General features: G+C 36.5%; 1 protein-coding gene and 1 long non-coding RNA gene across 4 annotated transcripts; both read left to right on the forward strand.

Moving 5' to 3' along the window:
• Window positions 1-29261: 29261 nt before the first annotated feature.
• Window positions 29262-36400, forward strand: LOC104120454 (uncharacterized). Of its 3 annotated transcripts, none has more exons than XR_011409572.1 (2): window positions 29262-33333; window positions 36095-36400. It is a non-coding gene; the product is annotated as an uncharacterized lncRNA (long non-coding RNA). The 3 variants fall into 3 exon arrangements; XR_011409573.1 differs by lacking the exon at window positions 36095-36400 and adding an exon at window positions 35568-36074; XR_011409571.1 differs by lacking the exon at window positions 36095-36400 and adding an exon at window positions 33777-35386.
• A 3239-nt stretch (window positions 36401-39639) lies between these two features.
• On the forward strand, window positions 39640-40994 carry LOC104120453 (uncharacterized). Its single transcript, XM_009632209.4, has one exon. The coding sequence runs from the start codon at window positions 40018-40020 to the stop codon at window positions 40273-40275; it is 258 nt and encodes an 85-aa protein (XP_009630504.1). The 5' UTR covers window positions 39640-40017; the 3' UTR covers window positions 40276-40994.
• The last annotated feature ends 19954 nt before the right edge of the window (window positions 40995-60948 follow it).

A 60948-nucleotide genomic window follows, 5' to 3' on the forward strand; every position in this document is an offset into this window, starting at 1 on the left:
TTTGTATAGCTCATCACTACCTTCTCAGTTCCTTATTTATTTCCGTTACTTGCTGAGTTAGTTGTACTCATACTACACCCTGCACTTCATGTGCAAATCCAGGTGTGTTTGATCATGCAGGTCGTTGAGTTCATACGCGATCGAGTACCAGAGACTATGAGGTAGCTGCCGGCGTACGTAGACCTTGCCTCTCCTTCTATGTTTTTTTTTCTTTCAATCTGTATTGATACTTAGACACTATTTGTATTAGACTGGATATCGAGATGCTCATGACTCAGTGGCACCCCGATATCGGGCTATTTTTTCCGCAGTCAAAAATATAAAGTGGCAAAGTTACGAATGAAATGCTGACACGTGGCATTTCAACTCTAAAATTTATAAAAATGGATTTTTTGCCACAAAAAAAGAAAGAAAGAGAAAACACAACCAACTCAACCAACTACTGATTCCCTCGTCTCCGGCCAACCCAACCAACTCATACCATCATCTCCGGCCGCTCCACCTCTCCCTCAACGCTTGTTGGGACCAAACACACTCACGCAAGTATACGTGGTCGTCAAGTAATAGAGTAGTGAATAGAGTATCATTCCCACGAGGACTTATGATTAACTTTTGACTAATTCAAACTCAAATAGCTTATCAATTCAATCGGTTCCTTATAAAATAGATAATTGTCTAATTTACTACCTAAAGACTATCAAGTAATGAAATACCAGAAATCAACACAACACTTAAATAGTTTTAAATAACAATCAATGGGAGATTATATTCCAGGGTCACGAGTTATTTAACAATCATGTTGCATTCTTAGCTTAAAATAACTAATTGATTTATCTGGATTGTTGGTTCACAGGGTTGATATTACTCATAAGAGTCTGTCGAGTCCTTACTAGCCTATTCAAGCTAACTTAATACCTATATGTCTATGGAATTAAACTTAACAAGAACGCATGTACAATTCCTGTATTACAACCAAGCAAGGCAATTAGGTATATGTCTATCCCAATTGCGAATCCTTTTCCCTATGCCCGGGTTTAAGAACTTGCTCTATTTAATTCTATATGCAATCTAGAGTTCCCACTTTCGAGTTCAACTCTAGATTCGTAGATAGTATTTCACTGTTAGCTACTTAGCAAAATAATTGAAAACAGAATTAAATAAACAACCCAATATGATAAAATCAACTTCGTCAATTTACACTTCAAACATCAACATTCATGTATACCCATGATCCTAGAACAATAGGGTTCTTAGCCACTCATATTCAGGCAATCATCAAAAATTCACAAGAGTGCATAAGAATCAATAAAAGAAAGAGAGAATAGGAACTCAAGACGAATTTTGTGGTTTTACAACTTTGTTGTGCCTTTTTACTCTTCTCCAATATGTTAGATAGCCTAAAAGAGGCGTTTTTAGCTTATATATTGCGTACAAAAGCCGTGGGCCAAAGCTCTCCTATTCCTAGTCCAAATCGGCTTCAGGGATTGATGCTAAGGTGGATGCGACGCATCCACCTCGTCCTCCATTTCAGTTTTGCCTGTGATGGTGGATGCGACGCATCCACCTTGTCCTCTATTTCTCAGTTTTGCATGCGAGGGTGGATGCGACGCATCCACTCCTAGTTCCTCCATCTCAGCTTTGCCCAGGTGCGGATGCTATGGCGGATGCTATGGGCTGACTTCACTGCAAAGGATGCGCGAAATCTGATCTTTTTCTAGATTGGATGCGACGCATCCAATCTCTCTTCCTCTACCTAGAGCACCTTTTCTTCATATTTTTGCACTCCAAACACCCTAATTCACCACACACAACTCAATTAGTCATAAAACCAATAATTAGACCATATTGGGCATTTTTAAAGATCAAATAACATCAAGAAGCGGTTAAAACATGGGTAGTCGCATCCAATCTAGAACTCTTGCTAAATAGAACTCTTGCTAAATAACTTCACTGCCAATGACCATAATTGGCAAGGAGATGGGGATGCAAGAAGAGCAATTAAACAGAAGTCAGCCGGGTTGATTGAGCTTGATGACTTCTCAGCCATGAGAGCAGATATTGCAAAGCTGGCAAATCAGATGAACCGAATGACAACACAACAAATGCAACATGTACAACGGATGTCTATTTGTTGCGAAATATATGTGGTGACAGTCATATGAGTGACATGTGCCCCACGAATCCTGAATCTATATACCATGTGGGGCAACAAAACAGAGGCCCTATGAATCAACATGCACAATATGGGAACACTTACAATCCAAATTGGAGGAATCATCCTAACTTCTCGTGGGGCGGAAATCAACAGAATCAAAATCAGTATAAGCCTCAAGGAAATTTTAATCAGCCTCAGAAGCCACCCCAACAAATAGAAGAGAGTACGAATGACTTGCTGAAAAAGTTGTTGCTAGACAATCAACAGCTCAGGACCGATTTTAGAAATCTTGAGAGGCAAATGGGGCAGTTAACAGCAAATCAAAATACTAGACCTACAGGTTCTCTTCCCAGTGATACAGAGAAGAACCCTCAAGTTAATGCAGTTACACTTAGAAATGGGAGGGAACTAGAGGAAGTGCCAAAGAAGAGAAAGGAAAAACCTATACCTGAGGGGGAGCTGACACCTAAGGCAATACACGAGTCAAAGGAAAATGATACAAGTTCAGAGCGAATGGAGGCTACAAGGCCACCACCACCTTTCCCCCAGAGATTGCAGAAAAAGAATGATGATCGCATTTTCAACAAATTTCTCTCTATGTTAAGTCAAGTACAATTAAATATTCCATTAGTGGATGTACTTCGTGAAATTCCAAAGTATGCTAAGTACATAAAAGATATAGTAGCTCACAAGAGGAAATTGACTGAGTTCGAGACGGTTGCACTTACTGAGGAGTGCACATCAAGGGTCCAAAACAAGCTTCCCCAAAAGCTTAAGGATCCTGGCAGCTTCACCATTCCAGTGCGAATCGGTAATATTGATGTGGGTCGTGCTCTTTGTGATTTGGGTGCAAGCATAAATCTGATGCCTTTGTCCTTGTTTAAGAAATTGGGTCTGGGAGCTCCGAGACCAACCACTGTGATGTTGCAATTAGCTGATAGGTCCATAGCCTACCCCGAAGGAGTGATTGAAGATGTGCTGTTGCAAATTGGGAAATTTATCTTCCCAGCTGACTTCATTATTCTAGATTTCGAGGCTGATGAACAAGTTCCAATCATATTGGGACGACCTCTCTTGGCTACTAGTGAGGCAATAATTAAAGTGAGAGAAGGGAAAATGATTATGAGGGTGGACAACGAGGAAGCAGTCTTCAATGTCTACAAAGTAATCCAACTTCCCCGCCACTATGAGGAGCTCTCTATGATATCTGTTGTGGAGGTGGATGCGCAACGTCTCGACACGAGTGTATATCTAGAGGACTCTCTAGAAAAAGCAATCATGTTGTTTGATAGCTTGATGATTGATGATGAGGTTAAAAAAATGATGCATATCCTAGATGCATCATGTGCTTACATGCAAGGAATGCACCCGTTTGAGCCCCTGAATAGGCTAAGTGGCCCCAATCCAAAGCTGTCAATTGAAGAAGCTCCAAAATTGGAGCTTAAACCCCTACCCCCTCACCTTCAATATGCTTATTTGGGTAGTTCTGACACTTTACCTGTTATTGTTTCTTCTCACTTGTCTAAATTGCAAGAAGAAAAGCTATTAAGGGTGCTACGTGAGCACAAGCAAGCAATTGGGTGGACAATGTCTGACATTAAAGGCATTAGTCCAGCTTTCTGTATGCACAAAATCCTCATGGAGGACGGACACAAACCAAGTGTAGAGCATCAACGCCGACTAAATCCAATCATGAAAGAAGTGGTAAGAAAAGAAGTGATTAAGTGGCTTGATGCAGGTATTGTATTTCCAATCTCTGATAGTAAATGGGTAAGCCCCGTTCAATGTGTGCCAAAGAAAGGGGGATGACTGTAGTAGTTAATGAAAATAATGACTTAATTCCTACAAGAACTGTCACTGGATGGAGAATTTGCATAGATTATAGAAAATTGAACAATGCCACCCGGAAAGACCACTTTCCCCTTCCCTTTATTGACCAAATGCTTGATAGGTTAGCTGGCCAGGAATACTACTGTTTCCTGGACGGTTATTCGGGGTATAATCAGATTGCTATAGCCCCAGAGGACCAAGAGAAAACTACATTTACATGTCCTTATGGCACATATGCGTTCAAGAGAATGCCCTTCGGTCTTTGTAATGCACCTGCGACTTTTCAAAGGTGTATGATGGCTATTTTTACTGACATAGTTGAAAGATTTGTAGAAGTATTCATGGACGATTTTTCTGTGTTTGGATGTTCTTTTGATAATTGTTTGATGAACCTTGATAAAGTGCTTGCTTGGTGTAAAGAGACGAACTTGGTGCTAAACTGGGAAAAGTGTCATTTCATGGTACGTGAAGGTATAGCTTTGGGGCACAAGGTGTCAAAAGATGGTCTACAGGTGGATAAAGCAAAGGTGGAGACGATTGAGAAATTACCCACACCGACATCCGTCAAAGGCATTCGCAGTTTCTTGGGTCATGCAGGTTTTTATCGTCGTTTCATTAAAGATTTTTCGAAAATTTCTTCTCCTTTGTGCAGGCTTCTAGAGAAAGATGTCACTTTCAAGTTTGATAATGCATGTCTGAAAGCATTTGAGGAGCTAAAGGGATGATTGGTGACTGCACCAATTATCATTGGCCCTGATTGGGCACAACCATTTGAGTTGATGTGCGATGCAAGTGACATAGCAATCGGAGCGGTTTTGGGGCAAAGGAGGGATAAAATTTTTCACTCCATTTATTATGCGAGCAAAACTATGAATCCAGCTCAGATGAATTATACAGTTACTGAAAAGGAGTTGCTTGCAGTGGTGTAGGTGTTTGACAAGTTCAGATCCTATCTAGTGGGAACCAAAGTCATCGTCTACACAGATCATTCAGCTATCAAATACTTGTTTGAAAAGAAAGATGCCAAGCCGAGGCTAATTCGTTGGGTCCTCCTCTTGCAAGAATTTGACTTAGAGATCCGAGATCGTAAAGGGACAGAAAATCAAATGGCTGATCATTTGTCCAAATTAGAAAGTCGGAACCATGTAGCCGAAGGAGGGTCAATCAAAGAAACATTTCCTGATGAGCAATTATTAGCAGTCACCTCTGGTGAAGCCCCATGGTATGCAGATTATGTGAATTTTATTGCAAGTGGGGTGTCGCCACTAGAATTGACACCTGACAATAGAAGAAGATTCTTACATGATGTAAGGCTCTACATGTGGGATGAGCCATTCTTATATAAGCAATGCGCAGATCAGTTGGTGAGAAGGTGTGTTCCTGAGGAAGAGATGAATGCTATACTGCATGACTGCCATGCTTCGCCATATGGAGGTCATCACGGCGGGGATAGAACCGCCCAAAAAGTGCTACAATCAGGTTTCTATTGGCCAAAATTGTTTAAGGATGCACATGCCTTTGTTAAAAATTGTGATAGATGCCAAAGAACCGGAACTATCACGAGGAAGCACGAGATGCCCTTGCAAAATATTCTGGCAGTAGAGCTTTTTGATGTTTGGAGGATTGATTTCATGGGACCATTACCATGTTCTAATAGGCACAGGTACATCTTGGTGGCAGTCGACTATGTTTCTAAGTGGGTGGAGGCCATTGCTCTTCCTACTAATGACGCAAAGGTAATGGTAAGCTTTGTAAAGAAGCACATCTTCACATGTTTTGGGACTCCAAGAGTGTTGATAAGCGACGGGGGAACTCACTTTTGTAACAAATTGCTGAATAATATTCTTGCAAAATATGGAGTTAAGCACAAGGTTTCCACTGCCTATCATCCCCAAACGAGTGGTCAAGTAGAAGTTTCCAACAGAGAAGTAAAGTAGATTTTGGAAAAAACGGTAAGTAGGAATAGAAAGGACTAGGCCGGGAAGCTGGATAACGCATTATGGGCGTATCGCACTGCATACAAGACCCCCATAGGTACTTCTCCGTATAGGTTGGTTTATGGGAAGGCATGCCATTTGCCCATCGAGCTTGAACACAAAGCATATTGGGCGATTAAAAAGCTAAATATGGAGATGGACTTGGCCGGTGAGAAGAGATTGCTACAACTCAACGAGCTTGATGAGTTTCAATTGCATGCGTATGAAAATGCCAAATTGTATAAAGAAAAGACCAAAAGGTGGCATGATAAGCACATCCAACATCGTGAGTTTGAGCCAGGTTAAGAAGTTCTCTTGTTTAATTCAAGGCTCATCGTGGTTAGTGTGAAACCTCATGGTGTGGTAGAATTGCGTGATACGGGTTCCAATGCGACATTCTTGGTAAATGGACAAAGAGTAAAACACTATTGGGGTAGTGACATTGCACGTCACAAGACCTCGATGGATTTAGTAGAGGCATGAAGAACGTGTTGCGTCGTGCCGCGACGTTTAAATCAGGCGCTTTTTGGGAGGCCACCCAAGTTAGTTAGTTCATTATTTTGTAGGAATTAGATCTTGTATGTATATAAAAAAAAAAAACTTGGTCTAGATATGGAAAGCAGAGGGGATGCATCGCATCCCCCTCAGCATGAAAACATTGATGGACTAATTGCTCAAGGCAGTGAAGTCTGTCTATCGCGTCCGTATCGCATCCAACCAATTTTTGGGGAAAGCAGAGGGGATGCGTCGCGTCCAAGCTCGCACGCACAGGTAAGTGCTATATTTGAACACATCTTAGGCCAAAAACAAAATTCAAACATAAGAGCAAACACGACACCCTAACATAAAAAGCCCGTCTTCCTCGTTCTTTCTTTAATCCCAATTGCGACGCATCCAAACGCGACAGGTACGCATCATCTTCTTCGTTCTTTCTTTTTCTTCTCTCCTAATTCTCCTCTCTTCCCTCTCTCAATGGTAGCAACAAGTTAAGTTTTGCCAATTTCAAATATCACACATGTGATTAAGAGAGGAACTGAAAAAGCCTGAGGTTTAGGGCTATCGTTCTTGTTAGTTGTAATGGTTGCGAGATGATAAACTATAATTCCCTTCATCTCGTTAATTTTGGGAGGGTAGTCGCATTACCCAACTGATAGAATGAACTAGGCACAACTGTTGCATATCACATGTTCGACGAATTGACCGTGAGGTAAATTTAAGCGCCGGTGAAGTCTGAGTAACCGAGCAACATTGGTATATGCTTGTGTATAAGTGTGAGGTTGTTTGTGTTGATTGTGTACAGCAATGTTTTGAGCCTATGATATATTGTCTAAATGAATTGAACATCCGGCACATGCTAGACATCTTGAATTATAAAGTGTTACTCGATTTACATTGTGTGAGCGCTATGCGTAATGATATGTCGTGAGAATAAGTGTGGGGTCGAGTGAGGTGCTATGTGCAATTGAACATGGTTAGTGAGCGTCGCTCGGATAAACCTCATATTGGGCATAATGATATCTATATAGCCATGAGCTATAGTTTCATGAAGTATTGAATGGCATGACTCTGCAAATAATTGGAAGTGCAAGCTGTTGCAACTGTTTTAGAGCTGAACTTCACTGTTTTATACGCTAATTGTTGATTTCTTTGCATTGCAGGTAATTAGGTTCGTAAAATGGTAGCAACGAGTAAACCATTCAAGCAACAAGACAAAGATAATAACAAGTAACCACCCAAAAAGCCTGCCGGAAAGGCAGCAGGTGCCCCAAATCCACAGAAAAAAAAAAGGAAGCGGATGGAGAAGGAAAAGGAACTGCAGCCTAGGCAGTTAAGTGATGATTCAGAGCAAGAAGAAGAGGAACCATTAGTCAGGAGGACAGTGAAAAAGGGTATTACAAAAACATCATTAAATCCACCAAGCAAAGGGATAGAGATAAGAGAGCCTGTGACATACCAGAGAAAAGCCTCCAAAAAGAGTGATCCGACTGATAAGGGAAAGGAGAAGATTACTGCAGAATCTGAGTCCGAATCCGATTCGGATAATGACCTTCTACATGTCGACATGAGTGATGAAGATGAGGGTGAACCCATAGACCGAGTTGCTTGGGAGAAGAACTTTGTTAATGAGAAGGCATTCCGAGCCTATAATAAGATACTGGGTTCAAAGAAGTACATTCCAGAAAAGCCGATCAACATTAGAACACTTAAGAAAAAGTACCCAAAGTTTCTAAAATCAATTCGCGAGGTGCAACAATGGGGACCCATCTTGAAGGGTCACGGCAAAGCCAACCTCACTATTGTTAGAGAGCTTTACGCCAATTGGCGTCACGCCAGGGGCAACATTGTGAGAGTACGAGGGGTAGATATTAATGTGTCAGCTGAAGCTCTGAATAATTACTTAGGGGTGCCACACACACTAACAGATGGGTTTGACTCCATATGCAAAACACCAGATTATGCACACATTAAGTCTGTCCTATGCCCCACCAGGAAGGATGCAGATTGGAAGCATGGGAGTATGGAGTACCATTCTATAGCCAAGGAATTCATGAGTGCGTTAGCACGTGTGGCTCTAAATTTCATATGCAACCGCCTGATGCCATGCCAACACAAAACTGATGTCCCTCGTCACCGCGCACTAGTATTGTATGCTTTATTGGAGGGGATACCGCTCAACTTAGGAGCCATCATGCATGATCAAATGCAGCGCACCAGGATGAATTACAAGTGGAGGTTGTTCTTTGCAAATACCCTATCGGCTTTCTTGACAGAGATGGGAGTACTATGGGACAAGGAGAATGACGACATTGAGGCTAAAGCTCCAGGACCATACGATGTCACTCATGTTCTAGAGCCGAACAAGGGAAGGTCTTCTAAGCTCACCATTCAACAGTTATTTGAGCAGATGCAAGCAGATATACAAGAGAACAGGGCTGAGTTGATAGCGACTCGTGTCAAGTTGAGTGCCACCAGGGATGAGTTGAGTCAGACTCGTGCAGATCTAAGCCGAGTCCAGACTGAGCAGGCCAGGATGATGAGGGAGATATCATTACTCCTCAGAGCTCTGGTTCAACATGCAGATATAGACATCTCACAGCTGATTGCATCGTCCACTGCCGGACCATCCACTCATGTTCCTCGTATAGTCCCTGAGGCTCCACACACCAGGCCTACTGAGGTCGCTGGACCACCTGCTACAGTATCAGCTCCAGTTGGTGATGATAGGATAATGACAGCTCTCCCTATGCGTGAGGATGATGTTGTACGGCCGGAGGGGGTCCTAATGAATGCCATGGATGCAGATGCTCTTCCACAGACTGTGGATGAGCCTTCTACCTTGACTTGAGGGAGTTTCTTCTCACCCTACTTTACCTTATTTGTGTGCATTGGGGACAACGCACAGTTCTAAGTGTGGGGTGGGGGTTATTCATATTTTTTGTATGGATGAATGTACTAAACTATTACAATTTGACTGTTGGGGGCTGTAACATTCACTGGATTAATGGCATGTAATAGCAGTAAATTCATCTATATGGAGTAACTCTCAGTTGATTTTTGAAAGTATTAAGTTGATTTAAAAAAAAAAATTTAGAGTAGTAGCCGTAATTATATATATATATATATATATATATATATATATATATAAAATTTCTTTTAGAATAGATTAGAGTTAGAAAATAAATGGAGGATGAAATATGAGATTCATAGGGGCTCTTGACTTGTTTGATAGTAGCATATTCAGGCTTTGGCATGTGTAGTGCCTTTCCTATGTTTTGAAATTGATCATGAAGCCTTCATATATTGGACAGCATGTTTGTGACACCTATGGCTCATTTACATGACTTATGTTCACTTTGCGCTTAATGCTCAATATCTCGTGGCTCCGTGAATACTTGCATTGTTTGAGAGTCGGAATGTGACCGTCCTTAGCAAGTCATGTGCCATGTGTGGTGAGGTTTTTGTGTAGTCCATGTATTGTACTTGTGTCTAGAACTTGCTCGGTATGTGAGTTGAAGCGAAATTTGAGGTGATGCTCGGTTTGAAAAATGATTTTAGGTTTTCTTTGATCTTTTTGAGCTTATTGCTTATCACAAATAAAATTTATCCCTAGTTAACTATTTTGATCCTAATGACTTTTATTTGGTACCCACATTACAAGCCTATACACTTTTTATTCTTAATTGACATTGTTTTTATCCTTTTACCTCTTAAAGCACTTTAATTGTTAGATGAGCGCTAAAAGAAGTAAAAAAAGGGACTAAGTTGGGGTGACTTTTGAGTGAAACCAATGAAAGGAAGAAAGATGCACTTGTTTTGTAAAATATTACACCCCTAGCGGAAATTGAAAAAGAAAAAAAAAAGAAGAGAAAAATCTGGAAAAAAAAAAGAAAGAAAGAAAAATATAGATGAATAAATTGTTGTCTTGTTCTTGCTAGTGGGTATGAATTAAAGTAGTGCTTAAAGAAAGAGGAAATATTGTTGGGGGTGATATTATTTGTGAAATTGAAGTGGTGTTGAAGAATTTGCGCTTAAAGTAATTTTGGGATGTATTAAAGTGCTTAGGAGGGTGAGTCACTATTCCTTAAATATATCCCACCTGTCCCTTAGCCCACAGTACAACCATGAAAAAGTCCTAATTGATTTTAGATCGAGTGAGCTTACATTAGTAGAGATTTACATTAAGGGCAAGCCTATGGTACCAATTTCATGCATGTGACTTCTTTGTGAGAGTGAGCGATTTTCTTTGATATATGTGAGTCATTAAAATATATTTGATCAAGAGATTCGAATGTGTAGATTGAACTCGCTCTCTTGTTCTTGTTGTGAGGGCACATGGTTTCACGAGGGATAGGTAACGTTATTAGATTTTTCTATGATGTTGGGTGTTTAAGCCATGAGTGCATAGTGACTTGAGTCGGTTTTTGAGGTTAGGGTTATTGTGAGCATGTTGTCTTTGTTCGAATATGTTTAAAGAAGGGCATAAGTAAAGGGAAGTGTATGTGATGCATAGTCTATATCCTAATTGTTGCAAATAACCATGGTCATAGGTGCAGTGTACTTTGAATGATAAGAGATTAATTTTGTTTCGTCTACTATAGGATGGTTTGTTCGAGGACGAACAAAGGTTTAAGTGTGAGGTAGTGATGTTTGGCATATTTCGATATGTTATTTGATCTTTAAAAATGCCCAACATGGTCTAATTATTGGTTTTATGACTAATTGAGTTGTGTGTAGTGAATTAGGGTATTTGGAGTGCAAAAATATGAAGAAAAGGTGCTCTAGGTAGAGGAAGAGAGATTGGATGCGTCGCATCCAATCTAGAAAAAGATCAGATTTTGCGCACCCTTAGCAGTGAAGTCAGCCCATAGCATCCGCACCTGGGCAAAGCTGAGATGGAGGAACTAGGGGTGGATGCGTCACATCCACCCTCGCATGCAAAACTGAAAAATAGAGGACAAGGTGGATGCGTCGCATCCACCCTCGCAGGCAAAATTGAAATGGAGGACGAGGTGGATGCGTCGCATCCACCTTAGCATCAATCCCTGAAGCCGATTTGGACTAGGAATAGGAGAGCTTTGGCCCACGACTTTTGTACGCAATATATAAGCTAAAAACGCCTCCTTTAGGTTATCTAACATATTGGAGAAGAGGAAAAAGGCACAACAAAGTTCTAAAACCACAGAATTCGTCTTGAGTTCCTATTCTCTCTTTCTTTTATTGATTCTTATGCACTCTTGTAAATTTTTGATGATTGCCTGAATATGAGTGGCTAAGAACCCTATTGTTCTAGGGTCATGGGTATACATGAATGATGGTCTAATGCCTTTAATGTCAGACATTGTCCACCCAATTGCTCGCTTGTGCTCACGTAGCACCCTTAATAGCTTTTCTTCCTGCAATTTAGACAAGTGAGAAGAAACAATAACAGGTAAAGTGTCACAACTACCCAAATAGGCATATTGAAGGTGAGGGGGTAGGGGTTTAAGCTCCAATTTTGGAGCTTCTTCAATTGACGGCTTTGGAGGGGGGCCACTTGGCCTATTCAGGGGCTCAAACGGGTGCATTCCTTGCATGTAAGCATATGATGCATCTAGGATATGCATCATTTTTTTAACCTCATCATCAATCATCAAGCTATCAAACAACATGATTGCTTTTTCTAGAGAGTCCTCTAGATATACACTCGTGTCGAGACGTTGCGCATCCACCTCCACAACAGATATCATAGAGAGCTCCTCATAGTGGCGGGGAAGTTGGATTGCTTTGTAGACATTGAAGACTGATTCCTCGTTGTCCACCCTCATAATCATTTTCCCTTCTCTCACTTTAATTATTGCATCACCAGTAGCCAAGAGAGGTCGTCCCAATATGATTGGAACTTGTTCATCAGCCTCGAAATCTAGAATAATGAAGTCAGCTGGGAAGATAAATTTCCCAATTTACAGCAGCACATCTTCAATCACTCCTTCGGGGTAGGCTATGGACCTATCAGCTAATTGCAACATCACAGTGGTTGGTCTCGGAGCTCCCAGACCCAATTTCTTAAACAAGGACAAAGGCATCAGATTTATGCTTGCACCCAAATCACAAAGAGCACGACCCACATCAATATTACCGATTCGCACTGGAATGGTGAAGCTGCCAGGATCCTTAAGCTTTTGGGGAAGCTTGTTTTGGACCCTTGATGTGCACTCCTCAGTAAGTGCAACCGTCTCGAACTCAGTCAATTTCCTCTTGTGATCTACTATATCTTTTATGTACTTAGCATACTTTGGAATTTCACGAAGTACATCCACTAATGGAATATTTAATTGAACCTGACTCAACATAGAGAGAAATTTGTTGAACATGCGATCATCATTCTTTTTCTGCAATCTCTAGGGGAAAGGTGGTGGTGGCCTTGTAGCCTCCATTCGCTCTGAACTTGCATCATTTTCCTTTGACTCGTGTATTGCCTTAGGTGTCAGCTCCCCCTCAGGTATAGGTTTTTCCTTTCTCTTCTTTGGCACTTCCTCTAGTTCCCTTCCGTTTCTAAGTGTAACTGCATTAACTTGAGGGTTTTTCTCTGTATCACTGGGAAGAGAACCTGTAGGTCTAGTATTTTGATTTGCTGCTAACTGCCCCATTTGCCTCTCAAGATTTCTGAAATCGGTCCTGAGCTATTGATTGTCTAGCAACAACTTTTTCAGCAAGTCATTCGTACTCTCTTCTATTTGTTGGGGTGGCTTCTAAGGCTGATTAAAATTTCCTTGAGGCCTATATTGATTCTGATTCTGTTGATTTCTGCCCCACGAGATGTTAGGATGATTCCTCCAATTTGGATTGTAAGTGTTCCCATATTGTGCATGTTGATTCATAGGGCCTCTATTTTGTTGCCCCACATAGTATATAGATTCAGGATTCGTGGGGCACATGTCACTCATATGACTGTCACCACATATTTCGCAACAAATAGACATCTGTTGTACATGTTGCATTTGTTGTGTTGTCATTCGGTTCATCTGATTTGCCAGCTTTGCAATATCTGCTCTCATGGCTGAGAAGTCATCAAGCTCAATCAACCCGGCTGACTTCTGTTTAATTGCTCTTCTTGCATCCCCATCTCCTTGCCAATTATGGTCATTGGCAGTGAAGTTATTTAGTAAGAGTTGTATTTCACTATACGGCCTCGCCATGCAACTACCCCCACAAGCTGAGTCAAGATTCATCTTTGATGCTTCATCTAACCCATCAACAAAAGTGTGACCCAATACCTCATAAGTCTGACAATGATGCGGGCAGTCTCTGAGTAGCTTCTTGTATCTTTCCCAAGCTTGACGAAGTGTCTCGCCATCCCGTTGTTGGAACCCAAGAATTTGGCTTTTCAGCGATTTTGTCTTCTTAGTAGGGAAAAACTTAATTAGAAATTTCCTTGCTAAATCATCCCAAGTGTGGATTGAGTTTGCGGGCTCCTTTTGCAACCATTCCTTAGCTTCCCCCAACAGTGAAAAGGGAAATAGTGTCAGCCTGACATAGTCCTTGGAAACGTTCGGATAATTGTAAGTGTCCGTAATTTCCAAGAAGTTCTGAATGTGCCTCTACGGGTCCTCATAAGATAGACCCACATATTGTCCTGTGGACTGAATCAGCTGTACCATGTACTGTTTGAGTTCAAAATGCCCAGTGATATTAGGCTTCACAATAGCCTGAGTCATATTCGCATGATTGGGCCTTGCGGCTTCAATCACCGGACGCTCTTCATTACCTGCCATCTCTATTGGCTGTGGTTGAACTACGATGTCCAACTCTTTTTCTATTCTCGTTCTAGCTTCGACTTCTTTTCTCACTCTATGAAGTGTTCGTTCAATTTCTGGATCAAAAGGAAGTAGGTTGTTTGCACTGCTACTCCTCCGCATTCAAGAGAAGAGCCTGTGAATACAAATAAGGCAAACTGAAAACTAAAACTTGAACAAATAAGTAATAACAGCTTAACTCAGTCAAGTAGCTAAATTTTAGGTCCCCGGCAACGACGCCAAAAACTTGTTGGGACCAAACACACTCACGCAAGTATACGTGGTCGTCAAGTAATAGAGTAGTGAATAGAGTATCGTTTCCACGAGGACTTATGATTAACTTTTGACTAATTCAAACTCAAATAGCTTATCAATTCAATTGATTCCTTATAAAATAGATAATTGTCTAATTTACTACCTAAAGACTATCAAGTAATGGAATACCAGAAATCAACACAACACTTAAATAGTTTTAAATAACAATCAATGGGAGATTATATTCTAGGGTCACGGGTTATTTAACAATCATGTTGCATTCTTAGCTTAAAATAACTAATTGATTTATCTGGATTGTTGGTTCACAGGGTTGATATTACTCATAAGAGTCTGTCGAGCCCTTACTAGCCTATTCAAGCTAACTTAATACCTATATGTCTATGGAATTAAACTTAACAAGAACGCATGTACAATTCCTGTATTGCAACCAAGCAAGGCAATTAGGTATATGTCTATCCCAATTGCGAATCCTTTCCCCTATGCCCGGGTTTAAGAACTTGCTCTATTTAATTCTATATGCAATCTAGAGTTTCCACTTTCGAGTTCAACTCTAGATTCGTAGATAGTATTTCACTATTAGCTACTCAGCAAAATAATTGAAAACAGAATTAAATAAATAACCCAATATGATAAAATCAACTTCGTCAATTTACACTTCAAACATCAACATTCATGTATACCCATGACCCTAGAACAATAGGGTTCTTAGCCACTCATATTCAGGAAATCATCAAAAATTCACAAGAGTACATAAGAATCAATAAAAGAAAGAGAGAATAGGAACTCAAGACGAATTCTGTGGTTTTAGAACTTTGTTGTGCCTTTTTCCTCTTCTCCAATATGTTAGATAACCTAAAGGAGGCGTTTTTAGCTTATATATTGCGTACAAAAGTCGTGGGCCAAAGCTCTCATATTCCTAGTCCAAATCGGCTTCAGGGATTGATGCTAAGGTGGATGCGATGCATCCACCTCGTCCTCCATTTCAGTTTTGCCTGCGAGGGTGGATGCGACGCATCCACCTTGTCCTCTATTTCTCAGTTTTGCATACGAGGGTGGATGCGACGCATCCACCCCTAGTTCCTCCATCTCAGCTTTGCCCAGGTACGGATGCTATGGCGGATGCTATGGGCTGACTTCACTGCAAAGGATGCGCGAAATCTGATCTTTTTCTAGATTGGATGTGACGCATCCAATCTCTCTTCCTCTACCTAGAGCACCTTTTCTTCATATTTTTGCACTCCAAACACCCTAATTCACCACACACAACTCAATTAGTCATAAAACCAATAATTAGACCATGTTGGACATTTTTAAAGATCAAATAACATCAAGAAGCGGTTAAAACATGGGTAAAGTAACATCAACATATATCGAAATATGACAAACATCAACGCTTCTGGACCTGGGTATGGATTCTCAAGAAGTAACATGTATCCAACTGCTAAAACAATGTCATTGCAGAGCTTTGCAATTCTTCTACAAAAGAAATGATTTGTCGATTAATTATTTCTCCCACTCAAAAATCAATCACCATGAAACTGTAAATAACAGGCAGCTTACGAATTAATATATGCCATTTTGAGATTTCAAAGTAAGGTCCTACAGAAATTATTGTAATGTTGTCAGTTACATTATCAATGGTAGCAGCCATAGATTTTTCGATGTGAACAAGATACTGAGACAGGATCGGGAAATTGGGTTAAATTTGTATGAATCTGTTCTTATAAGAATCTGCTAGATTTTGTATGAATTAGTTGGATTTTATTTAAGAGGGAATGTGAGATTTCAGAAAGGAAAGATGCCAGTGGAGCTTATTTTCCATAGATATGAGAGGTAAGAGATGGTGAAAAGATGTAGGGAAGAAGAAAGAACCTTGTCAGCCTAATGTAAAGGCTAATGTTATTTCACGCTCTCAAATGCGGTAGGAAACACGCGTTATGCCATGTCATTCATGGGTGTTCAATAGATCCAGTTTTAACTTTCTTTAGGTGCCTAACAGGAACAACTGCGAGTTAAAGTGCCAAAACAAAAAATCGTGACAACTTTAAGGAGCCACTTATGTATTTGGCCAATAAAAAATATATAACTACAACATAATACAACTTAAATATAATTTACATACAACTATAATACATCTTTATTACAATTTCGTAAGTATATTATACGTCATGTCTTCTTCTTCTTCTTCTTCTTCTTCTTCTTCTTCTTCTTCTTCTTCTTTCAATCTGAAATTCGGCCAAAATCAAGTCTAATCTTCACCAAATACCTTCAAAATTGAGATGTAACACTACTAGAAATTCGGCCAAAACCGACCGTGACCAACCGATCAACTTCGGTCGGTCAAAATTCCGACCGAAAAACCAACCGAAGTCGGTCGATTTTTTAAAATATTTTATTTTTTAATTTTGTTTTTACGAAACCGACTGACTTCGGTCGGTTTTTTTTTTTTAGCCCAAAAATATGAAAAACTATTTTAGCATTCCGCAAAATTTATTTTTTAAGAAACCGACCGAAATCGGTCAATTTTTCTTATAAAATAAATTAAAATTAATATTCAAAAAACCGACCGAAATCGGTCGGTTATTTCTGTAAGACATTTTAAAAAATGACCGATTTCAGTCGGTAATTTTATATTCTTAATAAAATCAACCAAAATCGGTCGGTTATTTTCGCACGAAAATACAATTAAAGAGTACAAATAAATTAAAAGAAAGCCATAAATCAAAATGTAACAATAGTCTAGTGGTAGAGTTATATCATGTGATAGTACAGACCCTGGTTCGAGTCCCAAAGAGTGCATTTTTTAATTGCATAATTAAAAATACTGACCGAATTCGGTCAAAAAAATACCGACCTTCGGCAGATTTTTCTTTTAGGATCGTTTGTGAAAATTAATTTACCAACCGAAATCGGTCGAAAATTGTGACCGACTTCGGTCGCTGTTTTTTACCGACCAACTAAATTACTAAAGTCAGAGTTGGCCTACGCGAACGCGAGAGGACAGTCGCGTTCGCGAAGAAGTAAATCTGGGCAGACAGTATTAATTTCAAAAACGAAGGTTTGAACCCATTTTTCATATTTTGAGCTAGAGAATACAGAATTGGGCGATTCTTGAAGGAATTTTTGTGGAGTTGATTGTGGTAAGTGATTCCTACTTGATTTTGGTTAAATCCCATGATTTCATCTTTAATTTTGTCATCTACTTTGTGATTTGGGGTGAGAAATTGGGAAAAAAGAGGAAGAACTCTTGAGTTAGAATTTTGAGGTTATGGATGAGATTTTGTTATCAGAATTGAGTAATTTTGGTATGGTTAGGCTCGTGAGTAACGGGATTTCGGGTTTTGTGACTTTTATCGGATTTCGAGGCGTGGGCCGGGGCCCGGTTCAGCCGATTTTGGCTTTTTGGCTTATAATTTTGTATTTTTCTTGTGGAATTAATTTTTTTAGCTTATATTAATTAAATCGTACTGCTTGTGTCTAGATTCGGGGCATTTGGAGATTGATTCGAGGGGCAAAGGCATTGAAAAATAAGATTTTGCGCGATTTGAGGTAAGTAACAGTTTTAAATCTGGTCCTAAAGGTATGAAACCTCAAATTTTGGTATGATGTGACTATTTTGAAGGTGACGCATATGTTAAGTGATGGACGTGTGGGTGTGCACCATGGGGGATTGTGACTTGGTCCGTCCCGCGAGACTGTAAAGTCGAATAGCCTATGGTTAATTACATGTTATCTCTGTGTTATAGAAATTTGACTGCAATCATATTAGAAATCATACTTAGGCTATATGATAGTATGGTTGGGACTCGTAGAGGTCGCATACCTATGAATTATTTGCTAATTATTATCTTGTACTCAGTCATAGTTTTACTTGTACATCATATCTCAGTCTCTTCTTGATTCCTGTTGATACACTATGTTATTTTGTTTGGGCTGATCTTTATGATTTCTGAGGGCCATGAGACCAGAGAGGTACATGACTGAGTGAGGCCGAGGGCCTAGTTGTGAGGTATATATATCGTAGCACGTGAGTTGTCCGTGCGAATCATGATATTTATACTTAGCACGTGAGTTATCCGTGCGGATTCTAATATGATATTGTAGCACGTGAGTTATCCGTGCGGTTCTTGATATGATACGATAGCACGTGAGTTGTCCATGCAGCACGTGAGTTGTCCGTGTAACACGTGAGTTGTACGTATGGATTATAGCGCTTGGGCTGTAGGAGCCCCTCCGGAGTCTGCACACCCTCAGTGAGCGTATGTACCTATTGAGTGTGACTACTTAGGGCTGAGAGCCGAGTGATTGAGCTGTTGTGACGAGTTGAGTGTTTGTTGCCCTAAGAGGCTGTACTTATTTTTCATTTGTTGATACACTTAGTTGCTATCTGTCATTGTTGTGGAATTTCTGAAAGATTCTATATCCGGATTACCTGCACTATAACTTTATAAACTGATTTGACTTGAACTGTCGGATTTGAAAGCATGTCTATTCTTTGCTGGAATTACTGAAAATTAAAGGTATTTGTATAGCTCATCACTACCTTCTCAGTTCCTTATTTATTTCCGTTAATTGCTGAGTTAGTTGTACTCATACTACACCCTACACTTCATGTGCAAATCCAGGTGTGTTTGATCACTTAGGTCGTTGAGTTCGTGCGCGATCGAGTACCAGAGACTATGAGGTAGCTGCCGGCGTCCGCAGATCTTGCCTCTCCTTCTATGTTTTTTTTTCTTTCAATCTGTATTGATACTTAGAAACTGTTTGTATTAGACTGGATATCGAGATGCTCATGACTCAGTGGCACCCCAATATCGGGCTATTTTTTTCGCAGTCAAAAATATAAAGTGGCAAAGTTACGAATGAAATGCTGACACGTGGCATTTCAATTCCAAAAGTTATAAAAATGGAATTTTAGCCACAAAAAAAAAGAAAGAGAAAATCTATCTTAACACCTCCCCATATCCGCCCCAACCTACTGATTCCCTCGTCTCCGGCCAACCCAACCAACTCATACCATCGTCTCCGGCCGCTCTACCTCTCCCTCAACGCTTCTGGCCCTGGGTATAGATTCTCAAGAAGTAACATGTATCCAACTGCTAATTGCAGAGCTTTGCAATTCTTCTACAAAAGAAATGATTTGTCGATTAATTATTTCTCCCACTCAAAAATCAATCACCATGAAACTGTAAATAACAGGCAGCTTACGTATTAATATATGCCATTTTGAGATTTCAAAGTAAGGTCCTACAGAAATTATTGTAATGTTGTCAGTTACATTATCAATGGTAGCAGCCATAGATTTTTCGACGTGAACAAGATACTGAGACAGGATCGAGAAATTGGGTTAAATTTGTATGAATCTGTTTTTATAAGAATCTGCTAGATTTTGTATGAATTAGTTGGATTTTATTTAAGAGGGAATGTGAGATTTTAGAAAGGAAAGATGCCAGTGGAGCTTATTTTCCATAGATATGAGAGGTAAGAGACGGTGAAAAGATGTAGGGAAGAAGAAAGAGCCTTGTCAGCCTAATGTAAAGGCTAGTGTTATTTCACGCTCTCAAATGCGGTAGGAAACACGCGTTGTGCCATGTCATTCATGGGTGTTCAATAGATCCAGTTTTAACTTATTTTAGGTGCTTAACAGGAACAACTGTGAGTTAAAGTGCCAAAATAAAAAAATTGTGACAACTTTAAGGGGCCACTTATGTATTTGGCCAATAAACAAATATATAACTACAATATAATATAACTTAAATACAATTTAGATACAACTTTATTATAATTTCGTAAGTATATAATACGTCATGTCGTCTTCTTCTTCTTCTTCTTCTTCTTCTTCTTCTTCTTCTTCTTTCAATCTAAAATTCGGCCAAAATTAATTCTAATCTTTCACCAAACACCCTCAAAATTGAGATGTAACACTACTAAAAATTCAGCCAAAATCGACCACGACTAACCGATCGACTTCGGTCGGTCAAAAATCTGACCAAAAAACCAACCGAAGTCTGTCGATTTTTTAAAATATTTTATTTTTTAATTTTTTTTTTTACGAAACCGACCAACTTCGATCAAATTTTTTTTTGATGCAAAAATACGGAAAACTATTTTAGCATCCCGCAAAATTTATTTTTTAAGAAACCGACCCAAATCGGTCGGTTTTTCATATAAAATAAATTAATATTAATATTCAAAAAACCGACCGAAATCGGTCGGTTATTTCAGTAAGTCATTTTAAAAAATCGACCGACTTCGGTCGGTAATTTTATATTTTTAATAAAATCGACCAAAATTGGTCGGTTATTTTCGTGCAAAAATGCAATTAAAGAGTACAAATAAATTAAAAGAAAGTCATAAACCAAAATATAACAATAGTCTAGTGGTAGAGTAGTATCTTTCGATAGTACAGACCCTGGTCCGAGTCCCAAATAGTGTATTTTTTAATTGCATAATTAAAAATACCGACCGAATTCGGTCGGAAAAATACCGACCGTCAGCAGATTTTTCTTTCAGGATCGTTTGTGAAAATTAATTTACCGACAGAAATCGATCAAAAATTGTGACCGACTTCGGTCGCTGTTTTTTTACCGACCAACTAAATTACTAAAGTCGGTCGGAAATCGGTCGTTTTTTCCAGTTTTTCGATCGATTTCGGTCGGTATTTCTGGACGGTTTTAGGCAATTTTGTAGTAGTGTAAACTCCAAAGAATATTCTCAATTGTTACAACAATACCCAATCGAAACAAATAATAGTTTTGGAAAGCTCAAATTCGAATTCAAAGCTTCGAAACTTATTAGAGAGGGTAATAAAGTTTCATATGTAGTATAAGAAGGTAAAAATCCCTTATTACTTTTAGTCTGCGCCAGAAACTATTTACATCTGGTAGCGAAAAAATATATAAAAAGTGTAGAATTTTTATATATAACATACATAATGTATATATATATATATACAAAAAATATATAAATTTTATATATTTTTTGGGCTATTATTTTATAGCGGTTATGCAATGTCATTTTTTCACCCCAAAAATTAGCTTAAGAGGTGAGGATTGCCCAAAATTATATAAAAAGATCAAGGACCTCAAATTCCATCGATGTGGGACGAGTCAACATTATCTGAAGGAAAAAAATAGAACATGTCACGCGAAGATTGTTAGAATGTCAAAATGTTCCCCGTACTAACTTCATTTTGAAGCGTGTCATCACCAATTGAAAGTCCGAACACTGGAGGCATCTTCTGACCTATTTCTCTAAAAAAAAATAAAAGCAGGCAATTCAGGGAAACAAATTTGGTTAAAGAATGAAATAGTTGCTTCCATATTGGAACAACTTCTTATTGTTTTAAATCAGGATGAAAGATGAGAAATTCTAGAGCAGCTTATATTATATCCCGTGGGTTTGAAGAAGATACTAAACTTTAAATATTTCTTAAACTTCGACTATGATTTTAATAGCCATCCTGCAAGCGGCTATTTGTATATTGCACGATCGTCATTGATAAAGATAGTTAACAAAAATTCAGTTCAATTAACAAGAATCTAGACTTCGACAAAATAAATACAAAAGTACTTAAGTGCGGAATTTTAATCTTTGATAATCTTCATTGATAAATGGTGTGCTTGGTATGATATTTTCTAGAAAACTAAGTACTTCTTCCCTCCTAATTTATGTGGCGGAATTCGAATTTCGAGAATCAAATGAGTTTTTCTTTCAACGTGATCTTTTCATATGTCTTTTAAATTTTGAATTATTAATTTTTATGATTTATAATGCTTTTTATATAATTTTTAAACATATAAATTTTATCTTAAAAAAGCTTAAAGATTTTGTCTGAATTCAACCAGGGGCGGCCCAAGGGTCAAGCCACTAAAGCAAAGGTTTTAGGCCCCCTAATTTTTCTTTTGTTTTTCTACTCGTATTTGTATTGAGAACCCGACTAATCTAGATTTGTACCACGTAAGACATAGTAAAAGAGAGAACACATTTTAACAGAAATTTTTTTAACCAAAGGACTCGAACCCAATATATTTAATTAAGGTAAGTTGGATCAAATACATCTCACAACAATCTTTAAAGGCAGAGTCTAAATATATTGGGTATGTTAAAATAAAAAATAAAATATTTTATAAAAATTCAAGATAACTTTTAATTTAGTAGTGATGTAACCGTTTGAGCAAAAAATGCAGAAACAGAATCACTCCCCCTAAACCCTTGTCGCGACTATAAAATTTTTTATTATTTAAATTTTACGAGTGATATCATTAGTGAGGTATCTATATGAATTTGGTTCTATTATCTAAGATCAACAATATCTTAGGAGAGACTAAATTATTTATAAAAGAAACTATTAACAACTGATGTTAGGCCAAAATTTTATACTTTTAGCACATTACTCGCCCTATATTTTATTGATTTAAGTAAGTTATTGTGCGACAATTGCGCTAAATTATGTTGTTCTATATGTAGGAATATCGGAATGAATCATCGATGTTATGATAATTTTTTTTTCCTTCTGAAAGGCCCCAAATTAAAATTTGACTTTAGGCCACCAATCTTCTTGGGCCGCCCCTGAATTCAACATCAAAATTTAAAAGTTTAACTCTTGAGATCCGAGTTCTTCTACATAAATTGGGACATAGAATGATTTTCTTGCTTATTTTTTTTATGTTTGATTAGTAAACAGAAAACATTATCCTAAAAATATTTATATATATAATCTAGCAAATACTATGTGGGACGGGATAGGTCGGGATATCAGGGATAAGTCGAGGGGCTAGGGGTGGAAGGGTGAATTGGAGGTGGGGTGTGAGTGAGAGTGGGAGAGTTGAAAGAGAGTTTCACAAATTATTTTTCTTACTCCTCATAGGGAAGTCATTTTTCTTAAAATGAATTCTTAAGGAAAATATTTTTCCTACTCTTGTTTAGGAAGTCATTTTCCTGAACATGAATTATAAGCTCCCATTTGGACATAGATTTTGGCTTTATTTTTTTAAAAAAAAAATATTGAAAACATTGTTCGTTTATGAAATATGATCATGTTTTGAAGAAAAAAATTTCAAAAAATTTGAAGTTCCTAAAAACTGATTTAGGGCAACTTTTGGATGAAATTTTTCTTCCACTCATAAAACTTCAACTTTTCTTCAAATAAAATGTGCGAGCACCTAATTTTTTACTATATTTGATTTTTCCATCACTTTTTAGTATGTAAATACTTGCTAAGTTTAATCTTAATATTTTAGCCTTTATTTTAATTTTTATTAGGTTTAATTGATAAAATTGAAACCACAAAAATATTTTATATTTTAGAGTAGTAGTTTTTAATTTTGCAAAAGAAAGAAAATTTTAAAATAAATATGTATATTCTTATACTAGAAGTAGTTAGTTAATATTTTATCTTACTATTTCAATTTAGTAGGAATAATAATCTTTTTCACTTAACTAAAAAAAAAAAGAGGGAAGATTCCATATGGTTTCCATTTCACAAATTTTGCCCTTAGGGCATCTCCAACCTTTATCCCCATTTTGATCCCCAAAATGGGAAAAAACTATTCCCCCATTCCCCCCCCCCCCAAAAAAAAATATTCTTTTTTATATTCTTCTCTTTCTTCTATATTATATTATTATCTTTCATTTCAATTTTTATTTTTTAAATTCCATTGAACAAATTTCATCTTTTATTTTCATTAATTTGTAATTTCCATTAAAACAATTCCATAAAATTTTAAATAATATAATTTGTAAGCAATTATTATAGATTAATTAATAATTCAAATAAAAGTGAAATCATTGTGATATAATTTGAGATGATTATATATTTTTTGTACAATTATAACTTATAATAAAATTAACTTACAATTTTACATAAAAATAATAAATGCACAAAAATTAATTTATCAAAATTATACGCCAAAGTTAAGATATAAAATTAATATTATAAAAATATTACATAAACATAATTAAGTATATATAAAAAGATGTAACGATCCGACTTGTCGTTTTAAGAATTTATTCCTCGTTCAGTGACTTAAGGTCTCGAGCAGTTTCGCAATATGTATTATGACCCGCGGGTGTGGTCGAGTTTGATTTTCAGAAGATTCGGAATTTAATTAAAGGAACAACTCTTATTTAGAAGCTTAAATGGAAAGAGTTGACCGGAGAGTTGACTTTTGAGCAAACGACCTTTGGAATTGAATTTTGATGATGTCAACAGTTTCGTATGATGATTTCGGACTTAGGCGTATGTTCGGATTCGGATTTGAAAGTCCGTAGGACAATTCGACGTATTTTGGCGAAAGTTAGAAAATAGAAGATTTTGGAAAGTCCGACCGAAGGGTGAAATTTTGATAACGAGGTCGGATTTCGATTCCGAAAATGAGGATAGCTCCACGTCATCAATTATGACTTGAGTGCAAAATTTGAAGTCAATCCGGATTGATTTGATATGTTTCGGCGCAAAATATAGAAGTTGGAGGATTTGAAAACTTATAATTCGATTTGATGCGCGATTCGTAATTTTGACATTGTTTAATATGGTTTGAAGCCTCGGCTAAGTTCGTATTGTACTTTGGACATGTTGTTATAATTGGTTGAGGTCCCGGGGGCCTCGGGTGAATTTCGGAAGGGTAATGGAGCAATTCGAACTTGGAAGAAGCTGCTGCAAAATGGCAAAGCTGTTGGATTCGCACCTGCGGAATTTTGGGCGCAGGTGCGACCACGCAGCGGCGAGGGAGCCATCGCAGAAGCGAAGATGGAAGGGCATGGCAGTGGTCGCAGGTGCAAAGAAAATCCCGCACCTGCGGAACCGCAGAAGCGGGACCTATTTGCGCAGATGCGCATGTTGCATCGCACCTGCGAATGCGCAGGAGCGGAAAGGATTCCGCAGGTGCGATGTGTTTGTTGGCAGTGGACGTCGCAAAAGCGACATCGCAGGTGCGATAAAATGGTCCGCAAGTGCGCAAACTGGGCAGAATGTTAAGGACCAAAAAATGGTCATTTCGCCATTTTGTTTTGGGATTTTTGGAGCTCGGATTTGGGCGATTCTGGAGGGATTTTTCACAAGCTTGGTTGGGATAAGTATTCTATATCCTAAAGTGATTATATTTCATGAATCTGCGATTATATGTATCGTTTAATTTGGATTTAAATGGAAGAAATTAAGATTTTTACAAAATCTTCCAAAAACGGAAATCTAAGATTTGGAGGTCGAGTTATTATTGGAATTCGATAAAATTGGTATGGTTGAACTCATATCGGAATGGATATTTGGATTTCGTGAATATTATGTCGAGTTCCGAGAAGCGAGTCCCGTATTGACTTTGTTGACTTTTTGGAATAAAGTTTTAAGTTAACGTATTGTTATTTGGAATTGTTTCCAATGAATTTTAACGAAATTATACAATTATTTTGGATAGATTTGAGCTGTCCGGAAGTCAACTCAAGCAAGAAGGCGATTTTGGAAATATTGGCATAACTTCAAAAAGGTAAGTATCTTGCCTAACCTTGAGTGGGGAAAATTACCCCTTAGGCATTGAATCTTATGTGTAAATTATGTAATTGAAAGCCATGCACGCGAGGTGATGAGTACGTACTTGGTTTATATGTGCAAATTGCAATGATTACAATTCTTAGGTGCCCTTATGTATTAAGTCGAAAATTATTGGCACCTATTAAATCCTCTATTTGTCATGCCTAGAACCTTGTTTGTTGAAATTATTTTTATATGATGATTTGGTGTGATTGCCACCTTGAATTTATGTAAAATATATTTTGTTAAGATTTTGTGCACATTATGGTCGAGCCATGGGCTCCTTATTGTGAAAAAATGATGTATTATTGATTTCTGTGGCAAGTTGAAATATTTTAGAACTTGATGAGCCATTTGTGATATGTGAGCACTTGATGTATAGTTGTTGAAATCATATTTACTTTGGGACTACGGAACGATATTTCGGGAGTTTTTCCTGCCCTGCATATTTACTTTGGGACTATGGAACGGTATTCCAGGAGATCCCCCTGCCCTGCATATTTACTTTGGGACTACGAAACGGCATATTTACTTTGGGACTACGGAACGGTATTCTGGGAGATCCTCCTGCCCTGCATATTTACTTTGGGACTACGAAACGGTATTCTGGGAGATCCTCTTGCCCTACATATTTACTTTGGGACTACGGAACGGTATTTCGGAAGATCCTCTATGTCTTGCATATTTACTTCTGGGACTACGAGGCGATACTTCGGGAGTGTTCTTTTGTTGATATTTTTTTATGGATGCACTTGCCTTTGATTATTTTATTTTTCCGTGATATGTAAATTTTTATGTTCTTCCGTGATGTATTATTTGATTTTATTATTTATTTTGTATTCCTTGATGTATCGTGTTGGTTTTGGCTCTTTGTACAAGAATCTACAGATTTGTGTTTATGATTTTTACTGATTTTAGAGAATTGAGTTGTTTCGAATAAAATAAATTGCTATTATATTTTTAATTTAATAAATTTTGCATCCAAATTAGTAATCATCAGATGCTTCATTTTAATTGAAATGTCATTTTCTCTACCCAAATAATTTCTAAAATAAATTCATCCCTTTGTTGATTTCTTACTTGATTTAAAGATTTTAACCTTATTTTAGTGAAAATAAATTGATCATGCGGATCTTATATACATTGATATTTTGACACGTGAGTTTTCCGTGTGATGGTGATAGAAATATGGGCACGAGGTGCCGTAGAAAAATATGAAAGTGGACTGAGACCCGTAATTTTTATGATTGTGAAATGAGGTGTCACATGGTGACTTTTACTTGAAAATATATTTATTAGAAAGTATTATATTCTGAAGATTTTTATTTGAAAAACATATAGGCGAAAGAGTTTATATTTGGAGGACTTAATTAATTGGTTATACTTGTGTTCCTTATTCGTCTGAGCAATAATTATGATGTTCTTGTTGCATTGTTGTTATACCACTGGTTGATTTTATTGTTATCATTGCTAGCTATTTTCCAGTATTATTTTATATACTATATTGCACAGGCTATTAGACTAGTGAGTGTCTTGATTGTACCTCGTCTCTACTCCACTGAGGTTAGTCTTGATACTTACTAGGTACTGACCGTGGTGTACTCATACTACACTTCTGCATATTTTTGTGCAGAGCCAAGTATTGGAGGTATCGGACCCGGACAGAGTTAGAGTGTAATCGCAAGGATTCAAGGTAGAGCTGTTTGGTCGTCGCAGTCCCTTGGAGTCTGTTCATTTCATTGTACTGTTAATTTTAATCAAACAGTATTGTATATTTGGTCCTCGTGATCATTCCATGTATTTAGCTAGAGTTCGTGACTCAGTACTACCCAGTCTGGGAGGGGGGGGAGTTGTATGTTCTTATTCGTTCCGCTGATAGTTTTGGTTGCTTATTTCAAAAAAAATATTATTGAAATCGGCTTACCTAGTATTAGAGACTAGGTGCCATCACGACGTGTATGGCGGGATTTTGGGTCGTGACAAGAGATAAATTAAAAGAGTTAAATAATAAAATATGCATAAATAGTAATGGGGGAGATGAATAATATACCCCATATTTGGAGGAACACTATTCATCCCCCATTTGGGGGCAAAAATGGAGGAGGGTTGGGGCTTCATTATGGCAAAAAATTGCCCTTATTATGGGGAAAAGGGGAGGGTCGGAGATGGCCTAAGGGCATCTCCAACCTTTACCCCCATTTTGGTCCCCAAAATGGAGATTTTCTCATTTTGGGGACAACTTACTCCAACCATTCCCCCATTTTTCTCCCAAAAGAGAATATTCTTTTTTATATACTTCTCTCTCTTCTATATTATATTATTATCTTTCATTTTAATTTTATTTTTTAATTTCCATTAAAAAAATTCCATCTTTTATTTTCATTAATTTGTAATTTCCATTAAAACAATTCCATAAAATTTTAAATAATATAATTTTTAAGCAATTATTATAGATTAACTAATAATTCAAATAAAAGTAAAATCATTGCGATACAAGATTAATTTAATACATATTACATAACGATAAAATTCATTCGAAATACTACATAAATATTCAACTTCAACATCTAGTATTCTCCCATGAATGATCTATTAATGCATTACGGAGTGCAAAATGAGCATCTTTGTCCTTAATTCTTCTATGTCGAGCTAAACATTCTTTAAATCGTTGATTTTCATCTACTGCCATTTCTACTATTGGAGGTGGACCTTCCAAATCATCTTGAATTGGTGCATTAAGATCACGCTCATTCTCGATTATCATATTGTGCAGTATAATACATGTAGTCATTATATCATGTAGCAACATCAAATATTTTATATTTGCAACTTTCATTTTTTGTGATGGTTATATCTTTTTCATACAATTATAACTCATAATAAAATTAACTATCAATTTTACATAAAAAAAAATAGATGCACGATAATTAATTTTTCAAAATTATACGTCAAAGTTAAGATGAAAAATTAATTAGGTAAATATATTATATAAACATAATTAAGCATATATAAAAAGATAAATTAAAAGATTAAATAATAAAAATAATAATATTTTAATAGGAAATAGTAAATGGGGAGATGAATAGTGTGTCCCCAAATTTGGGGAGACACTATTCACTCCCCATTTTGGGGACAAAAATGGGGAGGGTTGGAGTGAAATTTTTCCATTTTTATCTACAAAAATGGGGAAATCCTCATTTTGGGGACAAGGTTGGAGTTGCTCTTACTATTGGATTTCACGTGATCACAGTGCACACACCTGCACTTTGATTGACTTTATTATTTATTTTATCACTAACTCATTTAGGTATAATATACACATATTACTCTTTTGTCCTTTAGCCATCTCAGCTACAGATGCACACACTCACACCGCAAATTAATTCTTCAATGACAGCTAGCAAAAGTGGCCTTCCAAGAAACTTCCCTAATTCTTATCCCAATTCCAAATACAACAGCACACACACATGCCTATATATCTACACAGAGAAAAACAACAGAGGGACCCCCCAAGATTTAGCTCCTTCATTCCCTAAATCTCTCTCTCTCATTAAGACGGCGATAGCAGAAGCTCTTCATTGGAGAAGCCCGCCGCGTCGACTTCGCCGGAGATGTTGATGACGATGAGAACTTTCAGATTTGGCTGGGCGAGCTAACGTCGGCAACGCCACTTTCGAACTCCATTAAAACCAGCAGCCACCAAGCTCTTAAACCTTCCTCCTCCAAAAACTAACCCAAAACCACCCGTAAAGTACCAATATTTTCAGCCGGAGTTTGAAGCAGAGTTCGAGAGGTCCTTTCGAGTTCATGGCGAGGTTTCCGGCGCAATCTGACGATGTCATTTGTGTTCAATCTTATCGGCATATCTTCTCGTCTTCTTTGTAAGCCAACTGGTTCCATTTATTTCAAATACTTTCTTTAGCAAGCTCTGCTAGATCTGTTAAAGGCTCAATTTGCTTAACAAAGTAGATACCTGTTCTTATGAATGCTTGAATTTTTTTTTTTGATAAAGCATGTTTGAATGTGTTATTCAAGATAATTTGGTGGATCGGGAAAATTGATTTTAGAAGAAATTTTTTATTTTTGTTGGAAGATCGAGATTCCAAGAAAGCTTTTATTAGGATAACTTCCTATCTGAAATAGTCGAAAACTTTTTTTTTTTTTTTTTTTGCGGATAATGGGATGATATTGTATATAGTAGAAATCTACCTAGTCCATTGTGATCCTGCTAGTTCTTAGGTGAAATACTAGCTACTTATAGTATATTATTGTATTGTTCACTCCAAATATTAAATAACCCAGGGAATCTTTATTTCATTAGATGTTGTGAGAGAAGTAGTCAATATGGAGAAAAGTGGGATCCAGGTCATAGTTCCGGGTAGAAGTACTCTTCGCCCAGGCTTGTTTTTCGTAGCTTAACTCAGGTAAAACTATTTCGCTAGGGGGATCCAACTCATATTTCTGGGTAGAAGTACTTTTCGCTCAGGCTTGCTTTTCGTAGCTTAACCCAGGTAAAACATTTTCATCTAGGGGGATCCAGCTTATATTTACGGGTAGAAGTACTCTTCGCCCAGGTTTGCTTTTTGTAGCTTAATCCGGGTAGAAGTAGTCTTTGTCCAGGCTTGCTTTTCATTAGTTTAACCCAGGTAGAACCTTTTCTCCAAGGGTATTCAACATTTCTTTTCCAGTAATACAGGACGTCAACCCCTGGTTACATTTCCTTTTCAATAACACAGGGTACCAACCCCCGGTTACATTTCCTTTTCATTAATACAGGACGCCAACCCCTGGTTACATTTTTTTCCAATAATATAGGGCGCCAACCCCTAGTTACATTTTCTTTCCAGTAATGTAGGGCGCCAACCCCTGGTTATATTTCTTTTTTAGTAATACAGGGAGCCAATCCCTTGTTACATTTCCTTTTCAGTAATACAGGGCGCAAACCCCTGGTTACATTTCCTTTCCAGTAATACATGGCGCCAACCCCTGGTTACATTTCCTTTCCAGTAATACAGGGCGCCAATCCCTAGTTACATTTCTTTTTCATTAATACAGGGCGTCAACCCCTGGTTACATTTCTTTTTCAGTACGCCAACCCCTGGTTACATTTCCTTTTCGGTAATGCAGGGCGCCAACCCCTGGTTACATTTTCCTTTTCAGTAATATAGGGCCAACCCCTGGTTACATTTCTTTTTCAGTAATACATGGCACCAACTCATGGTTACAATTCCCTTTTCAGTAATACAAGGCGACATCCCCTGATTATATTTCTTTTTCAGTAATACAAGGCGCCAACCCCTGGTTATATTTCTTTTTTAGTAATACAAGGCGCCATCCCCTGATTACATTTCCTTACCAGTATAGGGTACACCAATCCCTAGCTGTATTCTCCAATATAGGGTACGCCACTCCCTAGTTGATTTGATTTTAAATGCAGGATACACCACTCCCTGATATCATTGCCAATATAGGGTATCTCATTCCCTGGTCATATTTTCCTAACATAAGGTACACCAATCCTTAGTTGTGACATTCTTTTGGGACAATTAAAAAATAAAATTATGACCTTTTTAGGGTATACCATTCCTGTTTTTTTATTGCTTTCAATAAAGAAGTAGTTTAGAATTTTGTTACAATAACTCACGAAATTTTTCTAGTAAAAACTAGGGCAGAAAATTTTGTTCGTTTGTTTGTTTTGGTGTCTGAGCATGTTTTTACCTCGAGGCATATGGTTCGAGATGACTAAAAGAAGATTTCTCAATCTAGAATAAAGAAAAGAAAAGTAAAAGAAGTGAATCCAAATGCAGAAGCAAATAGAAAGGATATGGATTCCTCAAGACATGACTGAAGTTACGAACTTTACATTTCCCGTTTTGATCAGAAGAAGCTGTAGAAGAATGAACTAGCACCTGCAGCTAGCAAGCATCAAGGTTCAGATCAAAAGTCTGCATGAAGAACCATTCAAGACTCAAGATCAAGATTCAGAAGACTTATAGATAGGAATCTTGTAACTTATAGCTGATAGGCTTGTTTAGTTCCTTTAGATTTGATGTAATAACAGGGCCACGGATCGGAGCCTCGACGAAACCTCGCTCGACTCTCGAACTCATCACTCCATCATTCTTCTTGAACTACACGCGACCTGATTCCCTTATAACCCGGGATATGTAGGTTGTCCAAAACCAGGACTCGGTTGTACCTTTTTCTTTTATTTTCTTCCTCTTTTAAATAACGATATGGTCAAAAATTAGTCACACGGCTCACTTTGTCTTTGCCTGAAAACTCTTCATGTTTCCAAACAAAGAGGGGCAGCTGTGAGCACCTAATTTTTTATTATATTTATATTTTTTATCACTTTTTAGTATATAAATACTTGCTAAGTTTAATCTTAATATTTTAGTCTTTATTTTACTTTATATTAGGTTTAATTGATAAAATTGAAACCACAAAAATATTTTATATTCTTAGAGTAGTAGTTTTTAATTTTGCAAAAGAAAGAAAATTTTAAAAAAAATATGTATATTCTTATACTAGAAGTAGTTAGTTAATATTTTATCTTACTATTTCAATTTAGTAGGAATAATAATCTTTTTCACTTAACTAACAAAAAAAAGGAAAGATTCCATATTGTTTGTGCCCTTACCATTGGATTTCACGTGATCACAGTGCACAAACCTGCACTTTGATTGACTTTATTATTTATTTTATCACTAACTCCTTTAGGTATAATGTACACATATCACTCTTTTGTCCTTTAGCCATCTCAGCTACAGATGCACACACTCACATCGTAAATTAATTCTTCAATGACAGCTAGCAAAGGTGGCCTTCCAAGAAACTTCCCTAATTCTTATCCATATTCCAAATACAACTGCACACACACACATGCTTATATATCTACACAGAAAAAAATGGAGGGACCCCCCAAGATTTAGCTCCTTCATTCCCTAAATCTCTCTCTCTCATTAAGACGGCGATAGCAGAAGCTCTTCATTGGAGAAGCCCGCCGCGTCGACTTCGCCGGAGATATTGATGACGATGAGAACTTTCAGATTTGGCTGGGCGAGCTAACGTCGGCGACGCCACTTTCGAACTCCATTAAAACCAGCAGCCACCAAGCTCTTAAACCTTCCTCCTCCAAAAATCAACCCAAAACCACTCGTAAAGTACCAATATTTTCAGCCGGAGTTTGAAGCAGAGTTCGAGAGGTCCTTTCGAGTTCATGGCGAGGTTTCCGGCGCAATCTGACGATGTCATTTGTGTTCAATCTTATCGGCATATCTTCTCGTCTTCTTTGTAAGCCAACTGGTTCCATTTATTTCAAATACTTTCTTTAGCAAGCTCTGCTAGATCTGTTAAAGGCTCAATTTGCTTAAGAAAGTAGATACTTGTTCTTATGAATGCTTGAATTCTTTTTTTTTTTTTGATAAAGCATGTTTGAATGTGTTATTCAAGATAATTTGGTGGATTAGGATAATTGATTTGAGAAGAAATTTTTTATTTTTGTTGGAAGATCGAGATTCCAAGAAAGCCTTTATTAGGATAACTTCCTATCTGAAATAGCCGGAAACTTTTTTTTTTGTTTTTTGCGGATAATGGGATGATATTGTATATAGTAGAAATCTACCTAGTCCATTGTGATCCTGCTAGTTCTTAGGTGGAATGCTAGCTACTCATAGTATATTATTGTATTGTTCACTCCAAATATTAAATAACCCAGGGAATCTTTATTTCATCAGATGTTGTGAGAGAAGTAGTCAATATGGAGAAAATTCTTGAGAGATTCAGCAGAAGAGACTCTGAAGGTTGCATGTGAAATTATCTTAGGATAAGAAATCTTACATAATTATAATAATCAAATCTTACACCCTTCCACAATAATTTTCATAAATCATGGCTTTCACAATAATCTCAAACTAGTTTTAGGGAAAATAATTCATGAACATCGTAGCTTGCTTTAAGCGCAATTAATAACAAATCATCGTGATTATGTATACGTTCGCGTGACATGATTACGATTTTTAAAATAAATCAAAGTACGCGTTCGCGCGATTTTGAGCAAATAATCTTGATAATAATAAAGTGTTATTAATTGTGTACACGTACGCGTGACATGATTTTTGACACACCAAACAAAATGAGTACACGTACGAGTGACTTATTTCAAGATAATTTTTATAAATCCAATCAAGCAATAAAAGCGGACATAGTTAAAACATGAGAACCAATAAAACACATGTTATCCAAAATTAATTCAAGTCAAGTTGTAGTCAATAAAGCGACCGTGCTAGAACCAGGAACTAGGGGAATGCCTTACACCTTCTCCCCGGTCAACAGAATTTCTTACCCATACTTTATTTTCGCAGACCAATAATAATGGAGTCAAACCTTCCTTTGACTAGGGATTCAAATAAAATGTGACTTGGAACACCCAAAAATCAATTTCAAGTGCCGACTCTGTAAATAAAATAATCCCTACTCAAATTTGTCACTTTGATTGAAAAAACTCTTTAACCCACGGTCCGTATATCTTTTTAAGGATAGAAAAGGGGTGTGACAAAATGCATATCCAAACACAATTTCAAAAACTCTTTTTTAACGTTTCAATCAAATTCATGTCCAAACGCTAACTAAATATTTTCCAAAAAATAAAAGCCAACATCTCCGTAAACACCCAAAGATATTTACAATTTCATCTTGCAGGAGAACTGTTTTTACCTCAAACTGACACAAAATAGATTAGTCTTCCATCAATTGCATAAATTATGCTTCTGACAATAGACCTAAGAACAGGACCGAATCATCAGCCCAGAATCAAAAGTGTTGTCACACTGCTGATGCAACTGTGCATATATCATACTCCAAATTTTCAGTCCATGGCCCGTATGGGGCTGTATTTTCAGACCACGAGAATGTATATATATATATATATATATATATAGGATCTAGAACTGTTGTATATAAAGATTTGGTAAAATACATAAAGATCCTATTAAACTTGTCCAAAAAACAGGTTTGAACACTTAAACTAAACGGGTGTTCTTTTATCTCCTAAACACATCTGAAGTGAATTATTTTCCTCCTTAACAACTGATGTGGCAAAAAAATAGAAAGAAAACAAATTAAAAGTGCATACATAATAGAAAATAAAAATAAAAAGTGCCCCCCCCCCCCCCCCCATCCTTTCTCCTTCTTCCTCACCACTCGTCCATTTCTTCTTCATAGATAGTGCAGTAAACTATTGAAACTTTAATCCAACTCGAAACCACTCAAATCCTTCACCAAATTGCCCCAAATTTCAGATACAGACTCCATAAATTGCACCCAACAAAATTCAGCAACACCCAAAGTTAAAAATCTTTAAACGAAAGTCTCTCTCTCGTTATGTCTCTCTACCTGGGTTTCAAAATCGATCTCAATCCCACTCCAAAAAACTCAATAATTCAATGTGGTAAATGTTCGATTTATATATTTCGTGCTTAATTTTCGATCTATTCCTCTATTTATTCATTTGAATTTTTGAATTGGAGGCGCAAATAAAAGCAGTTTTGAACGTAGAGAAGAAGAAGTTGGAGATGTCGCCGGAACTAGGAAAATGACAACAAATATTCTTTACTTTGCTTCAAAACTTGCGCTTGGAATACCCAAAATGTCATTAAAATTATTTATTTGTCAGTTTATTTAAGCAATTTTTTTTTTGTTTGTAAAAATAGAAGTAAGAAAAATGAAAAAGAAAAGAGTACAAATTACAATTTACAAAAGATAGAAAATTTCTGACGTGGCGCTGACATGGTGCCTGACCTAACGCGCTGACATGGTGCCTGACCTAGCGCGCGTGAAAAATACTTCATATTGTGAGACTGGTATTCGTGTTTCAGGTGGTGAAATAATTCATTCCAAATATGTGTAGGGGGTAAAAGAACATCCGTTTAATTTAACTGTTCAAACCTGTTTTTTGGACAAATTTAATATGGTCTTTTATGTATTTTGCATAAAGATTTCCGTAAGAATATATGCTATCTAACCTTTTCCAAAAACTTTTTCAAAGAAAATGTAGGTGGAAATGCAAACATGAGGTGACAAGATATGCTTTAAGGTAAAACAGGAATATGCTTATTATAGTCACTCGACCAACAAGGGGCCTACTTATTCCTAGTTCAAGCATATTATCCCAAACTTAACATTTAAGTTCCAAACTACAAATTAAAGATGAAACTTGACATTGTTATTGTAAAGACTTGTTTCATTTGTCTTTTCTCTTTCTAGATTTTCCTTCTCCCGCAAGCACTGAAGCCATCCGAAGTGTAGGATTTATCATTTCTCTCTTGAAGAATTTAAGCTATATACACTACATCGTATCGAATTTTTATGGTTCACTATAATTTAATTAACATGTTACTTATTCTCTTTTAAGTTATTAATAATATGTTATCTATATTATTGCATGAACTCAAAACTCCTGAATAATCATAGTTTCTACCGCCCTGACTAAACATGGAATACTTTGACTAGTTCACAATTCCTAGAACAATCACTATGGATTCTTGAATCACTTGGCTTAGACATTATAAGAAGACTTGACCTTGTTCTCCTATTTATGTTTTCTATTTACCTCTAGCTCGTTGGAGGCCGAAGAACTGGGATGGTCATAGCTCCCACTTAAAAAGTTAACGAAGCAGTACGTAGTAATTGTAATAATTTGACAACTGAGACCTTCCAACTTTGGAATAGATATAAAAAACTTGTTTAAGTGTTCTAAATAATCATTTCAGCCCCTACACCTTTTGTGACCTAGACCATAATGGAGTAGTAACATATCTCATAACTAGTTTTTTTTTTTTTTTTTAACGAATAAAAGATACAAATGATTGAAATGTCAATGAATCATGGAAGAAAGGTCATTTTGCCACTCAAAATATCGGAACGATAAATGGTTCAAAATAAATCATGGCACTTAAAATACCACGTATTGTACCCAAGAAAAAAGTCTATCGAAAATTTAATTGTGGTACGGTCTCTAAGTAGGCGTTTAGACATAAAAATTGTATTTTTTTTTTAAAAAAAAGTAATATTTGAAGTTAAGTTGAAAAATGGTATATTTGAAATTTGAAATTATGTTTGGATATGCATTTCATTTGAAAAAATATTACAGTTTTGTGAGTGGAAAAAAAAAACTTTTGAAAATTTTGAAATTTTGATTTTTGAAAAACTCATTTTCAAAAAATTTTGAAAAGCTTGCAAAATTTAATGGACAAACATATTTTGTTAAAAAAAATTGAAAAAAAGGAAATTTTTTTTATGGACAAACGGTCCTAAATTTCTCTAAAAAAAAATGGTGATGTCACAACGGCATTAATTGCATTACTATTAGGGGTGTCATAATAATTGCACATACTTTTTTTTTTTGGAATTATTGATGTTATTTTGAAAAATATTTTTTTTAAAAGTATTTTTGTGAAAGCAGTTTGTGTTTGGCTAATTAATTAAAAAATACTTCTGAGCAGAAATTAGTATTTGATCAAGTTTTTAAAAGTGCTTTTAAATGTATTTTTCTCAAAAGTACTTTTCAAACAAAATGATATTGGGGAAAATATTTTTTTTTGTTTCTCCAAAATTACTTTTACTCTACTCACACTTTTTTTCTTTTTCGAAAAGCTTGATTTGCACATGGTAGTATGGGTTAAATTGGCTAAAAAAATACCCTTAATATAATGTAATATTATACGATTTGGATGAAATTTTTTATTTTGTGCCTCACACAACTGACACTAGTTGTGTGAGGCTTCTTTTTTGTGTCACAACTTTGCGATCCCGGAATTTTGTGGACCCAAATATGTAAGATATAAATCCACAAATGTGCGAGACAAAAAGAATGAAGTGAAAATCGCAATTACTGGATCCCGGAAAACCCAGCACATTTTAGTGTCATAATTTTGTGATCCCAAAATTTTGTGGACCCAAATATGTAAGATATAGATCTACAAATGTGCGAGACAAAAAGAATGCGTAAGGCACACCATAAAATCACTCCATTTTCCTCGCGATTTTCCCGAAATTAAAAGCCTCCAGTAATTGCATATCAAACAGTAAATAAAGAAACTAATTTGAACGGAATACAAGAGAAAGCTGTAGTTAGTCAAAGGAACTGCCATGGGCAAATTATAATTTCCTGGACAGTTCATTGTTACACACACATTTACATCTTCATCTTGCAAACAGAAACTTCTATTTCTATATACATAGTATAAACTCTCCCAGCGATTGCCTGATTTAAGTTTAAACTTCCACAAACCCACACCTCACTCATCGTAGAGACACTAAATGTACTAACAAAATTAAATAGAAGAGGAGAAATATTTACAGCAAAATGTACTAAGCATATAATATTAGGCCAAATAGTCAGCCGGAAAGAGATAGACTATTTGGGTCCCCAGAAGATAAGATGCATAATTTTTTCAGTCTTTTCCGCCTCCCTAACTCTGCGCTTCTGATCATCCATGAATGCTTTCTTCCCTGAATCTCCGCTGCCGGAAAACCATCTCAGCCGGCCTCGGTTGCCGGATTCCGATGAGGAACTCGCCAGAGAAGGCTTAATTCCTGCCACAATCTTGTTTTTCATGTAGCACATTGTTCTCTCTTTATGAGTGTAGCCCTTGTACCTGTCTAATTTCCTTTTTCTGGGAAATTCTTTTAGGAGAGGGAACTAATTACTGATCTAAAACAACGCAAGATTAAAGATTGAAAAGGTCTTTTGAATCCTACTTAATTTGTATGCGCTTGTAAGTTGTTACACTTGGTTTAGTTTGGTTGCTAAAACTAAGTGGAAATGCACATGTTTTTTCTGGCTTATAAAGGCATGGAAGGCTTCAACACGTGTGGTTTTTTGTGTTTTCTTAAAAACACTTTATTATGAAGAAACCAGTGGTTTTGGTCCGCAGATTTGTTTAACCATTTTTTCTCCAAGAATATATGCCCGTGGAATTTTGAAAATTTGGAATTGTCATGTGGTAGTCATTGTTTATTTCAAATGCCTTAAAATTCTTTTATTCATGGAAAGTAGCAACAAGATTTTTCCAATAATGTACTTTAACAGATTTGTTTAATGTTTTATGGCTTTAGTATTACTAATAATAATGAATAAGACGGTTGCCTAACAATTGTTGAATTGAAAAAGTAAATCACAGTTAGGTAAATTTTAACTAAGATGTTTCAATTAAAATATTGACATTTTAGTAAATGATAAAACGAATCTCTTGAACCATCCAGGTTCGAAGCTCCTAAACTTACTGAGAGCTACTTTCCAAAATCCATTAGAAAACCAGCTGCGGTCCAAAATCTTGTTTTCTTCTTAAAAATAATGTATATCAGTTGGTCCATAAAATGTTTTTCCTTTTTTTTATTTTTTTTTTAAAATGTGTTTGTCCATAAAATTTTACAAGTTTTTAAAAAAATTTGGAAAATTAGTTTTTCAAAAAGAAAAAATCACTTTTTCAAATTTTTTAGAAAAAGTATTTTTTTTTTTCACTCACAAAACTGCAACATTTTTTTAAGTAATACGGTTGTTGAAACATTATAAATTCCAAATACTATTTTTTTAAATTTGACTCCAAATACTTTTTTTTCTTCAAAAATTATAATTTTTTATGTCCAAATGCCTAGTAAATGCATTCCCCTTTTTCTTCACGGACAACAAGTAACTACTCCAAAAAACCACTAGCTGCAATACAGAGAGCACACAGTTAGCTAAAGAGCCATTGGTTTATCACGGTTTCACAATCTTTAGCTACTAAAGTCTCTTTCTCCTATTTACTCAACTTCTTTTCTGTGCCTATATATTCATATTTGGCCCCATATTTTCAAACATCATCTTCAAAACTATCAAATCCTAGCATTAAAAGATCAGAGAACCAAAAGCAAGGTTTCTTGTGCTCTCTGAACCAAAAGCAGAAAAAAAGAGCTTTTAGAAGAAAGAAAACTATCATGAGTTCAAGCAAGAGAGCCTGGATAATAGCAGCCAGTGTTGGAGCAGTGGAAGCTTTAAAAGATCAAGGTTTCTGTAGATGGAATTACCCTTTGAGGTCCTTTGCTCAGCACGCAAAGAATAACATGAGATCTTACTCTCAAGCTAAGAAGCTTTCTACTTCTTCTTCCTCACTGATTGCAAGGAGCGACAAGGCTAAACAATCTGAAGAATCTTTGAGAAAAGTTATGTACTTGAGCTGTTGGGGTCCCAACTGATCTTCTTTCCAGATACCTCATTTCTCATTGTTGCAGGGTATAAAGTACAAAAGATGTACTTCGGCTAAGATTGTAAATAGAGGGGGAAAGTAAATTGAAACCAGTCTTGGGATGACGAGTAAAATTAAGTACTGTTGATATTTTGAGGAAATGTGATGATCTGTCACATCAACTAGTATTTCGCATCACTTCAACATGCTTGCAAATAATACTATTTAAAAGAACGGTGGTCTTGATGTGAAACCAAGAACGAAGAAGATCTTAAAAGAGCAAGTGGAGAGTGGAGACTGAGTGAACAAGTTGCAAAAACGAGTTACTTTTATTACAGCAGTATTTAAAGAAGTACAAATTCTCAAAATGGTGCAAAGATTGCTTAGCCGTGTCCATTGCAGGTCCAACAAGTGTGCAGTTTGCGTCCTTTCCAAGTCTAGAGAGAAAATGGTGTTTCTTATAGAACCTGCCTTATGTTAAAGCACACATCTGATAGATCATAAACAACAATTTCGCCATTCAGGTTCCTCTGTATCAGCCTTACTCTCGGCTAAGCCAGATTGTCTCCCTCTGGATTGCTCATTCTAAAACCCAAATTTCATTTAACTCGGAAACGGATTCAAAAATTAAATTTAATGGCTTCAGCTTTTAAGATTTTTATCATTGAAATTACTGTAATATTAAAATTATGAGTACTAGTCTATAATACTTGTTGAGATTTTAGTAAATTTTTACATACAAATTCAAACTCCGTATCGAAAGTTAAGGTTCAGTTAAACTCGTAGCTGAAAGATTACGTCAAAACGTTTATCTAGTTACTCAATTGTATAATAAGCTACTTCGTTAAGAGGTTTGTAATTAATAACCAATCTAGTAACTCTTCGTTCCTGCTCAGCATGTTTATTAACGTAAAAATTAAGCAGTACAAGACCATTTGGACTTTAATATGTTATACTATTCAATTCTCGACGACGAATTGATTTGATAGTTCAGATATTGTTATTCATGATATTGATACGATTCAAGATCATCGAGAGGTAATATTCATTCATTGAATTTACATGCCAAAGATTTATCATCTCTATGGGATTAAATCCCGAGTTATTGCGAAGTAAAAAACCGATGAGTATGCAGTTATCTTCCCTGGCCTGACAGTAGTCAAGGGAAAATCACTTGAGCTTTTTCGCCTTTGCTCCTTCTTTCCGGAGCGCACTAAAGGAAAACCTTAGATAATTCTTAGTTGCTGTGGAAGTTAGCGTCTTACGGAAAGTAAGTGCTTGCTCCTCCTGCTCTTATAGTTAGATAAGGCACTAAAAGCATACCTAAGGTTCCGTGATTCGATTGTGTCAAAATTATTATTCTACATCATGATTATCACGGGGGGAAATGTTTATCTAGTTGCTGAATTGTATAATAAGCCTACTTCAATGGATGTGGCAATATTTTTAATATGTGGTCAGAAAGATTCTTCCTTAACCATGTTTTTTCTTAAAAAGTTTTTACGCACTATGAATTATTAACTACTATTATGACTTATACTATTATCTTTTTGTAAATTCTAATATGTGCTATTTATTTCTAAAAAATCACTAATCTGTCACACCAATAATTAAGTCTGAATATAGCCAGGTAAAAATGGGGAGCAATATATTAGAAACAAGAACTGTATCTACCACTAGTCATTACGTCAAATTTTCTACAGTGTTTCACGTCATTTTTTAAATAAGTTACCCTACAATAGAAACAATAACTTTAATTACGTGCGATTTTCTACAGTGTTTTTGCATCATGTTGTAAAGTACGTAACTCCAAACATTAACGTGGTTTCATGTTCAAATTCATTTCCCATGGTTTGGGCGCAAGTGGATTTTCTTTAATCCTAGTCAATTCATGTCCCGGAGTCCTAGATTTTCACTTATTTACATATACTTATTCAACTACGCATTAGGCCATGTAAATTTACAATGTAAGGTCATATTGTAAATTCGTCTATATTGTAAATGTCTTTTACAAAAAGTGAATGGCATATACTATTTCGTTGAATTTAATATTAATATTCCGTTTACAAAAAATCAAATATTTAATAATATTTCTGTTAATATTTACTATTAACAAATAAATTTGGTCCAAAATATTATCCGAAGCAGAGGCGAGCGAGCGACGACGGCGACGGCGCGAGGCTTGCCTTCTTCTTAACTCTTTAAGAGCTAGAAGAAGTGCAATTGTATATATACCCATCAGAACCTTTTCTTCTTCCAATATGGGACAATGTCCCTTTGTCAAGGAGGGAAACTCAAATATTTTCAATTTTCCTCAATTTCCCATTCACCCTCTTTAAGCTACATTTAAGCTTAAAAACCCAACAATCCCCCACATGAATGGGGAATGGCTATATCACGGAAATATGCATGAAAAACTGTGTGATTCGCAAGCAAAGATTAATTGCATCTGGATAAGTAGGTTTCCCTTTAAATTTTCCGTAGTGAACTTATGTCGGATATACTCGGTCAATCGGTAGATTTGATATCTTTGAACCGTCGAACATTGGTGTATACCTAGACAATCATAAGTCACACAACCAACCCTTAACCGTCTTTGGCTCTCATTATGGTGTTCGTTTCAGCCATGAACACCGCCTGGTTTAATAAGTGCGTAGAGAATTGGCCTTACAAAATTTCCCTTGAAGCGGCTAACACTTCATACTTACATAGGTGATTCCTAAACGTGTCATCCCATAGATACACTATTTGATATACCCCGTATCAAATTTAGAAATCATTAAAAAGCCTTAATGCTTTATCCTTGGTACTGAACATTGTCTCATCACGAGAATGGACTAAACTTTTAGTTGACAATGTTGAACGGTCATTAATGACTTTGTTTGATCTCCTTGAACCTAGATCTTGGGATCTTCAGTATTCTAGGTAGAGTTACCGCCACAATAGCTTGTTCTCGGCCATAGTCCCATTTCCCTCGATGATTTCTCAACTACCTCTCTAGTTAGGCCTTTTGTAAGTGGATCCGACACATTATCGCTTGACTTTACATAGTAAATCGTGATAATTCCTCTAGAGAGTAATTGCCTAATGGTTTTATATCTTCGTCGTATATGACGAGATTTATCGTTATACATCACACTCTCAGCCCTTCCAATTTTCGCTTGACTATCGCAATGCATGCATATTGGTGCCAATGGTTTGGGCCAAAATGGAATGTCTTCCAAGAAATTTCAGAGCCATTCAGCTTCTTCACCGGCTTTATCTAAGGCTATGAACTCAGCTTCCATTGTAAAGCAGGCAATACAAGTTTGCTTGGACGACTTCCAAGATACCGCTCCTCCACCAATAGTGAATACATATCCACTTGTTGGACTTAGAATCAGTTGAACCGGTGATCCAATTTGCATCACTGTATCCCTCAATCACCGCAGGATATTTAATGTAGTGCAAAGTAAAGTCCTGGGTATGTTCTAAATATCCCAAAACTCGTTTCATTGCCATCCAATGAGATTGACCCAGATTGCTCGTGTATAGACTCAATTTACTTATAGCACAAGCTATATCTGGTCGTGTATAATTCATGATATACATTAAGCATCCCAACATACGAGCATAATCCAATTGTGATATGCTTTGGCCTTTGTTCTTTGCTAATGCAAGATTTACGTCAATTGGAGTCTTTGCAACTTTAAACCCTAAGTGCTTTAATTTTCCAAGTACTGTCTTAATATAATGAGATTGTCACAATGCCATACCTTGAGGAGTCTTATTGATCTTTATCCCCAGAATTAAATCAGCAACTCCCAAATCCTTCATATCAAACTTGCTAGTTAGCATACGCTTAGTCGCATTTATGTTGGCAATGTCATTACCCATTATCAGCATATCATCCACATATAAGCAAACAATGACTATGTGATTTAAAACATTTTTAATGTACACACATTTATCACATTCATTTATCTTAAAACCATATGACAACATTGTTTGGTCAAATTTTGCATGTCATTATTTGGGTGCTTGTTTTAGTCCGCAAAGGGACTTAACAAGTCTATATACCTTCTTTTCTTTACCTGGAACCACAAACCCTTCAGGTTGTTCCATATAGATTTCTTCCTCCAAATCTCCATTTAAGAAGGCCGTCTTAACGTCCATTTGATGAATTTCAAGACCATAAACTGCAGCTAATGCTACTAACATTCGTATGGACGTAATTCTTATAACTGGAGAGTATGTATCAAAATAATCAAGATCTTCTCGCTGTCTATACCTTTTGACTACATGTATTGCCTTATATTTATCAATAGTGCCATCATCTTTCATTTTCCTCTTAAAACTCCATTTAGAACCCAAAGGTTTATTTTCAGGAGGAAGATCAATCAATTCTCATGTATGGTTGTTCAATATGGATTCTATTTCACTATTGACTGCCTCTTTCCAAAACAATGATTCCAAAGAAGACATAGCTTCTTTAAATGTTCGAGGCTCATTTTCCAATAAGAAAGTCACAAAATCTGGTCCAAATGAAGTAGACGTTCTTTGACGTTTACTACGTCTTAGATCCTCCTGATTAAATGTACTTTCTTTTGTTTCTTCTTGAGGTCGATTAGATCCTTCACCAATCGAATCACGTTCCTTTTTATGCGGGTATATATTTTCAAAGAACTTAGCATTATCTGATTCTATAACCGTATTATTATGAATGTCAGAATTTTCTGATTTATGAACTAGAAATCGATATGCTTTACTATTGTTCGCATATCCTATGAAAACACAATCAACGATTTTCAGTCCTATTTTTACTCTTTTGGGTTTTGGAACTTGCACTTTTGCCAAACACCCCACACTTTAAAATAATTCAAGTTGGGCTTCCTTCCTTTCCATTTTTCATATGGAATAGATTGTGTTTTGCTATGGGGTACTCGATTTAGTATCCAGTTAGCCGTAAGAACGGCTTCCCCCCACAAGTTCTGTGGCAAACCAAAACTTATTAACAATGCATTCATCATCTCCTTTAATGAACGATTATTTCTTTCCCCAATCCCATTGGATTAGGGCGTGTAAGGGGTCATTGTTTGATGAATTATTCCATATTCTAAACATATTTCTTCAAAAGGAGATTCATATTCGCCACCCCTAGTACTTCTTATCATTTTAATTTTCTTGTTAAGTTGCGTTTCAATTTCATTTTTGTATTGCCTGAATGCATCTATTGCTTCATCTTTACTATTAAGTAAGTAAACATAGCAATATCGAGTACTGTCATCAATAAAAGTTATGAAATACTTCTTTCCACCGCGAGATGGTATTGACTTCATGTCGCAAATATCTGTGTGAATTAAGTCTAAAGAATTTGAATTCCTTTCAACTGACTTATAAAGATGTTTAACATACTTAGATTCCACACATATTTGACATTTTGATTTGTCACATTCAAACATAGGCAATACTTTCAAATTAATCATTTTCCGCAAGATTTTGTAATTGACATGACCCAAACGTTTATGCCATAATTCATTTGACTCAAGTAAGTAAGAAGAGGCTGAAATTTTATTATTATTCTCAATAACCATTACATTCAGCTTGAAAAGGCCCTCAGTGAGGTAACCTTTTCCTACAAACATTTCATTCTTACTTATTACAGCCTTATCGGATACAAAAACACACTTAAACCCATTCTTAACAAGAAGTCCAGCAGAGACTAAGTTCTTTCTAATATCGGGAACATGAAGGATGTTGTTCAAAGTCACCACCTTACCAGAAGTCATTTTCATAAATATCTTCCCAGATCCTTCAATTTTGGCCCTTGCAGAATTTCCCATAGAAAGTGTCTCTTCGGGTCCAACAAGAGCATATGTAGCAAACGCTTCTCTAACAACACAAACATGGCGAGTGGCTCCAGAATCAATCCACCACTCCTTAGGATTTCCCACCACGTTGCATTCAGAAAGCATAGCACACAAGTCATCGATATCTTCGTGCTTTTCAACCATGTTTGCTTGACCCTTCTTCTTGTCTTTCTTTGGAGCACGACAATCTACAGATCTGTGTCCAGCTTTTCCACAGTTGTAGCAATTTCCGTTGAACTGCTTCTTGCTTGGGTTGCTTTTCGATCCATAAGCCTTCTTCCTCTTTCTATCCTCAACAATATTTGCTCCCATTATTGTTGAGTGTCCACGGCCTTTCTTTTCAGCAGCTTTGTTGTCTTCTTCGATTCTCAACCGAACAATGATATCTTCAAGGGACATCTCCTTGCGTTTGTGTTTCAAGTAGTTTTTGAAGTCCTTTCACAAAGGAGGCAACTTCTCAATCATTGCTATAACTTGGAATGCTTCATTGATGACAAGACCTTGAGTGAAAATTCTGTTAGTAGAAACAACATAATTAATACTTTCAACATTAGTATTAATTTGACTTATACCTTCAGCAAGGAGATCGTGAATAATCACTTGCAATTCCTGGACTTGGGTAATAACAGACTTGTTATCTACCATTTTGTAGTCCAAAAATTTAGCGGCAATGAATTTCTTTAACCCGGCATCTTTCGTTTTGTATTTCCTTTCAAGCGCTATCCACAGTTGTTTTGACGTCTCAGTATTACTATAAATGTTATACAGATCGTCCTCTAGTCCGCTAAGAATGAAATTCTTTCATAGAAAATCAGAATGCTTCCATGACGCAGTCACGAGAAAGCGTTCATTTTCTGGAGTTTCGTCGGGCAGAACATAAACATCTTCCTTAATGAACTTCTACAGACTTAAAGTCGTCAAGTAGAAGAACATTTTTTGCTGCTGCCACTTGAAATCAATCTCGGAAAAAATTTCGGGCTTTTCTGCCGGTTCCAATGCCAGTGTTGTTCATCTTGTCGATGCATTGGCAGTCACTATAGGAACAGTCTGGTTCCCGTTGTCATTCGTCATTTCTGTAAAAGAATGACACAAACAAACGTTAAAATCACGTAGATTTTAATCTCCACTGGAGTAGAAAACCACACAGGTTTTAGTCTTCAGAAACAATGAGTATAACACAAATACAGAAAATATTAATTTCCTTAAGCTTGTTATTATTCTGTATTTGTAAAATAATTCTGGAGAAGATAAAATAACATATAAACAGAATTCTAAAAGAAACAGAATTTAATCCGAGCCCACTGAATTCACAGTGTTTCCTTAAGGAATTTAATCCCCCCTTAGTACCCAAGGTTGTGAATTATTTTCTCCCAGGATATAACGAATTACACACTAGTGTAGCGATACTTTAAACCCCAGTGTTTCAGCGAACACAAAGATCGGTAGCAAATCAAACTTACTGTTGCTTTGTTTGTAGTTAAAACAATGCAGAAGAAAGGAGGAGAAGTCAGAAATTCGTATGGAAAATCTGAGAGAATGGACTGATATTTGTAGCCAATGTTGAGCTCAAACTGAAGAGGTGTAACTCTTCAAAACTTAAGAGGTGCAACTCTTCAAATCCGAAGTGGTGCAAACTGTTTCTTCAAATCTGAAGAGGTGCAAACTGTTTCTTTAAATCCGAAGAGGTGCAAGCTGTTTCATCCATATTGTAAATGTCTTTTACAAAAAGCGAAGGGCATATACTATTCCGTTGGATTTAATATTAATATTCCGTTTACAAAAAACCGAATATTTAATAATATTTCTGTTAATATTTACTATTAATAAATAAATTTGGTCTAAAATATTAATCAATCAAAAGATCATTTGACAAAATCCAAATCCAAATCCAAATCCGAAGCCCAAGCCGTAGCCATAGCCGAAGCCGAGCCGAGCGAGCGACGACGGCGACGGCGCGAGGCTTGCCTTCTTCTTAACTCTTTAAGAGCTAGAAGAAGTGCAATTGTATATATACCCATCAATACCTTTTCCTCTTCCAATATGGGACAATGTCTCTTTGTCAAGGAGGGAAACTCAAATATTTTCAATTTTCCTCCATTTTCCATTCAAACTCTTTTAAGCTACATTTAAGCTTAAAAATCCAATAATCCCCCCCACATGAATGGGGAATGGCTATATCATGGAAATATGCATGAAAAATTGTGTGATTCGTAAGCAAGGATTAATTACATCTGGATAAGTAGGTTTCCTTTTCAACTTTTCGTAGTGAACTTATGTCGGATATACTCGGTCAATCGGTAGATTTGATATCTTTGAACCGTCGAACATTGGTGTATACCTAGACAACCATAAGTCACACAACCAACCCTTAACCGTCTTTGGCTCTCATTGTTGTGTTCGTTTCAGCCATGAACACCGCCTGGTTTAATAAGTGCGTAGAGAATTGGCCTTACAAAATTTCCCTTGAAGCGGCTAACACTTCATACTTACATAGGTGATTCCTAAATGTGTCATCCCATAGATACACTATTTGATATACCCCGTATCAAATTTAGAAATCATTAAAAAGCCTTAATGCTTTATCCTTGGTACTGAACATTGTCTCATCACGAGAATGGACTAAACTTTTAGTTGACAATGTTGAACGGTCATTAATGACTTTGTTTGATCTCCTTGAACCTAGATCTTGGGATCTTCAGTATTCTAGGTAGAGTTACCGCCACAATAGCTTGTTCTCGGCCATAGTCCCATTTCCCTCGATGATTTCTCAACTACCTCTCTAGTTAGGCCTTTTGTAAGTGGATCCGACACATTATCGCTTGACTTTACATAGTAAATCGTGATAATTCCTCTAGAGAGTAATTGCCTAATGGTTTTATATCTTCGTCGTATATGACGAGATTTATCGTTATACATCACACTCTCAGCCCTTCCAATTTTCGCTTGACTATCGCAATGCATGCATATTGGTGCCAATGGTTTGGGCCAAAATGGAATGTCTTCCAAGAAATTTCAGAGCCATTCAGCTTCTTCACCGGCTTTATCTAAGGCTATGAACTCAGCTTCCATTGTAAAGCAGGCAATACAAGTTTGCTTGGACGACTTCCAAGATACCGCTCCTCCACCAATAGTGAATACATATCCACTTGTTGGACTTAGAATCAGTTGAACCGGTGATCCAATTTGCATCACTGTATCCCTCAATCACCGCAGGATATTTACTGTAGTGCAAAGTAAAGTCCTGGGTATGTTCTAAATATCCCAAAACTCGTTTCATTGCCATCCAATGAGATTGACCCAGATTGCTCGTGTATAGACTCAATTTACTTATAGCACAAGCTATATCTGGTCGTGTATAATTCATGATATACATTAAGCATCCCAACATACGAGCATAATCCAATTGTGATATGCTTTGGCCTTTGTTCTTTGCTAATGCAAGATTTACGTCAATTGGAGTCTTTGCAACTTTAAACCCTAAGTGCTTTAATTTTCCAAGTATTGTCTTAATATAATGAGATTGTCACAATGCCATACCTTGAGGAGTCTTATTGATCTTTATCCCCAGAATTAAATCAGCAACTCCCAAATCCTTCATATCAAACTTGCTAGTTAGCATACGCTTAGTCGCATTTATGTTGGCAATGTCATTACCCATTATCAGCATATCATCCACATATAAGCAAACAATGACTATGTGATTTAAAACATTTTTAATGTACACACATTTATCACATTCATTTATCTTAAAACCATATGACAACATTGTTTGGTCAAATTTTGCATGCCATTATTTGGGTGCTTGTTTTAGTCCGCAAAGGGACTTAACAAGTCTATATACCTTCTTTTCTTTACCTGGAACCACAAACCCTTCAGGTTGTTCCATATAGATTTCTTCCTCCAAATCTCCATTTAAGAAGGCCGTCTTAACGTCCATTTGATGAATTTCAAGACCATAAACTGCAGCTAATGCTACTAACATTCGTATGGACGTAATTCTTATAACTGGAGAGTATGTATCAAAATAATCAAGATCTTTTGTACCCTTTGACAATAAGTCTTTCCTTATATTTATCAATAGTTCCATCACCTTTCATTTTCCTCTTAAAAATCCATTTAGAACCCAAAGGTTTATTTCCAGGAGGAAGATCAACCAATTCCCATGTATGGTTGTTCAATATGAATTGTATTTCACTATTGACTGCCTCTTTCCAAAATAATGATTCCAAAAAAGACATAGCTTCTTTAAATATTCGAGGCTAATTTTCTAATAAGAAAGTCACAAAATCCGGTCCAAATGAAGTAGACGTTCTTTGACGTTTACTACGTCTTGGATCCTCCTGATTAAATGTACTTTCTTTTGTTTCTTCCTGAGGTCGTTTAGATCCTTCACCAATCGACTCACATTCTTTTTTATACGCATATATATTTTCAAAGAACTTAGCATTATCTGATTCTATAACCGTATTATTATGGCGAGTGGCTCTAGAATCAATCCACCACTCCTTAGGATTTCCCACCACGTTGCATTCAGAAAGCATAGCACACAAGTCATCGATATCTTCGTGCTTTTCAACCATGTTTGCTTGACCCTTCTTCTTGTCTTTCTTTGGAGCACGACAATCTGCAGATTTATTTTCAGCTTTTCCACAGTTGTAGCAATTTCCGTTGAACTGCTTCTTGTTTGGGTTGCTTTTCGGTCCATAAGCCTTATTCCTCTTTCCATCCTCAACAATGTTTGCTCCCATTATTGTTGAGTGTCCACGGCCTTTCTTTTCAGCAGCTTTGTTGTCCTCTTCGATTCTCAATCGAACAATGAGATCTTCAAGGGACATCTCCTTGCGTTTGTGTTTTAAGTAGTTTTTGAAATCCTTCCACAAAGGAGGCAACTTCTCAATCATTGCTACAACTTGGAATGATTCATTGATGACAAGACCTTCAGTGAAAATTCTATTAGTAGAAACAATATAATTAATACTTTTAACATTAGTATTAATTTGACTTATACCTTCAGCAAGGAGATCGTGAATAATCACTTGCAATTCCTGGAATTGGGTAATAACAGACTTGCTATCTACCATTTTATAGTCCAAAACTTTAGCGGTAACAAATTCCTTTCAAGGCATGGGTAACAAATTTCTTTCGAATTTATGTTAATACACACTCGGGGACAAAATACATTCAGTTATTTTTAATTTCAATTCGGCTACAGTTTGGTTGTTTAGTTTTAAAATTTTCTCTTTGGCAAAGCCTATATGCCTCGCCATCTTTAAAATATAATGGATTTACATTGCATCTTCTTCTATAGCTAATATGCAATAGTCATATCTGGTACTTTATTTAAATTCATTCATCTTCTCATGTAATTATGTGAATTCCTCGCTTGACAAATGTTACGATAAAAATCGGTATTAAGAGGTGGGTGAATGAGGAAGCGATATATGTATGCAAACCTCAAGATATGACCGTTATAAAACATTACAGAAGACTCCAAGATTTCACAGACTTTTATTAGCTTTTATTATAGAATTAATTGTGATAATTAAGAGGGCATGAATTGTAAACATACACCTCATAGCTCTAATATAAATAAAGGCTTTCATTTTATTTGTGAGACATCAATAAATACTGATAGCAAAAGACTAACATTTTTTTTCTCAAGTTTTATACAAGTGTTATCGAGATTTTCTAATTATTCTTAATCCCAGTGTGAATATTCTGAAGTTCAGGCTTGTCTTTTCTTCAATTATTTTTATTTTACTTGCTTTGCTCTTCATTACTTTATTTTATTGGATCAATTTAATTCACGTATCTATAAATTCTGATACAAATTCAACTGTACCATTTTTTCGGTAAACAGTTTGGCGCCCACCGTGGGGCATAGTCAATTGTGGTGTTATTTTGATATGTATATCTTATACTAACGTGCTTTAAATATATTTTTTTATTTTTTAAGCATACTACAGGTATGGCACACAATGATATCCACAACTCGCTCAATGTTAGAACAAACCACAACGATGAGCCCGTGAACAATCTCCATAATGAAAATAAACAGGATGGTTCAACTAGTGAAACCCGTCTCGATGGGAATGAGTCAACTCCTAATCGGGTTGAAAGAAAAATTCGACATGAGTGGAGTTTTACCCCTGATGGTATGGATGGTGAGCCGGTGGCTGTTACCATGAAAATGTTGAGAGCACAACAGCAAAAAATTATGGACCATCTCTCAAGATAGGACCAGATAATGACTAAGCTTCAACAAACAATATCGGGGACTTCAAATAATTCAAATGTTGGAGTTCGAACCCCCTCCCGGCATCCCTATAAATCAAACGGCACCAATAACCGGTGAATTATTACCGAGGGATGTTCAGAAGAAACAACAATCAAGTAGGTGGTGCCGATAGTGAATCTGAAAAACAAAAATAACGCAGACAATTCTTTCAAAGCCGAACTCATGAGGTTTATGAGGAAAATAAATGCTCGAACAGATCAAAATGCTAAATAATTTCAGGCTCGAATAGATTAGATCCCAGGAGCACCTCTGGTCCTAGAGGGCCCAAATTCGAAAAAGTATATACAATTTCCATTTAAAACCTAGTGCGACTCCGAAGTTGATTCTAAAGAGATTCAAAATAGTGGATATTTCAAAATATTATGGACCATCGGATCCATATGAACACATCACAACTTACACCGTAGCTGTCAAGGAAAATGATTTGGCTCCGCATCAGATTGAATCAGTTTTACTAAAAAAATTTGGCGAAACTCTAACAAAATGGGCTTTAACATGATATTCTCTTGTACCTGAATACTTAATTGATTCTTTTGAAATGCTTGAAGATTTTATCATCAAAGCTCACGCCAGAGCAAGGAAAGTGCTAGCTAGAAAAGTTGATATATTCAGAATCGCTCAAGGAAACTCGGAGTTGCTACGAGAGTTCGTGATCCGATTCCAAAAAGAGAGAATGTTGTTACCGGCAGTACCAGATGAATGGGTAGTGGAAGCATTTACCAAGGGTCTTAATCCCACAAGTTCTGATGCCTCAAGGATGTTGAAGGAGGGTTTGTTGGAATTTCAAGCAACAACATGGGAAGATATTCATAACATATATGAGTCAAAGATTCATGTAGAAGATGATAAGATAAGTAAATCGACATATTTGACAACCCGAAATCAAAGTTAATTGAACTTTGATAGGAGGCATTTCAGACACCGGTTTAAACCATACCCATCTGGATTATGGACTGATATGAGGTAGGGGCGTACCCGAAGTGAGTCGCCAGAAAATAACTTCAACGAAATATAATAATGTCTACGAATGCTGGGGATTGTTGCATCGGAGCAGATGAAACTGCAACAGTAAGTACCGAAAGCATCTGAAGATGGCTCTGGAACAATCTGTACAAGATGCCGGAGATAGCCCTAACTGGCTCCAAAATAAAGAAAAGGACAGGGGACTACTAGATCAGCCTGGAAAAAAATTAGAAGGAATCAGAATCAAGAACTGGCTAGATCCAATAATTGTCAGCCCAATCGCAATTCTCTTGCAGGGTATTTTTGTTCATCTCCTATAAACTATCGTATATGCAAAGTTATAAACACATGTGTACGTTCAAGGAATGGAATGAAGCAAAACTTGCACTTTCTAGAAACATTCTTGTATATGTTTGAATGAACATAAGCATTCTTAATATTTGCTCATACTTAGAAGCAAAAAAGGATTACAAATCCGAATAATTGTGCCCAGATGAACATGAGACATCCTCTTCATAAGCACTATAAATATAAGGGCCCTCTCTTATAAAGCTATCAAATTAAATGGCTAAAGGTCGGATGCCTTGTTTCCCGGTCGTAACGTTAGTCGGATGCATCAAATTCCTAGCCATTATCAAAATCAGAAGTATAAAATTCATGGTTATTAACATCTCCGTCTTGAAGGCTGTGAGATTATAAAAGTTTTCCGGTACAACTAAACATCGAAGAGTCAAAACTCAAAGAAAAGTTTTCGGGTACAACTAAAAACATGAGAGTCAATAATCAAAGAGGTACAACTAAGAACCGAAGAGTTAAAACTCAAAGAAAAGTTGTGGGTGGACGCTAAAAACCCCGAGATCAAGTTTTATGTGATAACAACACTTTTGCAGCTCCAACCGGTCATCGAAGAAAGAATAATAAGTGGCGGAGTTGTCATCTGAATCCCTAAGTTCTGCACTCTTTTTCCTTACCCCCGATTTTTGTCCCGATTGGATTTTTTCGGTAAGGTTTTTAATAAGGTAGTGACGAGGGTAGGAAGGAGAAAATCTTCCACTTTTCGGTCACATTACAGTGAGTAATCGAAAAGTGGGGGGATGATCACACCCAACTATGCTTAATAAAAGGGACTAAGCGGTCGTTGCAAATATAATCCGATTTACAAGTGCGGAGTCGAATCCCACATGGAATTAACCTACTAATCACAATTGCTAGCTTCGCAAAAATTCAAGTAATCAAATTTCAGAAATATCGAATAATGAGTTGAGTGTTTACTAACTAAAAGCAAGGTAATTAAAAAGCTGTAATTTTATTACTAACAAAGCAAATGTTGTAGACAAGATTGGAAAGGTGTAGGGTTACGATTTCCCTCTTATCGGAATCCTCCCTGCTACGTCTCCTATAAATTCGCCTAGATAGTCTCTACCGATCGTGAGCACTTTAGGTCTCATAATTCTCTTCCAAGCAAATACAATAATTTACTAGACGTATTCTTCCGAACTACGCTAGCTGGCACTAGTTTACCACTTACTAAGATCGCACCAAGGTTTTGTTATTCCTAATCTCACCTTTAAATCCTCCGTATTGATCCCTCATAAACGTTAGGAGTGATGTTTTTCAATAACTACCTAAATATGTACCCTTTTCTAAGTAATACACACTAAATAGGCATAGTCAATTGAGGGCCTTTTAATCAACCACAATAATCACGTAGAAACAAGTAGAGAAAATCCAATGGCAAACTTATATTAAACGCAAAAAAAATTCATCCTCCAAGAGGTTCCATCAAACCCTAGAATAAAGAGTTTAGCTACTCATAATTATTTTCACAACTACAATATAAGAATTCATCATCAATAATGAAAAAGGGAAGAAGAAAGATAAAAACTCGTTTCTGAATCTTCCGTCTTGCTCTTTTCTTGTTCTTGCCTTCAACGATGTTGTGTAACCCTTAAATAGTCATTCTTTGATGTATTTATATCAATTAGGGTTGCTAAGGGACGGAACTTTTCAATCCAACTTCGGATGGGAAAAGTTGGAATTCGTGTCTGCCTTCGCGCGTTGCGCGCCCATTTATGCGGATTCAACTTTTGAAATTCATCCATTTCGCGAAGCAATCCGTGCCTTTGCTTCGCTTCACTGTTTTGTGCCTTCACTTTTCACCTTTTTCGCGTCTGTTTTCGTGCTACGCACGAGAATAGACGAGCTCCCAATCCTTCCATTTTTCTCCTTGTTGCAATAATTTGATATCTTTTGCTCCATTATCATTCAAGCTCAGTCCTACAAATAAGAAATACGTAATGAGTATAATTCACTTCAAATATAATATAATCTCCCGCAACTCACATGACAAATGAGATGAAAACACACTCAAAACTATGCACTTTTGGCCATTTATCAGGGGACTATCTGTATACGGTAAAATTGGGTAAATGAGAAAGCGACACATGTCAATAATGACCAGTCAACCATGGTGAAACCAAATGCAAACTTGTGGCCGGATGAGAAGCAATTCAAGATATGACCGTTATAGAAACGTTATAGAAGACCCCAAGATTCCACCGACCTTTATTAGCTTTTATTAAGCTTTAGTACCATTAATTACCTTTTATTACAACATTAATTGTGATAATTAAGGGGGCATTATTTGTAACCATACACCTCATAGCTCTAGTATAAATAGAGGCTTTCATTCTATTGTGAGACATCAAGAAATACTGATAGCAAAAAACTAACATTCTTTTTCTCAAGCTTTATACATGTGTTATCGAGATTTTCTAATTATTCTTGATCCCGATGTGAACATTCTGAAGTTCAGGCTTGTCTTTTGTTCAATTATTCTTATTTTACTTGATTTGTTCTTCATTACTTTATTTTATCGGATTAATTTAATCCATGTGTCTATAAACCACGATAAAAATCAATTGTACCATTTTTCCGATAAACAGTTTGGCGCCTACCGTGGGGCATAGATAATTGTGGTGTTATTTTGATTTGTACATCTTATACTAACGTGCTTTAAAAGGTTTTTCTATTTTAAGCATACTACAGTTATGGCACACAATGATAACAACAACTCGTTCAAATATTGGAACAAACTACAACGATGAGCCCGTGGACAATCTCCATAATAAAAATCAACAAGATGGTTCAACTAGTGAAACTCGTGTCGTTGGGAATGAGTCAACTCCTAACCGGGTAGAAAGAAAAATTCGATATGAGAGGAGTCCTACCCCTGATGATATGGATGGTGAGTCGGTGGCTGTTACCATGAAAATGTTTAGAACATAATAGCAAAATATTATGGACCATCTCTCAAGACAAGACCGGATAATGATTGAGCTTCAACAAGCAATACTGGGGACTTCAAATAATTCAAATAGTAGAGTTCGAGTCCCTCCCAACGTCCCTATAAATCAAACAGCACCAAGAACCGGTGACACTATTACCGGGGAAAGTTCGGAAGAAACAACAATCAAGCAGGTGGTGCCAGTAGTGGATTTGAAAATAAAAATAACGCAAATGATTCTTTCAAAGCCGAACTCATGAGATTTATGAGGGAAATAAATGCTCGAATGGATCAAAATGCTAAAGAATTTCATTCTCGAATAAATCAGATCCAGGAGCACCTCCGATGCTAAATGGCTAGGATTCGAAAAAGTATATACAATTGCTGTTTAAAACCCAGTGCGGCTCCGGAGTTGATTCCAAAGAGATTCAAAATTCTGAATATTTCAAAATATGATAGAACATCGGATCCATCGGAACACATCACAACTTACACCACAGCTGTGAAGGGAAATGATTTGGCTCAGCATCAGATCGAATTTGTTTTACTAAAGAAATTTGGCGAAACTCTAACAAAAGGGGATTTAATATGGTATTATATTTTACCTGAACACTCAATTGATTCTTTTGAAGTTCTTGCATATTCTTTCATCAAAGCGCACACTAGAGCAAGAAAAGTGCAAGCTAGAAAGCCGATATATTCAGGAATCGCTCAATGAAACTCGGAGTTTCTACGAGAGTTCGTGATCATGGACTGACATGAGGCAGGGGCGTACCTGAAGCGAGTCGCCAGAAAATAACTTCGATGAAAGACAATAATGTCTATGAATGTTGGGGACTGTTGCATCAGTGCAACAGAATATGCAACAATAAGTACCAGAAGCATCTATTGCTTCGGAACAATCTGTACAAGATGCCGAATTAGCCCGAATTGACTCCAGAATAAAGAAAAGGACTGGGGACTGCCAAATAAAGGACTGAGGACTGCTAGATAAGCCTGGAAAAAAAAAAGGAATTAGAATCAATAACTACTAGACCCAATAAATGTTAGCTCAGTCACCATTCTCTTGCAAGGTATTTTTGTTCATCTCCTGTAAACTGTTTTATATGCAAAGTTATAAACACTTGTGTACGTTCAAGGAATGGAATGAAGCAAAACTTATATTTTCTAAAAACATTCTTGTATATCTTTAAATGAATAAAATCATTCTTAATATTTGCTCACACTTAGAAGTAAAAAAGGATTACAAATCCGAACAATTATGCCCTGATGAACATAAGACGTCATCTTCTTAAGCACCGTAAACATAAGGGCCCTCTCTTATAAATGTATCAAATTAAATGGCTAAAGGTCGGATGCCTTGTTTCCCGATCGTAAAGTTAACTGGATGCATCAAACTCCTGGAACTTTATCAAAATCAGAAGTTTAAAATTCCTGGTCATTAACATCCCCGGTCTCGAAGGTTGTGAGATTATAAAAATTTTTGGGTACAACTAATAATCGAAGAGTCAAAACTCAAAGAAAAGTTTTTGGGTACAAATAAAAACCCAAGAGTCAACAATCAAAGAGGTACAACTAAAAACCGAAGAGTTAAAACTCAAAAAAAAGTTGCAGGTGGACACTAAAAACCCGAGATCAAGTTTTATGTGATAACGACACTTCTTCAGCTCCAACCGGTCATTGAAGAAAGAATAATAAGTGGCGAAATTGTCAACTAAATCCCTAAGTACTGCACTCTTTTTTCTTCCCCCGGTTTTTATCCCGATTGGGTTTTTTCGATAAGACTTTTAATGAGGCAGTGGCGAGGGCACATTGAGTAACCGGAAAGTGGTGGGGACTATCTGTATACGGTAAAAAACGGTCTCAAGAGTTGGATGAATGATGAAGTGATACATGTCAATAATGACTAGTCAACCATGGTGAAACGAGATGCAAACATGTGGCCGAATAAGAAGCAATTCAAGATATGACCATTATAGAAACGTTACAGAAGACCCCAAGATTCCACCGGTCTTTATTAGGTTTTATTATGCTTTATTACCTTTTATTATAACATTAATTGTGGTAATTAAGGGGGGGCATAAGTTGTAACCATGTACCTTATAGTTCTATCATAAATAGAGACTTTCATTCAATTGTGAGACGTCAAGAAATACTGATAGCAAAAGACTAACATTCTTTTCTCAAGCTTTATACTAGTGTTATCGAGATTTTTCACAATCTGAAGTTCATGCTTGTCTTTTCTTCAATTATTCTTATTTTATTTGCTTTGCTCTTTATTACTTTATTTTATCGGATCAATCTAACTCACGTATCTATAAAACACGATACAAATTCAACTGTACCGTTTTTCCGATAAACAACAAAACGTGTCCAATTTCCTCCTTGGAATACCGTTTACTACCCATAATTCATACTCCTAACTCAGTTTATTATTTAATCATATATAATAATTAATGTAAGTTAACATAAGCATCAAATATGAGTACTCACAATACGTCTAAAATTGGAAGGCTGGTGTATAATTTATTTGAATGTTGTAGGGTCTCCGTACAAGTAAAATGAATTTGTAAAACCATAGAGGTTCCAAGCTCCTAAACTTCCGTAAACTTAGGTGTCGTTTGGTTATCTCCACATAAAAATCCAGCATTAAATAATATAATGTTTGATTGCTCCTTATTTTCTTCATAAATAATAATTTTATTTTGGCTAAAATGTAAAATAAGAATGTAAATATTAGTGATATATGGGTCAGAAATACTAAAATAATAAAACTATCCCATATAGTAAGAATTTTTTTTTATTTATTTAAAAGGAAACAAATATTTTAAATTTTACATAGTATGCTAATATAAAATATATCACACTAATTATTTAACAAAAACAATTTCTATATTGTGTAATCCTTACATTACTTAATTTTTACAATCACTGCATTACTAGTTACCGTTTTCTCAACCAAACCACCCCTGTACGTTAGAGTCCAACCGTCCAACTACTTATCCTCTGATAAACAAAGAAAAAATCAGTACATAAATGATTTCCCATAAAATAACTAGGAAACCACTTTCTGCAGCTGTAAAGAGCACACAGTTCGTCAAACAGCCACTGGTTTATCGTCTTTAGAAACTCCAAAATGTCCTTTTCTATCAATACCACCACTTCTTTTCAGTGCCTATAAATTCAGCCTTAGCTTCAAACTCTTAGCATCATCTTCAAAATCATCAAATCAACTAGTATCAGAATACCAGAGAAACAAAAGCAATATCCATCTATCAAAAACAAAACAGAAAATCAAGAAAGGTACGATATATTTGTATACGGTCGAAATAGATTTCGGCCTTCGTACGATTGATCAATGTCGAAACATAATGGATCGAAGAAAGACTTTGTAATATCGAGATAGATTCCGAAGATAGTACAAATAAGCTTCGGATTCCAGGTATAGGTCAAATACCGGGTTCGAAGTCATCGTCGAGCTCGGGCCCGGATCGAACTATGATGAGATGATTTCGAGCTTAAGGGGCAGAGGCCAATCGGGACCGAGTCCGAATCATCACCTGATCCCGAGTCCGTATCGAGCACTAGAAGCACTACCGACCGGCACCGAGGCCGATCGAGCTTGAGCCCACATACAAGAGCCATTGCAAACACACTAAGGGAGAAAATCTCGGTGGGAATAAGGAAAAAGCTGATTTATCATGGAGTCTCCACTATGTATTTTTAATTATATCTAAAGTAGGATCCTCCACTATAAAGAGCATGACTACATTTCTATATAGGGTAGCTTTTTGCTTACATTGTAATTGAAGCACCATACTCTCCTATATTCAAGAGTTATTCTTTAAAGCTTCATTAATTGATTCATATTGCTTATTTTTAGAAATTATCTTCTTTTCAACCTTGTTTATTTTGCATTCTTTGCAATCCATATTTGATATTTCTATTTATCCTTACGATTTATATTAAGCTATACCACATATCCTTAGAACTACGTACAAATTCAACTCTATCCGTTTTTCGGGTAAACAGTTTGGCGCTCACCGTGGGGCTAAGGATAACAGTGATTATTTGATACGAATCTGCAAAAATACACCGTTTTGCGCTTGTTTCCGAAAGTATCTTGGATTTCGGATTAGAAACCACTAACTACCAATCAAATGGCCTCACCTATCGACAACGAAGCCGGTCTTCAAGATGAGAACAACAACTTGACACCCAATATCGAGAGACCACTTGTCAATGCAGTTGGAGCTCGAATCGAAGTGCCAATAGATATCAATTCGC

This window comes from Nicotiana tomentosiformis, chromosome 7 (genome assembly GCF_000390325.3).
Source record: "Nicotiana tomentosiformis chromosome 7, ASM39032v3, whole genome shotgun sequence".
NCBI lineage: Eukaryota > Viridiplantae > Streptophyta > Magnoliopsida > Solanales > Solanaceae > Nicotiana > Nicotiana tomentosiformis.

Excerpts from the sequence above, each read along its gene's own strand:
- LOC104120453 (XM_009632209.4), top strand. The coding sequence starts at position 40,018 with ATGAGTTCAAGCAAGAGAGCCTGGATAATAGCAGCCAGTGTTGGAGCA.